General features: G+C 40.2%; 2 protein-coding genes across 2 annotated transcripts; one reads left to right on the top strand and one right to left on the bottom strand.

The window, feature by feature from the left end:
* The first annotated feature begins 13,513 nt into the window (after positions 1-13,513).
* LOC143596164 (mitochondrial inner membrane protein OXA1-like) lies at positions 13,514-19,269 on the top strand. Its single transcript, XM_077075010.1, has 9 exons — positions 13,514-14,052; positions 16,285-16,375; positions 16,453-16,500; positions 16,613-16,671; positions 16,757-16,832; positions 16,916-17,047; positions 17,139-17,246; positions 17,908-17,962; positions 18,639-19,269. Exons 1-9 carry the CDS (start codon positions 13,589-13,591, stop codon positions 18,953-18,955), a joined length of 1,350 nt encoding a protein of 449 aa, XP_076931125.1. The 5' UTR covers positions 13,514-13,588; the 3' UTR covers positions 18,956-19,269.
* A 697-nt stretch (positions 19,270-19,966) lies between these two features.
* LOC143596162 (endoglucanase 6-like) lies at positions 19,967-25,816 on the bottom strand. The gene is made up of 9 exons (XM_077075009.1): positions 25,500-25,816; positions 24,605-24,817; positions 24,338-24,538; positions 22,431-22,520; positions 21,455-21,619; positions 21,086-21,370; positions 20,504-20,852; positions 20,365-20,427; positions 19,967-20,290 (listed from the first exon to the last, which is right to left on the bottom strand). The coding sequence occupies exons 1-9, from the start codon at positions 25,713-25,715 to the stop codon at positions 20,001-20,003; spliced, it is 1,872 nt and encodes a 623-aa protein (XP_076931124.1). The 5' UTR covers positions 25,716-25,816; the 3' UTR covers positions 19,967-20,000.
* Between the last annotated feature and the right edge of the window lie 29,696 nt (positions 25,817-55,512).

Below are 55,512 nucleotides of genomic sequence, written 5' to 3'. Positions count from 1 at the left end.
GAGGGGTTGTGGTGTATTTGAAAAAAAAGGACAAAATTGTCCTTAACATGAGGGGCACACTGATGAGTGTAACGATCAGACTTAACGGGGTTGATGAGGTAGGGTTTAATTGCAAGTGAAATGAAACCACATGGACGAAAATCACAAATTTGTAACTATTGAACTAAAACCGCATATTTGGACAAACTACAAGGATGAAAACCTCAGTTTACTTTGCATTCTTATTTTTAACTAATAGATTATAAACACAAAAGAAAATGTATTTACTTCTACTATATCATAATTTACTCATTCGATACATATTATAACATAAACCCATTTGTAAACTTAAAGAACTTATAACATGCCAGAAAGCTTGAACCTCAACATGGTGTTTAGATGAATCTAAGATGATTTTTCATGAATTCAAGCTATTTTCAGTTTTAACCCGTCACAACGCAGATTCTCTCATTTGGAAGGCATGGACTCGCAAACACCTCAAATCCGTAAGTTAGGTTCATGATCACATACCAATTGATACGGATCCTCCATGATGCACAACTATTGGCTCCATGTTCTCTAGTCAATCCCATGTTTATTTGCATTAGTTGGTTAACTCCTTTATTTTAGTTGTTTCAATTCCTAGAAGTATTAGTGGGTAGTTATGCCACTAACCTATCTTCCTTATTTCATGCATATTTACGTTTCTTGTAAGCCTATAAAAGGCATATTTGGTTTTTAAGGGAGAACATGAACAATTTGATCAAAACAAGTATCTTTAGATTTAGTGTTATTTTGTTTTAGAAAGAGATTAGCCAATCTCGAACTTGGCTTCTATCACCAATTTATTTTATTTTTATAATTTCTAAGATTATTATGAGATTATGCTTCTTGATTCTTTAACTCAAATTTGGCAATTATTATTCTTCAAAAATTAGCTTCCCCTTTCTCCGGTTTGTTCTTCCTCCAACTCCGCATAACCATTTAATTTTGATCCCTTGACGTATATCTAAGAGTTATAAGTTATAACCCAAGGTTATTTATCTAAAGCATACAATTGTCTTATAATTTAACACATGATTAAACATACAAAATAAGCAAACTTGGCAACCCAACACCAAATAAAAATAAATCCCTTTTGAAAATTATACATCAATGTTACAAAAGTTATCTTACATATATATATATATATAAACGAAACATTTCATTAAGTTAAAAATTAATCTAATCAAATATTTTATATGAAAATCCTATAAAATAGGGATAAACTAAAAACTAGTATCCGATTTTTTTTAAAACATATTATTTATAATTAAAAACAATTTTATGGTAAAAAATAATTGGGTCATGGGTCTCATCAAACCCAAATAGCTTTTAAACCGCGTTAGAACATCTCATTAATTTGTAAATTAAAATTAAAATCCAAAAAGATATATAAATATTAGAAACAAAAAATGTAAAACAACACCGTAATTCGAAAGATAAAAAGGTTCAATATTAGGCTTCCGTAAAACAAATTCAACTATTTTTGACTTGCTTGCTTGCAAACAATTTAGGTGCAAGTCGAAAGGTGCTAGCTTAACCTAAGAGGATTGAATTAAATTAAAACTTTTAATGGCGTCTTTTCGGATTGTTGTGGTAGTGTTTGTTTTTCTTGTTGGATTAATCATTTGTTTGGGGTAGAGAGGTGTACAGAAAGACAGATTTGGGCCTGCCAACCCAGTTTATAACCCGACCCACTACACCAAAAAAACCGATTCGCTCAAACCAGTTAGGACCCGATCCAACTCGTCCGTTCGTATACCAGTTCGTAGTCTCATTCCCTCAAACTGATTTTTACCCAACCCGATTTAAAAAACAAACAAAAAAACCAATTTTTTTTATCTCAAATCGGTTTCAACCCGATACAAACCAGTTCGATCAGGCTGCATGTTCTTGCCTCCAAACCGGTTTCTAACCCGATTTAGCTTATCCCAAACTGGTTTTGAAAAAGAGTTGACCAACCCAGACCGGTTTTTAACCCGAACCGGTTTGAATATAAAAGTTATTTATACGAGAGGTGCACAAAAAACCCGTATTCGGAATCGAACCCAGTAAAAAATTCAGAACCGGGTTTTTTTATACCCGGGTATTTACTACCCGTAGGGTACGGATAGGGTATGCATTTCAGTACCAAAATCCTTCCCAGATGAACCCGATTTGTACTCGGTAATACCCGAAACCGAGTTTTTCAAATACCTAATCTATACCCGAAAAATACATGAAAAATACCCCGAAAAAGTGCAATCCCTTAAAAAATCAAATCTATACCCGAAACAAAAAACTCGAAAAAAACCCAAAAAGTAGGGTTTTTTCAATACCCGAAAATAGGGTATCAAATACCTGGTTTTATATCCGACCCGAACCCGGTGCATATGACATGGTTTTCAGAGACAATACCAGCCCCGAACCCGAGCCGGGTATGGCCAAAACCCGATTTTCCAATATCCAGTCATATCCGAACCTGATTTCATACCCTGAACCGGGTATTAGAGAAACTTGATTAGTTCATCTCTTACGCCTTGTTCTTGAGTTTTTTAACCAAAGAAAGAAAAGGAAAAGAGAGGGAAGGAAAGAAATTTTTTTTTTAATAGGTGTGTTCTTGAGTTGGAAGGAAATTGGAGGAAAGGAAATGATAACTTATTGGGAAAAAACTTAGCCTTAGTAATCATCCCATTTTTGGGAGGATAATTTATTGGGAAAAAACATCAATTTAATCTCTCCTAACTCCTTCTACTCCTTTCCTTTCCATCCTAAAAAAAACTCAAGAACACCTATTTTTTAACTATCCTTAGTTTTCTTTTCCTTTCCCTACTTTAACGTCTTGTTCTTGAGTTTTTAACCAAGGAAAGAAAAGGAAAGGAGTGGGAAGGATAAGAAAGGGAAGGGAATGGAAGGAAATTTTTTTAATTAGGTGTGTTCTTGAGTTGGAAGAAAATTAGATGTCGGACCGGTGCGGGACACGGTTTCCCAACGATTCACGGGGCAACGTGTTAGAGTGCGGAATCCTCTAACACGGCGATTCGGTGGTGATCAACAACGCACGGTTACGATTCCTAAGACGGTTTGACACCTAGGGACGGAGGAAAAGACCGACACGACGAAGATGGGCAGAGACGATTTTCGGCAGTAGCAGGTTCGTGACTGTGTGTAGTGTGTGCTCTCTTGTGAAATTTCCTAAGTTTCGTTTATATATCGTATACTGATTCGATCGAATCAGTTTCTTTTGACATTTTCAGTCCGTTAACTTGGTTTCACGATCGTTATTTTCATATCGAACCATCCTGATAGAACTGGGGACATACACATGACATTTCATGTCCTAACAAACTCCCCCTTGGAGCCAGTTCTATTTACTTATAATCAATCGAGTTCTCTTGCTCGATCGTAACTCCCCCTTGGAGTTATCTCACTCTCTCTTTTCTCAAAGCTAGTGGTGCGCACGTTGCATCCACGAACTCCTTTCTTCATGAAGTTCTCTCAAGATCAAATGGTTCAGTCAGTCAGACTTACCATAGGTTCCGCATATCCTGAGAAGCTTCGTTCCTACAGAACATATAGATCATAATACATTAGTAACAAATGGAAAAATATCAGGCTCAAACATCTTTGGGTTTTCTTGTCACTTCATTCTTTCTTTCATGCACAGCCTGTTGCACAGATGAACATTTAGCAACCTGCAAGAAGTTTTCTTTCATTCCTACACACTGGATAAACATTTAGTAGGAACAGACAGGGATCAGACTACCTGTCACGATGATTTCTCATTAAAAAAAAACAGAATAAAAATAAAAAAAATTAATTCAGAATAAAAATCTGTTTGTAGGTTTTTTTTTTTTTTTTTTTTTTTTTAATATTCAAACTGAAATAAACAACTGTACAAAAATTTAAAAACACATTATTTTTGGTTGAGAAGGATCTATAATAAGAAATCATACAGACGTATATGACTATCTACTGAGACTTTTCGGGAATTTTTTTTTTTTTTTTTTTTTTTTTTTTTTTAAACAGAATATACGAAGTTAAACAAGACATAATGAATATTCTTTTTGTGAGAAAGATCCGAACAGGAATCATACTAATTACGTGACTGTCACACAGATCCGTGTTTAGCTGTATTATGACATAAAGAAACAGGTTGTGAGCATGTAAATAACTTAAAATGGTTTTCATCGTTTCTGTGATACGAGTTAGGTTCAATTATGTCTCAAAATTTAAGTGGGTAACAACTCAGAGATTATGATGCCTCCTATCTATTCTCAAAGCGTATTTGGCTTTCCCCAAGTCACCCCGAATTGACCTTGACCCATAGTGTCTGATTAAGGTTGTAAGTGTCTTCATCTGCTTCCCGTTTTCTTTCTTACTCCATGATTGAGAAGTCTTGACATTGTTAACTCTAGAATGTTTCAATCACTCATAAGGTAAAATTTTTTATTTTTTATTTTTTATTTTTTATTTTATTTTATTTTTTTTTTTTGAATGTTACATAGACTTCAGAGTAGTAAACAATTGCAAGTCCCGAATCTGGATCACTGCAGTTTCTTCACACACTATCTTTACAGGAATCAGAACACTTATGGGCTCGTGTATGACTGGGTAATCGCTTTTCTGCCTATCATTCGGAAAGATATATATGAAGACATACAAAACTCTTAAGGAGTTTCCACGTAAAATCGAGTAGATTTAGTTTGTATCACATCTACTTTTACGCACCATAAAAAGCTACCATGACACACAATGACCGTTCTAAAGCCTTTTAAGCCTAATAACTTCACTAGTTAAGCTCACAGAATCAGTGTATCTATCATTTTCCAAGGTTGGATCAATTTCTCATTTTCTGAATATATATGAATGTCCTTTTTTTTTTAAAAAAAAAATAACGTTTAAATTATTTCGCCCCGATCAAGTCAAAGTCTTCAGGTAAACGGCTATCCTGAAGATCCAATGGATCAACTGGACCGACCACATACGAGTATGTGTCCTTCTAACTAAGTATAACCGACTATTTTTCAGCGAAAGAATAAAAACCCATCAAAACCCGCCCCGATCACTTTCAGTCATCTGGTTAATGGCTATCCTCATAATCTACTAGTAGAAGTAAGGACCAAAACACATCCGAAAATGTGTCCATCAAACTGAGGTAACCGACATAATTTTAAGCGATAGTGATGTATAAAAATTTAATATAAGAAAAATGAAAATAAGCTGTACAGAAATAACAAATCTTTTTGATGTCTCAGTATGATAGCGTCTGTGTACTATCACCTTTCTTGTAACAAGATCAACTTCTCAAAATTTTGAAACTTTTTTTTAATGTTTTTGGGTTTTTGTATTTTTTTAATGTTTTTGGGTTTTTGTATTTTATATTGTTTTTGGTTTTTCTTGAAACCTTTCTCCCCCTAGAATTTATAAAAAAAACAAAATCTTTTTGGATTTTTCAAATTTTTAAGAAAAGAAAAAATGAAAACAATTTAAATGATATCTTCAGGAACATCATCTGATATACGTTTAACGCCGTTGATCTCTAGTAAATATAAAAACCGTGGTTTATCAAATGCTTTAGTGAAGAGATCAGCGCGTTGTTCCTGAGTGGGGATTTTTATCACATCGATTAACTTCTTTTCGTAGCAGTCACGAAGGAAGTGATATCGAATTTCGATGTGCTTCGTTTTGCTAAAATGGACCGGATTTTTGGTAATTGAAATTGCAGCAGAATTATCAATATATATGGGAGTAGTAGAACATTCAATACCGTAGTCACGCATTTGTTGCTGAATCCAAATAACTTGAGAACAGCAACTGGCAGCCGCAATATATTCCGCCTCAGCTGTTGAAGTGGAGACTGACGTCTGCTTTTTGCATTGCCACGTTACTAAACGACTTCCAAAGAACTGAAATCCTGCTGTTGTTGATTTGTAATCGAGTTTACAACCACCATAATCCGAATCACTATACGCATGAAGATCGAAGTTGTCATCATAAGGATACCAAAGACCCCAATCTGGAGTACCCTTCAGATAACGCAAAATTCTTTTGACTGCAATCAGATGGGAGACCTTCGGCTTTGACTGGTAACGTGCACAGAGACACGTAGCAAACATTATGTCTGGCCGAGAAGCAGTCAGGTACATTAGAGATCCGATGATCCCTCTATAGTGAGTTGGATTGATCAATTCACCCTTCTCGTCAGGATTAATCCCGTGATTAACCTCTAAAGGAGTTCCCTGTGAAGAAGAACTCAACATCTCAAACCGTTTCAAGATGTCATTGACGTATTTTGTCTGGTGAATGAAGATACCGGAATCTTTTTGATCAACTTGAAGTCCTAAGAAGAACTTCATCTCACCCATGGAGCTCATTTCAAATTTTTCTTTCATCACTTGTTCGAACTCCTTACAAAGTGTTTTATTCGTGGACCCGAAGATGATGTCGTCCACGTACACTTGTACCATAATTAGATCTCCTTCTTTTTCTTTTGAGAATAGCGTGCAGTCAATGGTTCCCCTTCTAAACCCGTTGTTCAGAAGGTGTTTGGATAGTTCTTTATACCAAGCTCTCGGGGCTTGGTGAAGACCGTACAAAGCCTTGTTGAGCAGATAGGCTTTGTCCTTGTGATATGGGTCTTCAAAACCTGGAGGTTGTGCCACATATACGGTCTCTTCGATGTGACCGTACAAAAAGGCACTCTTGACGTCCATTTGATATACTTTGAATTTCTTGAAAGATGCATACCCCAAGAACATCCGGATTGCCTCCAAACGAGCAACCGGAGCATATACCTCATTGTAGTCTAGGCCTTCGATTTGCCTAAACCCTTGGACCACCAGGCGGGCTTTGTTGCGAACAATCACTCCACGATCGTCACGTTTACATTTTAGTACCCACTTAGTGCCAATTTTCTTCTGTCCTTTGGGGAGATCCACCAGCTTCCACACACCAAGTCTTTTAAACTGCAATAATTCCTCTTGCATGGCTGAGACCCAGTTGGGATCTTTCAGCGCATCGGTGGTGCTGTGTGGTTCTTCTTGTGCTAAGAAGCATTCATGGGCATTAAGAGCAACTGATCCTGAGTCCATCATTTCTGTGTAGAGACCAAAATTCAGCTGTCGACGAGTTTTGACACCCTGTTGAATGTCCCCTATAATGTTGTCTTGTGGATGATCACGTTCAGTCCTAACAACCGGATTGTCAGGAATGACAACATTTTGTTCCAAGTTAGTTAAGTTCGGCTCAGGAACTGGAGCGGATTGTGGTGCCTCTGAAGTAGACGTTAGAGGCTGATCTGCATTCGGCACTTCTTGATTTGACGATGAAGGTTATGAAGTAACCTGAGTTGGTGCCGATTGTACATCATCTGCTGGAGATTCATCTTCAGATTCAGATTCGGAAGATTCTTGAACTTGATCGCTAGACTCTGTGGAGGAAGATGATGACGGACCAGGATGAGTTGAAGATTGCAAAGATTCATCAGGAGGTGCATTTTGTGCCTTATACATCATTTGAATAGCAATCTCATACAGATTGAAAGACTTGAACAATTTGTCATAATCAAACAACCAGTCTTCTCCTGTCCCCTTGGCTGGTTCTGTGTAGCGTTGAACATCGACATGGTACCATTCTTCAACTAATTTTGTTGTTCTGTTGAAGACCCTTTTGAGAGGTACGCTGTAACCCAGAAAATAACCCTTGATAATCTTCTCCTCGAACTTATTATCAACGTGCCTTTTAAGTAACGTGCAAAGAGCTCCGAATGGTTCCAGGTGCTCTAAGTTAGGCCTTCGTCGTTGAAGAAGCTCGAAACTTGTCTTGCCGTGGCGCTTGACAATGCCTACCCGATTTAATGTGAAACAGGCGTTGGCAATTGCCTCACTCCAAAACGTAACAGGTAACACTGAGTCGGCTAACATTGTTCTTGCTGTCTCGATTAACGTACGATTTTTCCTTTCAGCAACCCCGTTCATTTGTGGAACATATGGAGCACTGAACTCCTGAACGATTCCTTTTTCTTTGCAGAAATTTTCAACATTCGCATTTTTAAATTCTGTACCGTTATCTGACCGCATTCTTCGAACCTTCAGATTGTATTGAGACTCAATAGTTGTAACCAGCAGTTGTATACATCCAAACGTTTCTGATTTTACTTTCAAGAAAAACACCCAAGAGAATCTAGAATATTCATCAGTAACCACTAGACAGTATGAGTGCCCAGAGATACTTTTGACGCTTATTGGGCCAAAAAGATCCATATGAAGGAGTTCCAACGGAATATCAATCGAGTGGAAACTCTTAGACTTGTGGGACCTTTTTATTTGCTTTCCTGCTTTGCACTGCACACACGAATCAGGGAGACGAAAGCTTCTCAGATTAACTCCCTCAACTAGTCTGTTGTGCACAAGCTTGTTCATGTTCCTGACATTTATGTGTCCCATCCGTCTATGCCATAAGACAGTATCACGTTCGGATGCCTTGGACACAAAACATGTCGCCGTTGGAGACGATGACCCTGCCTTAGCCATATCCAGAATGTAGAGATCACTCTGGCGTGCAGCTGACATTAAAACCTTGTCTTCAGGAAAGTTGAAATCCTTAGCCAAGATGTGGCAATCTCGGTCGTCAAACATAACTTTGAAACCTTTGTCGCAGATTTGACTTATCGACAACAGGTTGTTCTCCAACTCTTTGATGAAATTAACTTTCTCAAACGAAATTCGCCCATTAGACACAATTCCTTGGGCCGTGATATAACCTCCTTGATTTCCTGCAAAGGAAACTGCACCTCCTTTTATTTGTCTGACACTTGAAAGGAGATTCATGTTTCCAGTCATGTGCCTGGAAGCTCCTGAGTCTATGATCCACATGTTGAATCTTGGATCATATAGAGCAACCTGCACACAAAAACAAAAGGTTTAAATATCATTGGAAACCCAAGCCCTTACGGTCTTGGGTTTTCCATTTTCATCACGAATGTACAATTCAATCCATTTACCCTCATTAACACTGTTTTCAGATTTGACGTTGTTATCAACAGTGTTAGTTTTCTTTGGTTTCCAAAAGTCAGTCTTCTTCTCAACATGTTTGAGATAGCTGGTTGAAGACTGAGTTTCACTTGTCGAAGTGGAAACCTTTGGATCTGAGGGGTTTGGGGATTGGTGTGGTGAGGTTGGCTGAGGTTTCCGAGGAGAAACCGACCTCGGTGTGTGAAACCGTTCTTGACCTTGAACGTCAATGGTCGGTCGCCTCCTAGGAGGTGACTTGGCATACCTCGGATCCGGAGTCGATATGTACTGCTTAGGATCCGTGTACTTATAGCAAAATCTTGCTATATGCCCTACCTCTCCACACGAAAAACAGTAGTTTCTCCCCCTTTGACTTGGTGGAGAGAAATAACTCTGGTTTTGTCTGTTATCATAGTACCCCCTGGATTTGACATTTTGGGGTGTAGTTTGTCTAGGAGGGTGTTTTGGGAAATTATGTTTTTCATTAACGTTACCCTCCTTTACAAACTGGGTACTATGTTCCACATAGACTTTCTCAGATTTAGGATTAAACTTTTTTTTCTGAGAATTTCTTGTTGTTGTTGCCTTTGACTTAGATGGTGGTGGGCCCGACTTAGTTGTGGAACCTAAGTCTGTGGCAACAACATTTTGTTTGGACTCAGGAGCCGGTTCAATGACTTCTTTTCCCTTAGACTTAGAGATTTGGTTTGTGTCCTCGGGTATATAATCATTTGATTCATCATCCGGCACAGCTCCTGGTGTGCTTGCAAATTGATTCAGGATCGGGGGTGGGACATTGTTATATCCCACGCCTTTTTCCTTTTTGCCTCGGAACTCGGGAATGATGTGTTCTAATAAATAAGATGAATTTGAGTAACTTTTTAATTTGAAATTCAATGATTCAAAATCAGCTTTCAAGTTTTCCAATTCTTTTTTCAAAACATTATTCTTATTTATGTGAAAATTGATAGAATCTTGTTGATTCAGAACACATATTTCAAGTTCCTTGTTCTGACGCTTAAGGCTATCAATCTTTTCTTTAAAAGCAGACTCTTTCTGCTTCCAAGCCTTATTCTGTGCAAGCGCGTCAGTCAGTTCCATTAAAGATCTTGAGGCTGCTTGTTTGTAAGCCTCGAGATCTTCAATTCTCTCTTTTAGAGATTGAATTTCTTGTTCATACAATTCACATTTTAAACATTTAACATTTTCTGGTTTGGGAGTTGATGGGTTAGAACTTACCTTGGCATTTGATGTCTCTGCCATGAATGCAAAGCAAAGATTCCCAGCTTTTTCCAGAAACGATGCAGAAGTTGCTTTAGACTCTACTTCGTTGACTTCTTCAACTTTAGCAGCCTCTGCGGGAATTGTCGAACATGGAGATATTTGAGGAACATTTGACTCTTTATCGTGATCCTCCTTAATCTCCAAAGATACCACTTCAACCTCAGGTTCTTCTTCATGGACTTCAGCAGCTGGTTCATTGACAATATATTCTTCATTGGTCGAGGAAACAACAGACTCGGTTTCAGAGTTTCCATCTACTATTGTGACATCAGCCATGTTGATGCTGAAGTTCCATGTCTCGCCTTCATCCCCTTGAACTGCAAGAGCAGTTTCATTGTTGATGTTGACGTTGTTTGCTGCGGTTTGATTTTGAGGGACCAGTTGTCTCTCAAGGTTGACAGTTGCAGCAGCTGCAGCAGGAGTGGATGATGATGAAGTGGTTCGGAAGGGATATTGGTGACCTTCCCTTCTTGGCTTCGAACACTCCTTGGCAAAGTGACCAAGTTCGCCACAGTTGTAGCATTTTACTTTGTTTTTATCAAAGCCGAACTTGGATTTGTTGTTTATTGAGAGGGCCTGACCTGTTTTCTTCGTCCACTTTCTGGCCCTTCGGAACGCACTGCCAAGAGCCCACATAATGTCTATGCGTTCCATATCATCTTCGTCAAGCTGTTCATAGTCATCACTGTCCAGATGACTATTTCCTAGCTTACCCGCCACCATTAAACTGTAGGACTCAATTATCGTGCCTAGAGTTGCCATGTGTTCTTTGGCAACCTCCACTGTTACTGTTCCCAAGCCTTCAGTATTCAACGTTGCTTTCTCAGTTGACTTGGGTCCGGAGTTAGTACTTGAGTTTCCAGAAGTTGATGGTGGGACGGAAGATCTCGTTTCAGTCCCCTTTGATTGATTTGACGTTGAGGAGACAAAAGCGGTCTTCATCGGAGCATGATCAGTTGAATCTGACATAGGAGGTTTTGACATGTAGAGTGATTTGTCAGAAGTTGATCTCGGTTTTCTGGAGGAGGCTCTTAGTTCAGCCTCTTCTTGTCTGATTTCTTTAATAAAATCAGACAGGAGAATCGTCTCCAGCTGATGACTTCTTCTCATTACTGTCAGGAAGGTGTTCCAGCTGGTTGGAAGTCCTTGAGCAAGACATCTAACCTTTTCAGTCCCTGTTGTTTTGACATTATAGGACTTGAGTTCTGACATTAGATGATAGAATCTCGACAGTAACGATTCAATGTCTTCTCCCGATTCTGGACCAAACAAATCAAATTCACGCTTGAGCTCCCGTGCGTGAATTTCTCTAAGTGAGTCAGATCCTTCACATCGTTCAACCAGTGCGTTCCAAAGAGTTGACGCTGTAGTAAACTGGTTAAACTGATGAAAAAGATCACTGGAGAGTGCTTGTGATAGTAAGGAGAAGGCTTTCTTCTCAGCATCGAAGGCTATCTTTTGTTCTTCAGATAGCCTAAAATAGCTCAACGACTCACCATCATCATTCGTTGGATGCACCCAAGTTGTCTGGACAGCTTCCCAAAGTCCAGGATTTACACCTGTTATATGAATTTGAAATCTTGTCTTCCAGGTTGTAAAATCGTTTAAAGTCATTAGCTTTGGTGGCTTGTTATAGCTTCCCGATTCAGAATCACTTTCGAGAATCGATTGAATCCTCTTGTTGGTACTCGAACTTGCAGCCATCTTTGTTTCTTTGCTTTAACGTTGAACTGTTGATCGAATGGGTTTGATTCGATCGGATGAGTGACCTATTCGATCGAATGTGTTCTGGTTCGATCGAATGTCTCTCTGAAATACTGATCTGATCTTCTGAAAGTTATTCGATCGAATGTGAATCTGGTTCGATCGAATGGGTTGAGAGGTTCGATCGAAAGTGTTTCTGGTTCAATCGAACGGGTTCTGACAGTCGAATAAGACAAAGATCGAATCGGCGGATCGAACAAATCTGGTTCGATCGAATGGTGACTAATTCGATCGAACGAACAAATCTGATTCGATCGAATGAACTAGGAGTAATTCTCGGCGGGAAAAAACTGATTCGGTCAAAGTTTAAACTTGTTCGATCGAATAGGAAGGCTATTCGATCGAATGAGTTCCAAAAATAGACTGGTTCGATCGAAATTTCTGGAAATTCTAAAATTAGAAGATTTTGACGGATTTTCGAATTTTGAATCAAAAACACGAATTTTGAAAGATCAAGAGGCAAATTAAGATCGAAATATGACTTTTAACACAAAAACAACTTAAGACCAACCAAAAAACGGATCAAAACCACCAAAAATACGAAGAACACGAAGAACGCGAAGAACGTTCTTGACGAAACTCGAACTTTTAACACACAATTCTAAGATCAAAACACCAAAATATGACAATTTTAACAGTTTTTGACAAGAACACGACGAACACCAAGATCAAAAACACCAAAAATTCGGAATTTTCCGGCAAAAATTACGATTTTCGCGAGAAAAACACGAATTTCACCACGAATCTAACGTGAATCAAGAACCAAAGGCTCTGATACCACTTTGTCGGACCGGTGCGGGACACGGTTTCCCAACGATTCACGGGGCAACGTGTTAGAGTGCGGAATCCTCTAACACGGCGATTCGGTGGTGATCAACAACGCACGGTTACGATTCCTAAGACGGTTTGACACCTAGGGACGGAGGAAAAGACCGACACGACGAAGATGGGCAGAGAGGATTTTCGGCAGTAGCAGGTTCGTGACTGTGTGTAGTGTGTGCTCTCTTGTGAAATTTCCTAAGTTTCGTTTATATATCGTATACTGATTCGATCGAATCAGTTTCTTTTGACATTTTCAGTCCGTTAACTTGGTTTCACGATCGTTATTTTCATATCGAACCATCCTGATAGAACTGGGGACATACACATGACATTTCATGTCCTAACATTAGAGGAAATGAAATTATAACTATGTTAAAAAATAGTTATCCACTTATCCTTAGTAATCATCCCATTTTTGGGAGGATAAGTTATTAGGAAAATACATTAATTTAATTCTAACTTCTCCTCCTTTCCTTTCCATCCTAAAACAAAAACTTAAGAACACTTATTTTTTAACTATCCTTAATTTTCTTTTCTTTTCTCACCTTTCAAAAAAACTCAATATGGCGTAAAATTAAAAAAAATAAAAAAATTACACGTATTTCAGTCACTCAGCAGCCCATATATCCATCAATCAAACCCTAAAACCCCTGTTTCAACTTTGATCTGAATCCAAAACATTCAAATTCAATTCAAATCAATCAATGGCTTACCGGCGTAGTCTCACCACCAAGGCGAGACAATTCGCTCAACAACGATTCACTCCATCAATCTTACCCAATACCCACGAACAAGAAGACCGTAAAACCCAATACCCAGATCAAATATTTACTCAAAACAGAGCATACAGTGCTTTTACTAACCCATTAGGGTTTAATCGTAGTGATGGTGGGTTGAGTTTTAGAGACCCGAGATGGGGTCAGTTCGGTCATGTGCCCATGACTGCAAGTGGGTTTTTGTTGGCTAGAGGTATTTCCACTGATGAAGCTAATAAGGTTAATTATATGTATGATATGGCTGATGTGTTGGCGGACAAGACTATTGAAGTTGTGGGTACTCAAGCTCCGGCTGTGAGTGAAGTTGCGGTTGCTGCTGCGGATTCGTGGGTGCCGGTTGCGGCTTTGCAGTATGCGATTGATGGGATTCATAACTTTACTGGGTTGAATTGGTATGAAATGTTTTAAAGTTTACATTTTTATGACTCTATTAAGTAGGGCTGAGTACGTTCGGTTATTAGGCGAAACTGAAGTAACCGGTTATTTGAATATACAAGCCGCTCGGTTTTCTGGTTTTCGGTTTCGTTTCGGTTATTTTCAGTTTTTTTTTCAACTATGTGTAGACATTGCCAAAAAAATAAAAAAAAATGATATGCATATTTTAAGCTTGTATAAGAACGTATTAGAGTCTACATAGATATTGAATTCAAAAAACAAAAATAGGCATGTGTTACGTGGAATTATACAAACACAAAGTTGCTAAATAATGTTTAAAATTCAACAAAGTTCTTAATTAAAAAGCAATATAAGTTTAGTCCCAATTTTCATACATCATCTTATTTATCTTCAAAGTTTATTCCATTCCTCATCATCTTGATAATCTTTTTCACCATCAATCGGTTTGGTTCGTTTTATTTAAAACGGATAACCGAATCAAAACCAAAAGTTCGTTTTTTCAAGAAAACAAAAAATTAACCGTCGGTTAATGCTTCGGTTCGGTTTTTTCGGTGCGGTTTTTTCGGTTAATTCGGTTTTCTGCTCACCCCTATAATGTTAAGGTTATTGTGATCATAGATTTTTATTTTGATGTTATTGGATAGGGTAATTTGGTGTTAAAGTTTAGGTGTTTGTGTAGAAGCAAATTGGTAATAATTATAATTATTTAAAACTGATTCTTGAGAGTGAATGTATGTGCCTAAAAGATCAATGCTTGATATAACATTTGAATATAAGAGTGTCATTTTTAAAAGAAATACACTGTTTAACCAAATAATCTATTGCATGCATAGGATTTTAATCAAATAGAGAAATAAAACATGCATCCTTTACTCCACTTGAAACGAATGTTTTAATATGCAGTGTGAATTGTGATTCATGCTAAAAGTTGGGATCTTGATCGTATTTCTAATGTGCTCTTTTGTTATGTGTTATGTTTCTTTTAAACCAACACGAGTTGTGTATCTAGTGTGTACATAGCAATTTTATTAAATTCCACTTGATGCTAATAATTGGGCTTTTGATCGAGTTTTACAGAGATAGAAAATCTTTAGTTTCTACAGTTGCTATTTTGTGTTAACTCCAAAATATATGAAAATCGAAAGCAGTTTGTAACAAGCAAGTACGAAGTATAGTTAGGGCCAGGGGTGGCCTCGGCCCCTTCATTTTTTGGTGCAATAGTGTACATTGTTTTTGTCCAAAAAAATTTATATGCAGTGTAAATTTACTTGTTTGCGTTTGAAAATTTAAGCCAGGCCCTCTCTGTTTCTGATATTTTATACGTATTTTCATCCGGCCCCTGATGTTTTCGTTTAAGTTTTGCCACTGGTAACAAGTAACTCTGGAATCTGTAGGAAAATCGGTTGTAGTCATTTTTTGTTTATTTGGAAGAGTAAAATCACCAAAAGTATGGTATATGTTACCGCGTTTCATATAACTCTTTGATGCTTACATTTTTTGTCGTGTTATCTGTGTTATAAAAAACAACTGTCATGAGGCCAAGTCTTTTATGTGGTAATATCATACTACATAGAATATGATTTCGATACTTATGCATAATGTTTCAATCAATTAGACAAACAAAACATTCATCTTCTTTGTTATGTTTCCTTTAATAAGCCAATACGAGTTGTGTATCTAGGTATAAGTAGCAATATAATCTAGTTTCACTTGAAGCTAAAAGTTGGGATTTTGATTGAGTTTCACAAAGCTAGAAAATTGTTTCTTTGTTATGTTTCTCTTGCACCAAAATAAGTTGTGTATGTAGTGTATACATAGCAATCTAATTAAATTTCACTTGATGCTAAAAGTCGGGATTTTGATCGAGTTTCACAAAGCTAGAAACTTTTTAATTTCTACAATGACTATTTGTGTCAGTCCCAAAATAGAGAAAAATCAAAAGCAGTTTGTAATAAGTAACTCTGAAATCTGTAGTAAAAATGGTTGTAGTCATATTTTTTGTTTATTTAGAAGAGTAAAATAACCAAAATTTATGCTTTTTGTTACTGTGTTTCGTATAACTCTTTTGATGCTTACATATTTGCCTTGTTACCTACGATATAAAAAACGACAATCATGGTGCCAAGTCTTTCATGTGTAATATTATACTACATAGCATATGATTTCGATACTTGTTGGACTTTTTTTTCTACAATAGATGTGAACGATAATGTTCTGGCATGTGTTAGGTGGGCAAGCATAGTAATAACAACTCTTGTTATTAGAACCTTGACAATTCCAATCATGATCAATCAGCTGAAGGCTACCTCAAAGTTAACTGTAAGTTATCTTTTTATTTATTTATAGTCGGTTCTCATGTCACATAACTTATTCACATTTTACATTTTTTTACACAGATACTGAGACCACAGTTGGAGGAAATTAAGCAGGAGATGCAAGATAGGGTATGCACATCAAACATCTTTGATGCTAATATATCTTTTCTTCATGATTAATTAATTATTAAAAAAGTGATTTTTTGACTTATTTCTGTTATTACTAAATTACCCTTTTCAGGGCATGAGTCCATCAGCTGTAGCTGAAGGTCAAGAAAAAATGAAAAGGGTATTTTCAGAGTAAGCACTTTTTCATGTTTCTTTTACATGATTATATAAATCTTTAAAATAATTTTAATGTTATAAAAAATTAATATTTGTACAGGCACGGTGTTAGCACGTTTACACCTTTAAAGGGTCTCCTAATTCAAGGCCCTCTCTTTGTGAGCTTCTTTCTTGCAGTAAGTTATAAATATCATATTCATGGCCACATTATATTTAATTAAACATTTTTTTTTGAATCTTTTAAATATTTGATATGCAGATTCAGAACATGGTGGAAAAGGTTCCATCTTTTAAAACTGGTGGGGCCTCTTGGTTTCTCGATCTCACAACCGCTGATCCGTTCTATTTACTTCCTTGTTTAACTGCTTTTTCGTTCTGGATAACTGTAGAGGTAAGTGATATTTTTTTTTGTCTTTATAGTTTAATAAATTAATATCAGTTTTGTGTTAACATAAATAATATTAATTAGCTGTGTTTTTCAGCTTAACATGCAAGAAGGGTTGGAAGGTAATCCTGCTGCTAACACAATGAAAAACGTTTCAAGGGGTTTTGCTGCTCTTACTGTTCCCCTTACTGCCTCATTCCCAAAGGTATGTATCACAGTTTCTTAAAAAACTAATTTTTAACTAAATTGGACATTACTATATTTTTGATTTCAATATATTGCTTTCTGCGCAATGAAAATTGCAACATTTCATTTTCTTGGATGTTTTTTGAGTTGCGTTTACTTATTTTTCTTCTGTTTGATAAGTTGGATTACCATGTTTGATTTTAGGCGTTTAAACAAACTGAACGTTCAGTGATCCGTTAATTAAACTCGTATATGCTTATCTAATAAACAAACATACATTAATTTTTTTGGTTCATTTAGTTGAATGAATGAAAATGAACATGTCTCATTCGTTTAATAATGTTCGCGAACATAAATAGTTATATTTGTTTATGCTGGTTTAGTTTACGTTTATTTTGATTCTCAGTGTATGTTCGTTTCTTTATTCATTTAAAAGAACTATGCTCATTACAATGTAGTCTAATTCTATGAAATTAAATATCGCGTCTTACTATCAAGTTTAATTTTTGTTCACTTTTACTTATGATTAGATCATTGATGTCTGGTTATGTTTGTTCATCTATATTCATTTGTTTGCGTTTGTTTACGTTAGTGAGCTGTGTGTTTATACTATTAACAAACGAGCACGAACAAGAAACCACCGTTCGTTTATATGTTTGTTTATACTTTTACTTATGCAGGCTCTCTTTTGTTACTGGATCACCTCTAACTTGTTCTCCCTTGTATACGGATATAGTAAGTTCTGTTATTTGAATTTATTGTTGTAAACTTACATGATTGATTTTTATTTATAGTATTTTTAGGGATTACTCTATAGAATAGTAACCAAGTTTTGAAGTTGTTCCAATCAGGTCACTCATAAAATCTTTTGTTCCAATCAGGTCACTAAAGTTTATTTTTTGTTCAAATCCTAGATTTTTACCTAGATAGCAGGTTTTGTAGGTTTATTTTTATTTTTAAATAATTTGACATTGCAAAATATTTTTTAAAAATTGACAAAATTAATAAAAAATGAGATTTTTTTTTTAAATTGTGAAAAGTTGCAAAAAAAAAACTGAAAAATTGCAAAATGTTTCAATTCTTCAGTTTTTTTTCAATTTTTTAGATTTTTTTTTTTGCAATTTTTCACAATTTAAAAATTATTTTTCTTAATTTAAAAAAATATATTGCAATGTCAAACTATTTAAAAATAAAAAAAAACCCCTATAACCTTCTATCTAGGTAAAATATCTAGGATTAGAACAAAAATGAAACTTTAGTGACCTGATTGGAACAAAAGATTTTATGAATGACCTGATTGGAACAACTTCAAAACTTGGTTACTATTCTATAGAGTAATCCCTTTTTAATTTTAATGAACTTAGAGAATATATGCATACCATTTAACATATTACTGTTTACTTGTTCTCAGTAATTAAAAAACCGAGTGTGAAGAAGATGTTGAACATCCCAATAATAGTACCTCCAACGCCATCTCCCAATACTGGATCGCAACCAGCTTTCTCATTCTTTGAATCATTGAAAAAGTACGCTGCTGCACAAGCTCATAAACAACATCAAGAAAGCACAAATCAAAGCGCTGGTCCATTGTCACTTTCAAACAAGAAGCCAACTTCAGAAGACCAGAAATCTTCAAATCAGAGAGAAACGCAAGCATCGGTTTTGAGCCAGCGGATCAAAAGACTAGAGAAAGAAGTCAAAGGAAGAAAGAAGAACCACAAGAGGTGAGTATACGAGGTATTGACGTATTGAACGGATCTTATGATATGATGGGCGTCTGCTTTAATATGCCTATAGAATAAATGTGATAAACATTCTTTTTGACGTTATATATTTACTCGTTAAGAGGGAAAAGAGGGAATCCTCGTTTTGGCATAGGAGATTAGAAACTTGTAGCCAGACAAACTATATAAGCCTTGTTTTACTAGTTCTGTTTGTATTTTGTGTGGTAGATTTATTATCAATTATCGTTCGACTTCTGTTTCTTGTCTTTACATAAACTAGCCCTTTTGAATTGCTTTTGTTGCATGCATCAGATATATACAACAGTAGCAATAGCACTTCAAAATCAACTATTGGGGACGTCTGCTCTTTGTAAAAAGTTGCAGAAATCGTGTTTAGAGCTATCTTTGAGAGTAGTCTTATTGCTTGCTCTCATGTTTGCGCGTTAGATTTTAGTGAATTCTCTTGTTTGTGCGTTGGATTATAGTGAATTCTAACGCATTAGACCAATTTGAATTCACAACTGATGAAAAAACATAGATATATTAAAGAACAACTCATCCGAAAAACATACAGCATGTGTTACAAACGACCTGTTTCAACCTGAACTCATTTTGACTCGAACATAAATCTTTTAGCTTGTTTTATGCAAGCTAACCTGTTTTGTGGCAGATCTATATTCATAAAGACTACAAGTTTTGCCATATCTATATTCATATTTCAAGATAAGAAAAGGTTGCCAATTTACACACAAACAAGAATAGATAAAAACACTTCAAACCTTTTTGAAGTACAAAAAAAAAAAGAAAAAAAGAAAACAAGAAAAGAAAAGGATACTTCTAATCTCTTTAGATTTAAAAGTATGCAATTTTCTTGTATTTGCTCTTAAATTGTCTCAAAAGACCTAACGAAGGAGGATGATGAGCACTTTCTTAAAACTCTCTTCACTCCTTTCTTCAGACCTTATTATTAACTTCTCGAAGAAATCGCAAAAATTGGACTTTCCTCGAAACTTCTATATTTCGACAATCTTTTACTCTTCTTTGACCTTTTAAGTCAACGTGTAGCTTGAAACCGACACCTCAGCCGGAGAAGCGGTGTGAATGTACACAAACTCTATGCTTTTTCCAGCTGGCAATGAGCTAGCCCATGTTGGGAGCCCGTATGAACCGCTCGTGGTCTTGGTGAGACCCCAAAGAGGCCCGTATAGCTTGGAAACCGTAATGTTAACTTTGTTGATAGTCTTGTTTGATTTGTTAGTCAGTGTAACCGAGTATCTATAGTATTTTTTACCATTAGCCACCCATGAACTTGTAGTCTTCTGTGTAATGCCGATCAAACCTAAAGAAAGAAAATATTTAGTCATAAAGTCATGATTATTTTACACTATAACGAGATTATTATCAAGATTTTACCGGAAGATGGAGTCACTTTCGGCTTTGGTTGAACAACGCTTGGTTTAAGAAGAGGGACTTCAACTGCAAAATGATTCAAACAAAGCTTTAGAAAAAAAAAAACTTGGAACGAATTTATTAGATTAATCGGTTAATATACCTTGAAGGAGTTGGTTATAACCGGTATGACCAGCATGTAATCTAGCCAATACTCCGAGAAGAGGTGCATTGTTATATGTAGCAGGCTCGGTCTGCTGATAATTATCTCTATGGTCAGCAAAGTTGTCATATGCATCGGGCCCACCAACAATAGCGCCCGTTAGGAGATTCGGGTCACTTGCTTTTCGGCTATACCATGTAGCATAACCGCCTCTGCAGCTAACGAATGCAGGATTAACCTTAATCGAGACAATCGATGAACCTCTATGGTGCACTTGTCGTGGGTAACTCTTCCCGTATCCAACCATGTAACTTGTTGCTCTCGGGTTGTCCCCAAGAATATAATCCACCTACAAAAAGAACAAAAAACAATTAGAACATAGTTTTCTTGTTTGTGTTTGCTCGTTAAGAAAATGAACGTGCTCGTTTGTATCAGTATAAACAAAAGGTTCATGAATGCAAACAAATGAACATAACTAGGCTAAAACCAGTTAAAAGAAAGTTATTAAAACTAGACTAAGTTTTAATGGACCAAAAAGTTTTAAATGAATATATTAACGAACATAATATAAATTTTGTTTACCTGAGATTTGGCAAATGCTAGAAGCTCAGGCGGGGTTACGGTGCCAGAAGAACACCGTAAGTTTCTTCGGGCAGAAGTCAAATAGTCAGAGTAAACGGTAAGGAGGAAAGACGCACTTGTGACAAACTGTAAATTATTCCATCTTTGTCGGAATATTAATCCTCCGGGAGTCTTTTGAACATTTCGGCCATTTTTACCTAGACACGCACACATGAAATTCTCGGCCTTTTGTTGGTACTTCCCGAACACGGCTCCATGCCCATGGGACTTTCCTCCCATCAAAAACTATGTACAAGTATACACATACATTTAGCTAAAGTTTTTTTTATAGTTATAAATGTTATAAACCTATAAAATATTAAAATGTACCTTAGCAACAAGGGTCTGAACGCCTGCGTACTTAACTTCCCAACCGAACTCCGTCATAGACCAACCGGTCCCACCGAGGGCGTCACCGTTTCTAACTAGGTAATTCAAGTAGTACCGGTTACCTGTTGCCTTGTACATCCATGCAGCTGCCCATAGCAACTCATCCTATAAGATGAAAATAAATAAATAAATAAGAAGATAAATATGAAGCTAAGTAATTAAATTTGAAAAGTGTGATAACTTAAAATATAAGAAAAAAATTGTTATAAAAGAAATAACTTAATGTTTTCATGAAGGTCAACTGTTTTACCGGTCCACTGATTGGACTGGTTTTAAAAGCCCGGGTCCCGACGATGTTTTAAATAATTTAGAAGTATGCATATAATTAATTCAAAACAAAATATAAAAGTGGTTTATATTTTAATATGGTTTTAGTTTTACAATGCTAATAAAACATAAAATCTTGAATAAGCAAAAACTAACTGAATACGAAATTTCTAATAATCCAAATTAAGACCATTTAGCTGATAATAATTCATATCGATAAATGACAACGTGACTAACGGTACTTAAAACTTTGATTTTCATTCGCATACCAATGCTATAACTATTGTAACATAGAAGTAACTTTGTATGGACCTACCGAAAGAATATGCCATTCTAATATATTTTACAGCATTTCGATCTAGATAAAAATCATTAATTGTTTGTTATGAGCAAACTTAGTTACTTCATCATATTATGCTTGTTTTTACAACGAAAGTGAACTGCTATCAAATATTATCAACATGGATTATAAATTATGGGCGAAGTTAACGTATAAATTAAATTAACGTCCTAATTGTGCCAATCAAATAGTGTAATTATATTATGTTGTATATATAATTGCATTGTTTGATTCGTACAGTTAAGACGTTAGTTTAATTTGTATGATTCAAACTCATAAATTATAACCCGCCACGAATTGATGACATACCGCGTATCCACTAACAGACCGGTAGTACTTCTGTGCGACGGTTATGCTACTGTCATATTTACCCCTGTACTTGTCCGCAAAATCAAATAGCTGAAAAAACAAACAACAGTAAATTAGCAAAAGTGGTAGGGGCAGAATGGGCATTTAACATTAAGAGTATGTAATGAGTAGGTGTCATGGACCACGTGTGTTCACCGACAGTCAACTCGACGGATGAGATCTGTGATCCCATAATATTTCAACGGTGGATGCATATTGCATATTATCCGTGATCCAACATGTGTCCCAACATATCTATCTTTTAGTTTTTAGATCAAACAAACATACCAAACTATGCTGCTTTAAACGTTTGTATTCAATGCATTGGTAATTGTACATTATAAAGTTATTATCTTTTATAAAATACGAAAACGTGAGTGTGTGTTTTGGCATATTTTTATGTTAGGAAGATATCCCAATTGATGGTACCCCATGCACCTTAGTATAAGATAAATTAACAACACAACAATGCCAACTTCTGAATAGAGGTGCACAAATAGGTCTTAAATTAAAATTTAAAACAGGTTTGGGTTGAAACCGGTTCGGTTAGGTCAACAAAAGTTAAAATCGGTTTATGACTGTTTCGGTACGGGTTGAAACCGATTTTTTGATTAGGTTACGATCGGTTTCGGTTCGGGTTTTGACCGGTTTTAGTAAAGAAAATTACAAACCGGTTCCGAACCTACGGTTTCAACCGGTTTCTGCATAATTAGTTTCAAACTGGTTCGGTTTCGATTCGAATTTCGGATCGGGTCGGTTAACTGGTTTATTTGTCCACCTCTACTTGTGAATAAAGGTAGGGAAATAAACCGGTTAACCGAACTGACCCGAAAATCAAACCGAAACCGAACCAGTTTGAAACCAATTATATAGAAATCGGTTTACAACTGATTGAAACCGTATGTTTGGAACCAGTTTGTAATTTCCACCATCAAAACCGGTTCCAAACCAGTTAAGGTTAACTGAACCGAAATCGGTTAAAACCCGAACTTAAACGATCATAACTTAGTCAAAAAAACCGGTTTTACCCGAACCAAACCGATCATAAACCAGTTTTAACAATTACACCAAATATATTGAGTTTTAAACCAGTTTTAACAATTACACCAACTATATTGAGTTTTAAACCGGTTTCTACACCTCCTAGTTATGAAGTTAATATTTAATAACTAATGGAAGTAAATAGAAGTTAATATTTAATAACTAACGGAAGTAAATAGGTAATCAGTAGTAATCAGTATTCCATGATATGCGCATTATTAATGCGGTTATCTAACTTACACCTGACAGTAACCAGCCTGACTGACACTAAAGCCATGAAAAGACTAACTCTAGCTTTATATTTACTTCAACCGACTTGCTATCTTACGCTCATTTATGTGTATTGCAGTCTCCTGTGGGGATATTCATATATTCAGATTTTTATTTAATAAGATTTTATTGTTACTTAAATAAAGGTGATATAGTGACACGTTACCGGTGCCTTAAAAGATCCTAACTGTATTTACTTCAACTACTTTGCTAACATGCACCGTATTAGTAGCAACATGGTTTTGTTTCACTAATAAAAAGACCAATGTACAACTTTTCATTAAAAGAAAAAAAAATCTCTTGATTTTTAGTTTACGTTTTTTTTCTTATTTAGGTTGTGCTAAACGTATCCTAACTTATTATTGTACTTGTTACACCCCTTTTAATATGTCACGATCGTAACAATATTCTCTTATTTTCACCCTATAAGCCAAAAACAAGGACCATGTGATTTGATATTTTTACGGGGACTACAATGAAAATTTACAGGACACGTTTAGCCAATTCCTTAATGATATGCTACCGAGTTGGTAGGGATTAGTGAGTTATCAACTGACCTGGGAAGCATGAGTGAGGAGCAATTTAGAGTAAGCGGGGTTGTAGCGTCGGAACACAATGGCAGCGGCAGCCATAGCAGCCGCCGTCTCTCCAGCGAGGTCCGAGCCAGGGTTATTTTGGTCAATTCTATAAGCCTTTCTTGAGGTAGTCATATCTTCTGGTCTTTGCCAACAATAATGGTCAGTATTTCCATCTCCAACCTATAAAACATTAAAAGACATTTATATTTTGTTTTAAAACATTAAAACCAATCAAGATTGTAGTACCTCTCCATAAAGAACATTTGGTTGAGGATGAGCTTTAATGAGATAATCAGTACCCCATTTTACAGCTGCCATGGCATGACCAAGCTCACCACTTATGGCCATTTGTTTCCCATATTCTATTATACTCCAAGACATCATTGTTACTGTAAATGCCATTGGTAACCCAAACTTAACGTTGTCCCCTGCATCATAGTACCCTCCAACAAGATCCACCTTCATACCAACATTTAACCATCAAGATTCCAATATTTTTTCAAAACAATTAAAGGGTTTTATTTAAATTTAAGTTTAAGTAAATACCCAACTAAGTCTTTTGTAAAATAAAAGGCAAACTGGATTTTAATAACCCAAACTATGACTCATTTGCTGATAATAAAGTTAAACCACACTAAAAACGTAATCAATGAACACTTAAAACTTTATTTCCGTAATCTCAATCACATACTCATAAGAGTCACACTTGATTTTCACTCGATTTTACACAAAAATTATTATGAATAAATATGTGGAAAACAAATGTTGAAGCACATCTTTCTTACAGTAAAGCGAGTGAAAATCAAATGTAAATCAAGTGTAAATCTATAACGCTAAGATTAATTGATTGCCCTTGAAAATTATTATTATTATTAATTATTTTTTAACAGAAAATAATTATTATCACCTAATGAATTATAGTTTAAATTATTATGAATAAAAATGTGGAAGCACATATTTCTTGCGGTAAAGTGAGTGAGAATCAAATGTAATTATTATATTATTATTATTATTATTAATTCTTTTTGAACACCAAATGATTACTATATACTAATGAATATTAGTAGTTACTATAATTTAAATTACTAAAATCCAAATTAATTAAATAAAAAAAATTAAACACTAGAAACACAAAATTTACCCCATTGACTTTGCCATCCATGAGACCAGAATGGCCTCTCCATTTGACTCTTTGATTACCAGGAAGATAGCCAGATCTTTGAGCTTCAAAGAACAAAATGCTCTTGGTAAGAGCTTGCTTGTAGTCATGTGCACCTGCTAAAGCCAAAGGTACAAGCCCAACAAGCAGAAACAAAGTTGTTGCAATAGAACAAAGTCTCATAACAACAACCTCCATTAGAAACCAAACAAACAGGATGTTTGAGAACACAATGTTGGTCTGGTTATCAGTTAATAATATTATTCCTGATAAGCCAACTTTAGAGATAGAGAGAGGACGGAGAAAGAGGCTATGCAATGGATGGTATATATGGACATGAAGAGAAGGTGACAAAGGCTCAGAAATGGGCAGTGTGTAATAAATGCTCGTTTGTGCATTAATGTTGTTATATTTACGCTATTATTATTATAGTCGAGTAGAATAAAGTGGTGGTACATCACTGTCATCAATTTATATGGGAGATATGAGGAATGACCATGGTTTGCCATGGTTCGAGTCCTGATCTCACCTGGTTTTATCGGCTCCTCGCTGTCGTGCCATTTGACGGGCGTGGGGGTCGGGTAATTTTATCTGGTGAATCCCTCAATAGGTGGACCGCTAGGGGCTTCCTCCGTCCGAACTAGTGGCCGGCTCGGGCTACCTTTAACCAATTTGGGCCGCGTACGGAGTATCTGACGTTACTTAGTTGGTCGTTCAAAAAAAGAGTATTTTTTTTTACTTGAAGGTTGAGAGTTGAGTATCGAGAGAGCACATGTGAATTGCTTGGAAGGATCCTAGTGTGGGGATGGGACTTCTTTTTCTTGTAAAATATTTAAAAGCACTAAATGTTTAAGTTATATAATATCTTGTATTTACAATATATGTAATTTTTTCTTTTACTATAATAAATGGGGTATAATATTACTATTAACTGTAGTTTTTAATCATTGAAAAATGTATTTTTTTATTAGATTGAAAAAAGATTTGAGATGTAGTTGACGGTTTTCTATAAGCATTCATACCGGAACATCTATAAGTCTATAGCCATATTTTATGTATACTATAAAGGAAAAAAATTGAGGAATAACTAAAACACTATTACATTGAATCTATAATAAAGAAAAAATTAAAGATACAAAAGTATACTCTAAATTTAGAGGTTTATATTCGGTCCTCACTATTTTTTCAATGCATACAAAAGAGAAAAATATAATAAAATATGTGTTTGTGCAGTAAGGTAGAGACAGAGATAGAGCGTTGAATGTAGAAGGTTTTTAAAAAATAAACAAAATTTTAAAAAACATATGTTTTTTAGTTAAATTATAAAGATGAAGATGAAGTTTCTAATGCGAATGCTCTAACCACTTTATAAAATATACGAAAGTCAAATATACAAGTATCAAAGGTCTTTATTTAAATTGAGTGATATTAATACACTATATAGCTAGTTTAAAACTATAAATTTGAAACATACATAAAATGCTTAAATGCTTAGTGATTATGGGTTTTTTTGTTTGGTTCGTTGATGTCCATGTAACAAAAAACATGTTTATAGCTTATATGATCCTTAAAGCTTTTATACACTAATTATCTTTTTAATAATGTTTATGTTGGAGTTAATTCCCAAACCGAGTTATGGGTCGGGAAGGTGGGGCGGTTCGAGCTAATGGATCGATCTCATTAATTAATTAATTATTGCAGTTAGAGATAATTATCTATTTTATTTATTAATTAGATAGAGATGGAATTTTATTTAATAGATAAATAGGAGTTTGTGTTTTACTCTAATTGTAATCAAGCCTCTATATAACCCCAAAGAATTCATGTAAGGGTTAAGAGAGAATTAATCAAGTTTTGAGTTATTTTCTTGATTAATAAGATTGGTAAGTTGTGCCAAATATATTCTCGTGTTTAATTCGATTCGGGCCATAAATTGGCATCAGAGCAAGAATTGAATAGCCTAAAGATCGCAGGAGGAGCAGACCAAGAACTACCGGGTTTGTGTTCGAGCGGCGAGACGAGGGTTGTAGATCGAACAGAAGGGATTTGTTCGGGTTTGTGTGGTTCCAGCAAGTTTCGCAGGTCCTGTTCAAGCAAGGCAGGCGTTGAGATTTATTGTTCAAGAACGAGGGCTTGTTTCTGCAACCGGCTAAGGAGTGTTCGTCAACGGGAGCATCAATACGTGGTTGTTGCTTTTGAGTTGCCGGTTCAATTTTCTGATCAACAGGCTTTATGTTTGTTCGGTGGTTTGTTTGACTTTTGTGTTGGGTTCTAACTTCAAACAGAAAAGTGAATTGTTTGTTTTATGCAAAGTAAAGTCAACAAAGGTTATTGTTGAGTTGGGTTGCAGAGGTCACGAAGGAAGGAATAAAAAATATAATATTTTGATGCAATTATTTTTGTTGCATAAGATTTGTTTTTTTTTCAAGAGGTAAACGTGTCTGAGGTTTTTCGAGCAAAAAGAGTTCGGTTCTGAAAAGTAGTTCAGGATTGATTTGTTTGTGTTTGTTCCAACGGACTGGAGCAAGGGAGTTCGACACCGTTAAGTGTTTACCAACGGAAGAGAAAAAAGACGTCAATGACGGATGCCGAAGAAAGATCGATAATCCCACCCAAAGCGAACGGGAGATATCAGTGCAGGTTACAAAGCTGAACGGAACAAATTACATCACATGGGCGATTGTGGTGGAAGCGATTTTGGACGATCAAGGATTATGGGAAGTCGTTCAACAGGAAGAGGGCACGACTATTGATGCGAAGAAGAATAAAACGGCAAGGTCGTTTTTGTTCCAAGTTATGGAATGTAATATTCTTCTTCAGGTTGCTCAATACAAGAATGCTCGAGAAATATGGGCGGCTTTGCACAGTTTGTTGAGGCCGAGCGAGTCCAAAAGGCTCGACTCCTAACGTTGAAAAGTGAATTTGAGAAACTCAAGATGGCGGAAAACGAGACTGTTGATCAGTTTGCGGGAAAAATAACCGGCATGGTTTCAAAGGCAACGGGTCTTGGTCACGTATTCGAGCAAGATGTTTTGGTGAAAAATTTACTCGACGCGGTTCCAGACAAATACTTCAATCTGGTAGCTTCATTCGAGCAAACTGTTGATATCGATAGTATGAGGTTTGAAGATGCTGTAGGAAGACTTATGGCGTTTAAGGAACGTTTACGAGGAAGAGAGCGCGCTGCTTCGGAGGCTCAAAGGCAGTTACTTTTCAATCGATCAGAAGGTAGTTACAAAGGTAAATCGTATGATCAGTCCGGTAACCGAGGTAAATGGGGGTCGAGTTCATGGGAACGTGGAAGAGGCCGGGATACCGGAGGACAAGGATCATACCAAACCGAAGGACGGGTAAGAGAAAGGAAAGACCGCTCCCAGATTAAATGTTTTCGTTGTGACGAGATGGGACACTTTGCGTCCTCGTGTCCGGAACGAAGACGAGAAAATCAGAAAGCAAATCTCACTAAAACGAATGAACCAGTCGGTCGTGATCTGGCAGGTTATTTAAATCTTCATGAGACGGTTTACTTAAACGAAGAACGAGTTAACCCGAAAAGGCTTGAAGCCGAGAAAGTGGAAAAGGACACTTGGTATCTCGATAACGGAGCGTCGAACCACATGACAGGTAACCAGTCGTATTTTTCCGAACTCAACAAAAATATAACGGGTAAGGTAAAATTCGGGGACAGGTCGTGTGTTGATATGCGGTAAAGGAAATATTTTGTTAAAATCGAAAACCGGAGGTGATCGGGTTTTATCCGATGTTTATTTTATACCAAGTTTGAAAGATAATATAATAAGTCTCGGTCAAGCAACGGAGAACAGGTGTAATGTTCATATGAAGGAAGATTATTTGCTCTTGTACGATGACGAGGGTAAACTTATGATGAAGGCGTTTCGAACGAGAAGCCGGTTATACACAATTAAATTAACCGTGGGAGTTCCGGGTTATGTTAAGAAATCCACGCCAATTCAAATTAAGTTAAACGATTCGGGAACAAAAGGGGATCAAGGAAAACTGTTGTTCGCTCGATTTGATGACAAGAATCGCAACCAAAGGAGCGGTTATGCGAGTTCATGCGGCCGAGGGAATGGTCGGGGACAAGGTCATAAAGGAGGTCGAGTTCGGAAGAGCCGAAAGAACAAAGTCATGGATCAAGAGAAGTTCCAAGAAGTGAAGACCAAGATGATGAGGACCAATATGGTTGAGAAAGCCGAGAAGGTCAAGATCGTGGGTCAACTTAAACAGAACAAAAGAGACATGTTCGAGGTTAAAGGTCCGCCTATTCCGGTTCGGAAATTAAGGGGGTGATTGTTAGAGTTAATTCCCAAACCGAGTTATGGGTCGGGAAGGTGGGGCGGTTCGAGCTAATGGATCGATCTCATTAATTATTTAATTATTGCAGTTGGAGATAATTATCTATTTTATTTATTAGATAGAGATGGAATTTTATTTAATAGATAAATAGGAGTTTGTGTTTTACTCTAATTGTAATCAAGCCTCTATATAACCCCAAAAAATTCATGTAATGGTTAAGAGAGAATTAATCAATTTTGAGTTATTTTCTTGATTAATAAGATTAGTGAGTTGTGCCAAATATATTCTCGTGTTTAATTCGATTCGGGCCATAAGTTTATTTAGTTGAATACAAAACTTTTTTTCTACCTTTTTTTAACAGCAAAACTTTTTTTTATATCTAGTTGTTTTTTTTTGTCAAATGTTAATTAACATGATTGATACATTTTCTAAGCATATCAAAACATTAATGCTAATAAATGTAAATATTCCATGTATTATTTTGAAAATATCAAATTAAAAGTTAGCATGTCCATGATAAAAATATTTTTTTTGACATAAAATAGTATATCATTTACCCCACGTATCACTATCCATCACACATGGTGACAGAATTCTCTTTATAACAATAACGTACATATACACTGTTTTTTTTCTTTTTTATTAACTTTACATGAGGACAAATTTGTTAATTAAAAATAAAAAAATAAATCATTAGTTATGTTATATACTTATATTTGTCATTTTAAGTACGTGGCAACGTACGATGAAAAAAAAAACAACATTAGGTTTTACGGCCTTCATCTAGAAGTGAGTATCTTCGAGAAACACTGTAAAACGTAAAATTGACGCTGACACCCACACAATTCTACCCACCGCCCATTTTTTTACTATTTTAACCCACCAGCTTTTGCTTTATTATCTTTTTTTTTTCTTTTTTTTTTCATTTTCACCCTGGCACTTTGACCATCCGATCTATGCTCGTAATATATTTACCATTTACTCCCTTTTGATTCATGTTACATGCCCAAGTTTCATCTGCACTATATAGCGGTACAAAACTAGACCTTACTATGATGACAAATATGAATATATGTATGCGTCGGTTTAGAATCGATCTAGTCTCACATTAGAATGTGTAACGGAATAGTACTCTGAGAGTCTGAGCTAGTCGTATATGTTGGTATTTACTATGATGACAAATATGAATATATGTATGCGTCGGTTTAGAATCGATCTAGTCTCACATTAGAATGTGTAACGGAATAGTACTCTGAGAGTCTGAGCTAGTCGTATATGTTGGTATTTGGACTGCATTCACAAGTCGATATGGAGGACCTAAGTTGACAAGTTAGTAAAGTTGGTTTAGTTTTATAACTGTAACAAGATTGGTATAGTAATTGAAGAGGTATGTACCCGCCTCAACACCGAGCGAGGCGGGTCAACCCACAAGATAAAGACAAGAAGCTTGAAATCAAGACATTATGAAGGCACTAAGCCAAAACCTATGCGCATGGCGCACATCACATGCTCAGGCATCACATGCTCAGGCATCATATGCCCAGGCACCACATATGCGCGCGGCGCATCAGCGCGCGGCGCATATCACATCTGCGCATGAAACATCTGCGCGAGAGAATAAAGAGAAGACCTCGCGCATCCTCAGGATTGGCGCATATCACGCATGCACATAATCAACCTCGTCTTTATCCAAATCAGGATTAGGGCAACCTTGATTGTGCACGTCAGACAACCTTCCAGAAGGTATCTTTTTAAGGAATAAGAATATGCTGATGTTGACAGCTGCCAAATGAAAGGTGGACAACTCAGCATGACACATGTGCTACCACGTGATTACAACCAATGAGAAAGCACCAGGTGTCCCAGAGGACACGTGGCGCAAAGCGATTGGAGGAGGCCAACAAGGCTGAGCCCAATCAGTGGAAACCCTAGCACTATAAATACAGCATCAACTCCACAAGGAGGGACATTCATTCATTCACTCATTCAATCACATTCAATCATATTCAATTACATTCACTCACAGACAGTTACAGCCAGTAACACTCTCAATCACAGGAAACTACTGAGTATTCAGCTATTAAGCAATACTCTCGAGATTTCCTTACTCTCACGTATTATTATCTTCTCCCACAAATACTTATTCTCACACCGGAGGGTTACCCCAAAGAGGACCCTCTGTCCCTTTCTGAGGGGTAAGTTGACGGTGTTGTTCGTTTTGTAGGTGGAAGAACCCAGATCCATCAGATCCAAGAGAAACCATCGGTGAAGTTGCATAATCACACCCGAGGAAAGTAGATCGTCTACCAGTGAGTCGATCCACGCTTCTTCATTGGCGCCATCCGTGGGACTCCAAGCCGAGCTCAGTGAGAACAGAGCCAGTGCCAACAGCGCCTTCGTGAAGCGCCGTCATGAGCTTCAGGCTGCGCGGGAGAAGCTGCAGGCGGCGGAGGCGGACGCGGCCAAGTTTTCGCGCAGAGCGCGCGACTTGGAGCTGGAGGCGGAGGCGCGTGACCAAGCTATTGTCCAGTCTATCACTGAAAAATCATCACTGGAGAGTGAGGTTGCGCGCCTGAAGAGGGAGCTACGGCAATGGAAAGATGCCAAGCAGACACCTTAGCCTCTTGCTTGGCTTCCACAAGAGCATCACGTACTTTTACGTAATCAGAGCGAAGCTCTTGGGAGGCAGCAAAGAAGGCCGACCCAGCAAACATATGGTCGTTGAGCAGGTCGTCGCGAGCGCGGTCCTCCTGGAACCTCCTTTCAGTTGGAGGCACAGCATGAGCCCAGAATTCCGCACACACACCCATGGACTGAAAGGTGCTGTCTTCAGTTATATTCCATCTCGGGCGGTAAATGTGATCGGATTCCTGCAAAAGCAAAGTAATTATCTAAGTTATCAAAACACTAAGATGGAAGTCCGCGCAGCGGAACAAAAAATAACCTATACCTGAGGGGATGAAGCAGAAAAGTCATCGCCAGCCCTACGAGAAGGCTCCGCCGCGAAACCTCGTGGCGCTGCAGGGCTGGCGCGGGCGCCCGCGGAGTCTTCAACTTCAAACTCCTCACCCTCCTCTGAAATAGGCCTTTTCTCCTGCGACCTAGAATCAAAATCGGTCTCGCGGGGAGGGCTGTGCGTAGGAGGAGGTGAAGGAGGTCTCGACGCCGCCAAGTCAGCGCGCAAAACGGCCTCCTGCTCCTTAGTAATCCCGATGAGGGGAGATTCATCGCTTGCAGGAGCAGGAGCAGAGCCAACGGCGCTAGGAACGGCGCCAGGAGTGCCGCCAGAAGCTTGTGCACCAGCTACGGCTTCTATGAAAAAATCAACAAAGAATGGTTCAGGACTTGATCTAAAAGACTCAAAAAATAAGAGCGCAATACGTACCTTGGCGCAACTCCGTTCGCGCAGCAAACATCGCCATGAAGTCCATTCTACCCTTCTTTGAGGGTAAAACGGGGGACTTCGAAGCGACCTCCGGCGCAGCCTCGGCATCTTGTTGCGCTGTCGCCGGCTCTACAAACATTTGAGTAAGACAAGATTCATTAGTAATCCTATAAGGATCGCGCACATAGAACCATAAAGGATAAGCAAAGTTTACCTGTCGCGGGCGTTTCCGCCGCGCGAAGGGAAGAGGTGGTGGCACCATGCCTCAGGTGGACAGGAGGTCTGCCCACTTTTTTAGGCAGGGAAGACAAGGAAACCTTGGTGGTAAACTCCTGGGTTTTCCCAAATCCCCCCGCCCGAGTAGGAGGATCCTGAACAACAGGGGCAACATCTTTCTTCTGTTTCTTACTGGCCCCTGCGCCAGTTTTCCCCTTAGCTTTACGCTTTAGTTGGGGCGCCTCCTCCTCCTCCTCCTCCTCTTCCGCGAGCTCCAGCTCGTAGTTCTCCAGCGCATCTACAATACATGCAATAGAAGTGTTAGCAAAATTTGGTATTATAAAGCAAAAGTCATAAGTACAAAGGCTTACCAGGCGCATCGCTGTCGAAGACAAATCCCAGATCAACAGGGATGAACATGTCATCAAAGCGATCCGGGAAACCAACCTCCCCAGCGCCGAGCGCGACGGAGCCACCCTCCATATGCTTGTCATATGCGGCATGGATGTACTCCTTGGTGACTACACAAAACAAGTCAAATGATGTCAGCAAAAACAATTATATTCGCGCAGAAGTAAAGAAATGAAATAAACTTACACAACCCGTCGACTTGGATAACGGGCTCTAGCGCGCTGTCCGCCCACCTCTTGCTCATACCAACCCCCACCAGCGCCTCCTCACAAATGTTCTTGGCGGGGGATGGTTCAGCGGACAACTTATTAACCCAGGCGCCAGTTGGGTTCTTGAGGACACCCACATCCGCAGGCGCAGAAGAAATCGAGCGCATGGTCATACGTATGGGGATCACACCAGCCCTTATATAGAAAAACCTCTCAGACCAGTCATGAAGGCTCTTGAATGAAACAGTGGAGCACTTCACCTTCTGACTGCGAGGAATAAAAGAGAACCAAGAGTCTTGGATCTTGGGCTTGTAAAAAAACTGAAAGCGCCGAGGGGTGGGGAATGAAATCCCCTGCAAATTGAGGCAGGCTGATCTTGACAGCCTTATTGCCTCTCAGGGTTTTCCCCCCCTGTTTGGCTGCATGTTGCCTGTGGCCGGGCAAACGGCGGCGGACCCGCCTGCCGGCTATATATCCTTGTATAGCCATTTTTTCACCCACTGCAACCTTCGTCTCCCGATGACAAGGTTTGTGGGTGCATTGCTTCAGTTTTATGGGATTCATATATCCCAAGTCCATCCGTTTGTACTCGTGCGCATGACTCACTTTGAGTTCATGTGCAAATCCCAGCGCGAGGAGCCCACCCCTCAGCGCTTTCAGTTTTTTTACAAGCCCAAGATCCAAGACTCTTGGTTCTCTTTTATTCCTCGCAGTCAGAAGGTGAAGTGCTCCACTGTTTCATTCAAGAGCCTTCATGACTGGTCTGAGAGGTTTTTCTATACAAGGGCTGGTGTGATCCCCAGCCGTATGACCATGCGCTCGATTTCTTCTGCGCCTGCGGATGTGGGTGTCCTCAAGAACCCAACTGGCGCCTGGGTTAATAAGTTGTCCGCTGAACCATCCCCCGCCAAGAACATTTGTGAGGAGGCGCTGGTGGGGGTTGGTATGAGCAAGAGGTGGGCGGACAGCGCGCTAGAGCCAGTTATCCAAGTCGACGGGTTGTGTAAGTTTATTTCATTTCTTTACTTCTGCGCGAATATAATTGTTTTTGCTGACATCATTTGACTTGTTTTGTGCAGTCGCCAAGGAGTACATCCATGCCGCATATGACGAGCATATGGAGGGTGGCTCCGTCGCGCTCGGCGCTGGGGAGGTTGGTTTCCCGGATCGCTTTGATGACATGTTCATCCCTGTTGATCTGGGATTTGTCTTCGACAGCGATGCGCCTGGTAAGCCTTTGTACTTATGACTTTTGCTTTATAATACCAAATTTTGCTAACACTTCTATTGCATGTATTGTAGATGCGCTGGAGAACTACGAGCTGGAGCACGCGGAAGAGGAGGAGGAGGAGGAGGCGCCCCAACTAAAGCGTAAAGCTAAGGGGAAAACTGGCGCAGGGGCCAGTAAGAAACAGAAGAAAGATGTTGCCCCTGTTATTCAGGATCCTCCTACTCGGGCGGGGGGATTTGGGAAAACCCAGGAGTTTACCACCAAGGTTTCCTTGTCTTCCCTGCCTAAAAAAGTGGGCAGACCTCCTGTCCACCTGAGGCATGGTGCCACCACCTCTTCCCTTCGCGCGGCGGAAACGCCCGCGACAGGTAAACTTTGCTTATCCTTTATGGTTCTATGTGCGCGATCCTTATAGGATTACTAATGAATCTTGTCTTACTCAAATGTTTGTAGAGCCGGCGACAGCGCAACAAGATGCCAAGGCTGCGCCGGAGGTCGCTTCGAAGTCCCCCGTTTTACCCTCAAAGAAGGGTAGAATGGACTTCATGGCGATGTTTGCTGCGCGAACGGAGTTGCGCCAAGGTAAGTATTGCGCTCTTATTTTTTGAGTCTTTTAGATCAAGTCCTGAACCATTCTTTGTTGATTTTTTCATAGAAGCCGTAGCTGGTGCACAAGCTTCTGGCGGCACTCCTGGCGCCGTTCCTAGCGCCGTTGGCTCTGCTCCTGCTCCTGCAAGCGATGAATCTCCCCTCATCGGGATTACTAAGGAGCAGGAGGCCGTTTTGCGCGCTGACTTGGCGGCGTCGAGACCTCCTTCACCTCCTCCTACGCACAGCCCTCCCCGCGAGACCGATTTTGATTCTAGGTCGCAGGAGAAGAGGCCTATTTCAGAGGAGGGTGAGGAGTTTGAAGTTGAAGACTCCGCGGGCGCCCGCGCCAGCCCTGCAGCGCCACGAGGTTTCGCGGCGGAGCCTTCTCGTAGGGCTGGCGATGACTTTTCTGCTTCATCCCCTCAGGTATAGGTTATTTTTTGTTCCGCTGCGCGGACTTCCATCTTAGTGTTTTGATAACTTAGATAATTACTTTGCTTTTGCAGGAATCCGATCACATTTACCGCCCGAGATGGAATATAACTGAAGACAGCACCTTTCGGTCCATGGGTGTGTGTGCGGAATTCTGGGCTCATGCTGTGCCTCCAACTGAAAGGAGGTTCCAGGAGGACCGCGCTCGCGACGACCTGCTCAACGACCATATGTTTGCTGGGTCGGCCTTCTTTGCTGCCTCCCAAGAGCTTCGCTCTGATTACGTAAAAGTACGTGATGCTCTTGTGGAAGCCAAGCAAGAGGCTAAGGTGTCTGCTTGGCATCTTTCTGATGCTCGCGAGAGAGCTGAGAAGCTCCAAGCCGAGCTCAGTGAGAACAGAGCCAGTGCCAACAGCGCCTTCGTGAAGCGCGGTCATGAGCTTCAGGCTGCGCGGGAGAAGCTGCAGGCGGCGGAGGCGGACGCGGCCAAGTTTTCGCGCAGAGCGCGCGACTTGGAGCTGGAGGCGGAGGCGCGTGACCAAGCTCTTGTCCAGTCTATCACTGAAAAATCATCACTGGAGAGTGAGGTTGCGCGCCTGAAGAGGGAGCTGGCGGCCGCGCAGGCCGATAAAGATGAAGCCCTGGCGACGGCAGCGTCTAGCCAGGAAGCACTTGATGCTGCGCGAGCGGAAAAAGAAGAAATCTTGGCGGCAGCAGCGTCCGACAAAAAGGAGCTAAAAAAGACTAAGGAAACTGTTGAGTTATTTCACTCTCAGGTTCCTGCCCTCGAGACGTCTGTTGCTGGCCTCGCGCAGGATCGCCAATGGCTGATCTCACAGGGCATGACTCGTTGCGCTTACACGATGAAATACTCAGCCGAGTTTCAGGCCCTGGTGATGGATTGCAACGCTGCCGCGCGCCTGGTGGGCCGAGCTGAAGGGTTCACGGATGGTTACGAATATGGCATGTTGAAGAAGAACCCATCCGAGTACCCTTATCAGAGCGACGCTGCCTGCGCGGAAATGGCCGCGATGGGGGAGAAGTATATGAATACTCCCATTCCCATCCTTGCACAGGTATTTTAACCTTAATGAGATTACCTTGACTTATTTTCTAAGTCTTTTTGTACTCATATTTTTGCTTATGATTTGCAGATATCGGCGCTTGCTGACCAGCCCGATCTCGCCGCGCTAAAGAAATTACTTGACGAGTGCGAAGGGGCTGGCGGCGACGTTGGTGCGGAGAATGCTGGCGTTGCTAGCGGCTCTGGCGTGGCCAAAGGATCCGCTCCTGACACTGTTGTGCCAGAAGACTCCATTCAAGATGAAGATCTCGACTATGGTCAGTTTGGAGATGAAGAGGAGCAGGCTGCGCCAGATGCCGAGGGCGATGATGAGGATGATGAAGAGGCTGATGTCAACGTGGAGACTTGAGAAGCCCTTCATGTTTTTTATTTTTATTTGTAGTTGCCGTTGTAGACATCACTAGCGATTTTCTACGGCAATGGATGGGGGAGATTGTGTTGTCTGAGCTATCAGACATACAACTGTGACAACGAACAAAGATTGCTTCTGAACAACAGAAATCTGGAAGCAGAAGGAAAGTAATACAATGCAAGAAAGAAAAGCTTAGAAGAATAAACAAGAAGATGAAGGATAAAAAAACTCTAAGGGCTGGCTTTTATAGGCCCAGGAGAGAGAAAATTTCGTGCTGATCGGACTTCACGCGCCCCCACTCGCGGGTGTAAGCCAACGGAAGCGCGACACGTGTCAATCACACTGTGTGAGGGGACACGAAAAGAAATAATACAGCTGTTGCCAGAGTTCACGCGCCTCCACTCGCAGGAACGGACCAATGCGAGCGCGACACGTGTTCCTGACACTGTGAGGGGACACGAAAGGCAACTGTAGCACCTCGAGCACACGAAAGGTCTGACACGTCTCCATCACTGACCCACGTCATCAACCAACCATGTACAGAGACGATTCGTTTTCAACTAAAAGGATAGAACTTCGCGCAACGACGAATAATAAGAAGAAAAAGACAAAACCCCTACTAAAAGAGCAAATTGTTAAGTCTAACATCTATCTTGCCTCGCTCGCGCGAAACAAGACACACATTAGACTAGGGGGGCTTGAAGAGGTATGTACCCGCCTCAACACCGAGGAAGGCGGGTCAACCCACAAGATAAAGACAAGAAGCTTGAAATCAAGACATTATGAAGGCACTAAGCCAAAACCTACGCGCATGGCGCATATCACATATGCTCAGGCATCATATGCCCAGGCACCACACATATATTTGTAGTCTGATGTCAACGGCAATCAGATCTCATCAGATCTATACATAAAAAATCACCATGGTTTCTGGCGTTCATAACGTTGATCAAGTTCTGGAGGATATTGAGCGTGAGGATGTTAATGAGGGACAACAGTTTCTGAGGGCGCCACGTGATTCTACACGCACCACCAGTAACCGTCCCTTCATCACAACTCCTCACGGCCAGACTGAAACTCCTCCAGACGATCTCACGTTACAAAATCTTGCCGGCGCGAAACAAAAAGGCCCAATGGGTCCAGAAGATGAAACAAATGATCCCAAAGAATGGCTCATAAACGAGCAGCGGCGTCTAATGGACAAGTACAATGAGATGGTCAAGCAGAAAAAGCTAGCCGACTTAACACAACGGCAAGCGCTTGATAAGCAAACTGTTCATGGAACAAAAAGGCCGCGCGCGCCGGAAGAAGGACATTCTGTTCACACTGCACACACTGAGTTCAGTGATGAAGAAGTGCACAGCATGAGGAAGACACGAGATACTCATGCAGGAGGCTCACAGCTCCGCGCGCCTGTGAACATGGCGCCTGGAGCCAGACCCGATCTGGATCTGCGCATGCCGTACAGCCCACCAGTTAGAGGGCAAGTGGACGTCACCACACCGTATAGACCAGCCATCTTGGTGAAACATTCAAAGTTCACTGCGCGCATCGCGCAGGCTCCCATCCAGCACAAAACCAAGATGCCAAGTGGTTTAGGTAAATATGACGGCACAACAGATCCAGACGATTTCTTGCAAGGTTTTTACAACACGGGAAACCTAGAGAGCTGGACGATGCCAACATGGTGTCACATGTTTGCTCGCTGCCTCACGGGCGCGGCGCGTGTCTGGTTCGAGAGCTTGCCGACTGGGCAAATTGATGGGTTCGAGGAACTATTGGAAAAATTCCAAGCCCACTTCGTACAGCAGCGCAGACACACGCGCGACCCAGATGACATCATGCACTGCGTGCGCAGGAATGATGAAACGATTGAAGACTACATCACTCGTTTCAATCCGGAGTCTCTGGCAATCGGAGGTATAACTGAGCAACTCCTGCGCGTGGCCTTTATACAAGGCGCGCGCAGTGATCAACTCCTCCGAGCTCTCGTAAGCAGAGATGGCATGCCCACCACGTGGGCCAAGTTAATGGAGGCATCGCGAGTTTTCGCGAGAAATGAGAAACAAATTGCCCAAGATAGGGCAAGAGAAAGAGCGCATCAAGCTGAGTCACCGCGCAGCAAAGAAAAGAGGGGCAAACAGAACTCTGTATGGTCCAGGTTGCAACCAACCAGTTTTTCTTCTGCAGAAAAACAGGCGCAACCAAGCTCACCCCAACCCCAAAAAGACGTTCGTAATCGCGGGGAGGGTGACAAGAGGGAGGGCGACAGAGATCCTAGCAGACCTCTGCCAAGAATATGGACTCCCCTCACTAAAACGCCTTCACAGGTGTTAAGCACTGAGAATGTCCAATTCAAAAGCCCCAAGCCACTACACTACAAGGGACCATCAGACAGTGGCAAGTACTGTGAATTTCACAAGTCCACAGGGCATAACACTGATGCATGCCACCACTTGAAGGATGCAATTGAAAAGGACGTGAAATCAGGCAAGCTGGCTCACCTGGTAAAAAACTCAAGACCAGAAAATGAACAACCAGAAGGAGCCTCTGCCAGCAAAAAGTACAAAAGAATCTGTGTAGCCGAGGGAGGAAGGCAAGGGCAAACTTCAAGAAAAAGAAGCGCGCAAATTCAAGGAGATTGGCGCGAGCAACAAGTAATCTTCCCAAGAATCAGGGGAGGCCCTTCCATCAGCAGTCCTCTTGTTATCACTACACACATTGCTCATTACGAGGTGTCAAAAGTCCTGGTGGACACTGGCAGTGAATCAGACATCATGTATGAGCAATGTTTCAGAAAACTTGACCCGGCAGATCAAGCAAGGCTTGAAATTATGAACGCACCAATCTCTGGTGTTTCAAATGAAATCATTCATCCCCTAGGTCAAGTACAATTTGAGCTAACTATGGGGATGAGAAACACAAGCGAGCCGAAGTTGTTAACTTCTTGGTCTTGCCCACCACTTCTTGCCACAATATGATCTTGGGTAGGGGAACGATTGCCCAATTCAACGCCATACCGTCGCCAGCGCACGGCGCGTTGGGGTTCCCAACACCAACAGGTGTAACTTTTGTATACCGGGATCATTTGTGCGCAGTGACAAGTACTCCGCGGGAGGGGAGAATGAAACTTCCAATGGCAGACAACGCGCCAGAGGAATGGATTCTCAACCCAAAATTCCCGGAGCAGAAGATCACAATTGGCGCAACGATATCAGACGACACGAGGGTGAGAATGAAAAGATTGCTCACAGCGTATATGTCGGTCTTCGCGTGGCAACACTCTGATATGATTGGGGTTCCGCGAGACCTGGCACAACATTCTCTCAACACCTTCAAGTCTGTAGAGCCAATTGCTCAAAAGAAGAGAGTCATGGGGGATGAAAAGGCGAGGGCCATGAATGAGCAGGTTGAGGATCTACTGCGCGCAAACATCATCCGCCCGATACGATACCAGACGTGGGTAGCCAACCCTGTGATGGTAAAGAAAAGTAACGGGTCGTGGAGGATGTGCATTGACTTCAAGGACCTCAACAAAGCGTGTCCAAAGGATTGTTACCCCCCTCCCGAACATCGACGCAAAGGTGGACTCCGTGGCGCCATTCAAGCTCAAATGTTTCCTGGATGCCTACAAAGGCTATCACCAGATTCAAATGGCACCACAAGATGAGGACAAGACCACATTTAGAACCGACAAGGGTGTTTTTTGCTACACAAAAATGCCCTTTGGTTTGAAGAATGCGGGCGCCACATACCAAAGACTTATGGATGCCGTTTTCAGCGAGCAAATCGGAAGAAACCTAGAAGTCTATGTGGATGATTTGGTGATCAAGAGCAAGGAGGAAAAGCAAATGCTCAAAGACATCGATGAAACCCTTGGGCGCCTAAAGGAAGTTAACATGAAGCTCAATCCGAGCAAATGTACTTTCGGCGTACTGGAGGGAAAATTTCTAGGTGTAATGGTCACCAAGGATGGTTTCAAGGTGAACCCGGAGAAGGTGGAGGCCATCCTTGACATGCCCTCGCCATCCACCATGAAAGAAGTCCAGAAGCTGAATGGTAGATTGGTTTCAATCAACAGGTTCCTAGCGAACCATGCAACCAAATCTACCCCATTTGTCAATACATTGAGAAACTGCTTAAAGAAAAGTCAGTTCAAATGGACTCCTGAGGCCGAGCAAGCGTTCAGCGAGATTAAAGAATGTTTGATAAATTTGCCCGCGCTCACAGCTCCACTTCCTGGTGAAACTTTGACATTGTACCTATCAGCAGGAGAGCGCGCTATTGGCGCAGTATTATTGGTGGATCGCAAGGGAATCCAAACGCCAATATACTATGTGAGTCGGGTGCTGACAGATCCTGAGACGCGCTATTCCATCATGGAAAAGTTAGTTTTATCACTAACACACGCGTCGCGCAAGCTTCATAGATATTTCAATGGTCATCCCATTGAAGTTCTGACTGGTTACAACATCCAGCAAGTCTTGCGGCGTCCCGCGCTCTCAGGAAGGCTGACAAAGTGGGCGCTGGAATTAGGCGAGCACACGATCGCCTATAAGCCCCGTCCAGCAATAAAGGGACAAATCTTGGCTGATTTCATTGCCGAGGTCCCCGAAGGAAAAATTGAAGAGGCTCAGCGCGAGGTAGACCCTCCGCGAGCCAGCGATGAAGAAAGTGTTTGGAGATTGTTCACTGACGGAGCTTCAAACAACGAAGGGTCCGGCGCAGGCCTAAAACTGGTGGATCCAGAGAATCATGAATATACTTACGCCATCAGGTTGGACTTCAAAAGCACCAACAATGAGGCTGAGTATGAAGCCCTGCTGGCTGGCCTGCGCATCGCGCACAAATTCGGGGTTAAAAAGCTAGAGGCCCATGTTGATTCATACTTGGTAGCAGCACAGGTCAATGGCCTTTATGATGCCAAGGAGAGCACCATGCCTCTATATCTAGAGCAGGCGAAAAAGCTCATCGAGCAATTTGACAGCTTCAGAATCATTCATATTCCGCGCAGTGAAAACAAATCTGCAGACGCGCTGAGTAAGATGGCATCAACCAGTTTTGATCACTTTGGTAAAGATGTCAGGGTATAAGTAATGAGCAACCCGTCGGTGATAGCGAAGTCTGTCCTGGTAACTCATACAACCCCTTCATCATGGATAACTCCAATAATGGAATTCCTGAAGGAGGGAAAGGTGCCGGATGATCGCGCGCAAGCGAGGAAGATAAGACACAAGGCGCAGAACTATGAACTGCTTGATGGTACATTATATCGACGCTCTTATCTTGGGCCGCTCATGAAATGCCTAGATGCTGAGGAAGCAAGCTATGTGATCAGAGAGATACACGAAGGAATCTGTGGAATTCATGCTGGCCCGCGCATGGTGGTTGCCAAGGCAATGAGCGCAGGCTACTATTGGCCAGGCATGTACTTGGACGCTTTAAAAGAAATCCAAAAGTGCAAAGCTTGTCAGAGCTATGCGCCAAACACCATGCGGCCAAAGAACAACTTGATTCCGGTGACCTCCGCATGGCCTTTCCATAAATGGGCAATCGACATTGTGGGTCCCCTACCGCAAGCGTCTGGGCGAGTAAAATTTTTGGTAGTGGCAGTAGACTATTTCACAAAATGGGTTGAAGCCAAGCCACTAGCAAAAATCACAGCTGAAGCGATGAAGCAGTTTATCTGGAGCCACATCATATGCCGTTTTGGCTTGCCCATGGAAATTGTGAGCGATAATGGCAAACAATTCACTGACAAGAAGATATCCAGCTGGCTCAAAGAATTGCGCATCAACCAAATTTTCACTTTAGTTTATCACCCTCAGGGGAATGGACAAGTGGAACGCGCGAACCAAAGTTTGTTAAATGGGCTGAAGAAAAGGTTGGAGGGAGAATCCCATTCTTGGGTTGAAGAGCTACCTAATGTCCTGTGGGCGCACAGGACATTAAGCAAAACCAGCAATGGCGAATCCCCGTTCAGCCTAACCTATGGAACAGAGGCAATGATTCCAGCAGAAGTTGGATGCCCATCCCATAGAGTACTCATGATGAGCAAGATTGATAACGAGCGCGAAAGAAGGTTGGATCTCAACTTACTTGAAGGGCGCAGAGAGGCGGCTATCATCAGTGAAGCCAAATACAAGAAAAAACTGGAAAAATATTACAACCAGCGTGTGAAAGAATGCCACTTCAAGAAAAATGATTTTGTCCTTCGAAATAATGAAGCTAGCCGCGCGATACCCCCGGGAAAAATGTCCCCCAACTGGGAGGGACCTTATCAAATCTCAGAAGAATTGGGGAAAGGCGCATATGCTTTAAAAGATTTGAATGGAAAGAAGATCCCGCGCGCATGGAACGCAGCACAGCTTAGAAAATGTTTCATGTGAAAAATATCAAGTTTAAAATCAAGGCCTTTTATGCCATTATGAATAATGATACGCGCCATCTTCTCTTAATGTGGATTCTATTACCTTTTGCATACATGTTTCACACTTCCCTTTATTAATTTTGAGCAATATGACAACATCGTATTGACATCAAAACAAAATAAAACGAAGTAAAACATACATGCGCGAGCAACAAGCTCAAACGCGTTAACGAGTCTTAACTCTAAAACGTCAGGGCCTTAGCCCAATTCTACTACCTTTTGCATACATGTTTCACACTTCCCTTTATTAATTTTGAGCAATATGACAACATTGTATTGACATCAAAACAAAATAAAACGAAGTAAAACATACATGCGCAAGCGCGTTAAAAAGTCTTAACTATAAAACGTCAGGGCCTTAGCCCAATAATGTGAGCCTTAGCTCAAACAATTCACAACATCCATCCTGCATGCTGCGCAGCCTGACCATAAAACACCTAAACACAACTAAGGCAAAGCAAATGCCAAAACATGGTTGTTAAGGTCTCAGGTCGGGGTCGCGCACGAAATTGTAGTGGATAGCTGAGTAACACGTTGACGCGTAAAGGCTAAAAAAAACTCACAATTCCATAAGCGCGCGATAACGTCGCGCAAAAGAGGAATAATGCAAGCGCCATGACACGTGTCAACATAGTCAAGATATGGCAAAATCACTTACAATATGACAAGGGTTAAGTATAATAAATTCTTTACAACCTTGTTCTTATTCCAACGTGCAAGCATATCTTATATAAAGAGATGAATGGGAATGCGCAAGATGCGAAAAAGGGAAAAACAAAATTTCATTCCAAAGCATTGAAATTTACAAGTTTACAAGATGATGAGATACAAATTACAAAAAAAAAAAAAAAAAAAACATGAAGGGCTTCTCAAGTCTCCACGTTGACATCAGCCTCTTCATCATCCTCATCATCGCCCTCAGCATCTGGCGCAGCCTGCTCCTCTTCATCTCCAAACTGACCATAGTCAAGTTGTTCATCTTGAATGGAGTCTTCTGGCACAACAGTGTCAGGAGCGGATCCTTTGGCCACGCCAGAGCCGCTAGCAACGCCAGCATTCTCCGCGCCATCGCCACCGCCAGCACCTTCGCACTCGTCAAGTAATGTCTTTAGCGCGACGAGGTCGGGCTGGTCAGCAAGCGCGGATATCTGCAAATCATAAGCAAAAATATGAGTACAAAAAGACTTAGAAAATAAGTCAAGGTAATCTCATTAAGGTTAAAATACCTGCGCAAGGATGGGAATGGGAGTATTCATATACTTCTCCCCCATCGCGGCCATTTCCGCGCAGGCAGCATCGCTCTGATAAGGGTACTCGGATGGGTTCTTCTTCAACATGCCATATTCGTAACCATCCGTGAACCCTTCAGCTCGGCCCACCAAGCGCGCGGCAGCGTTGCAATCCATCACCAGGGCCTGAAACTCGGCTGAGTATTTCATCGCGTAAGCGCAACGAGTCATGCCCTGTGAGATCAGCCAGTGGCGATCCTGCGCGAGGCCAGCAACAGACGTCTCGAGGGCAGGAACCTGAGAGTTTAATAACTCAACAGTTTCCTTAGTCTTTTTTAGCTCCTTTTTGTCGGACGCTGCTGCCGCCAGGACTTCTTCCTTCTCCGCCTGCGCAGCATCAAGTGCTTCCTGGCTAGACGCTGCCGTCGCCAGGGCTTCATCTTTATCGGCCTGCGCGGCCGCCAGCTCCTTCTTCAGGCGCGCAACCTCACTCTCCAGTGATGATTTTTCAGTTATGGACTGGACAAGAGCTTGGTCACGCGCCTCCGCCTCAAGTTCCAACTCGCGCACTCGGCGCGAGTACTTGGCCGCGTCCGCCTCCGCCGCCTGCTGCTTCTCCCGCGCAGCCTGAAGCTCATGACCGCGCTTCACGAAGGCGCTGTTGGCGCTGGCTCTGTTCTCACTGAACTCGGCTTGGAGCTTCTCAGCTCTCTCGCGAGCATCAGAAAGATGCCAAGCAGACACCTTAGCCTCTTGCTTGGCTTCCACAAGAGCATCACGTACTTTTACGTAATCAGAGCGAAGCTCTTGGGAGGCAGCAAAGAAGGCCGACCCAGCAAACATATGGTCGTTGAGCAGGTCGTCGCGAGCGCGGTCCTCCTGGAACCTCCTTTCAGTTGGAGGCATAGCATGAGCCAGAATTCCGCACACACACCCATGGATTGAAAGGTGCTGTCTTCAGTTATATTCCATCTCGGGCGGTAAATGTGATCGGATTCCTGCAAAAGCAAAGTAATTATCTAAGTTATCAAAACACTAAGATGGAAGTCCGCGCAGCGGAACAAAAATTAACCTATACCTGCGGGGATGAAGCAGAAAAGTCAGCGCCAGCCCCACGAGAAGGCTCCGCCGCGAAACCTGGTGGCGCTGCAGGGCTGGCGCGGGCACCTGTGGAGTCTTCAACTTCAAACTCCTCACCCTCCTCTGAAATAGGCCTCTTCTCCTGCGACCTAGAATCAAAATCGGTCTCGCAGGGAGGGCTGTGCGCAGGAGGAGGTGAGGGAGGTCTCGACGCCGCCAGGTCGGCGCGCAAAGCGGCCTCCTGCTCCTTAGTAATCCCGATGAGGGGAGATTCATCGCTTGCAGGAGCAGGAGCAGAGCCAACGGCGCTGGCACCGGCGCCAGAAGTGCCACCAGAAGCTTGTACTCCAGCTACGGCTTCTATGAAAAAAACAACAAAAAGAAATGGTTCATGAATAGATCTAAAAGAAAGTCAGAAAATAAGAGCGCAATACGTACCTTGGCGCAACTCCGTTCGCGCAGCAAACATCGTCATGAAGTCCATTCTACCCTTCTTTGAGGGTAAAACGGGGGACTTCGAAGCGACCTCCGGCGCAGCCTCGGCATCTTGTTGCGCTGTCGCCGGCTCTACAAACATTTGAGTAACACAAGATTCATTAGTATCCTAAAAGGATCGCGCTCATAGAACCATAAAGGATAAGAAAAGTTTACCTGTCGCGGGCGTTTCCGCCGCGCGAAGGGAGGAGGTAGTAGCACCATGCCTCAGGTGGACAGGAGGTCTGCCCACTTTTTGAGGCAGGGAAGACAAGGAAACCTTGGTGGTAAACTCCTGGGTTTTCCCAAATCCTCCCGCCCGAGTAGGGGGATCCTGAACAACAGGGGCAACATCTTTCTTCTGTTTCTTACTGGCCCCTGCGCCAGTTTTCCCCTTAGCTTTACGCTTTAGTTGGGGCGCCTCCTCCTCTTCCGCGAGCTCCAGCTCGTAGTTCTCCAGCGCATCTACAATACATGCAACAGAAGGTTTAGCAAAATTTGGTATTATAAAGGAAAATGCATAAGTACAAAGGCTTACCAGGCGCATCGCTGTCGAACACAAATCCCAGATCAACAGGGATGAACATGTCATCAAAGCGATCAGGGAAACCAACCTCCCCAGCGCCAAGCGCGACGGAGCCACCCTCCATGTGCTCATCACAGGCAGCATGGATATACTCCTTGGTGACTGCACAAAACAAGTCAAATGAGTTCAGCAAAAAGAATTATATTCGCGCAGAAGTAAAGCAATGAGATAAAACTTACATAACCCGTCGACTTGGATAACGGGCTCAAGCGCGCTGTCCGCCCACCTCTTGCTCATACCAACCCCCACCAGCGCCTCCTCACAAATGTTCTTGGCGGGGGATGGTTCAGCGGTCAGTTTATTAACCCAGGCGCCAGTTGGGTTCTTGAGGACACCCACATCCGCAGGCGCAGAAGAAATCGCGCGCATGGTCATGCGGATGGGGATCACACCAGCCCTTATGTAAAAGAACCTCTCAGACCAGTCATGAAGGCTCTTGAATGAAACAGTGGAGCACTTCACCTTCTGACTGCGAGGAACAAATGAGAACCAAGAATCTTGGATCTTGGGCTTGTAAAAATACTGAAAGCGCCGAGGGGTGGGCTCCTCGCGCTGGGATTTGCACATGAACTCAAAGTGAGTCATGCGCACAAGTCCAAACGGATGGACTTGGGATATATGAATCCCGTAAAACCTAAGCACCGCACCCACAAACCTTGTCATCGGAAGACGAAGGTTGCAGTGGGTGAAAAAATGGCTATATAGGGATATATAGCCGGCAGGCGGGTCCGCCGCCGTTTGCCCGGCCCCAGGCAACATGCAGCCAAACAGGGTGGGAAAACCCTGAGAGGCGATAAGGCTGTCAAGATCAGCCTGCCTCAATTTGCAGGGGATTTCATTCCACCTCTTCACCGCCTTGGTCCTCCCTACCTCCTCCGATGAGCCCTCAGCAGCCTTCTTCCCCTTGCCGGTCTTCTTCAATGTAGACATTACTAACGATTTTCTACGGCAATGTATGGGGGAGATTGTGTTGTCTGAGCTATCAGACATACAACGGTGACAAACAACAAACGATGCTTCTGAACAACAGATATTTGGGAAGCAGAACAAAGATAATCAGAAGACAAAGAAAGAAAAGCTCAGAAGAATAAACAAGAAGATGAAGGGTAAAAAAACTCTAAGGGCTGGCTTTTATAGGCCCAGGAGAGAGAAAATTTCGTGCTGATCGGACTTCACGCGCCCCCACTCGCAAGGTGTAAGCCAACGGAAGCGCGACACGTGTCAATCACACTGTGTGACGGGACATGATAGGAAATAATACAGCTGCTGCCAGAGTTCACGCGCCACCACTCGCAGGAACTGACCAACGCGAGCGCCACACATGTCCCTGACAGCATGTGAGGGGACACGAAAGGCAACTGTAGCACCTCGAGCACACGAAAGGTCTGACACGTCTCCATCACTGACCCACGTCAGCAACAACCAACCACGTACAGGGACGATTCGTTTGCAACCAAAAGGATAGAATTTCGCGCAACGATGAATAATAAGAAGAAAAAGACAAAACACCTATTAAAAGAGCAAACTATTTAGTCTAACATCTATCTTACCTCGCTCGCGCGAGACAAGACACACATTAGACTGGGGGGGCTTGAAGAGGTATGTACCCGCCTCAACACCGAGCGAGGCGTGTCAACCCACAAGATAAAGACAAGAAGCTTGAAATCAAGACATTATGAAGGCACTAAGCCAAAACCTATGCGCATGGCGCACATCACATGCTCAGGCATCATATGCTCAGGCATCATATGCCCAGGCACCACATATGCGCGCGGCGCATCAGCGCGCGGCGCATATCACATCTGCGCATGAAACATCTGCGCGAGAGAATAAAGAGAAGACCTCGCGCATCCTCAGGATTGGCGCATATCACGCGTGCACATAATCAACCTCGTCTTTATCCAAATCAGGATTAGGGCAACCTTGATTGTGCACGTCAGACAACCTTCCAGGAGGTATCTTTTTAAGGAATAAGAATATGCTGATGTTGACAGCTGCCAAATGAAAGGTGGACAACTCAGCATGACACATGTGCTACCACGTGATTACAACCAATGAGAAAGCACCAGGTGTCCCAGAGGACACGTGGCGCAAAGCGATTGGAGGAGGCCAACAAGGCTGAGCCCAATCAGTGGAAACCCTAGCACTATAAATACAGCATCAACTCCACAAGGAGGGACATTCATTCATTCACTCATTCAATCACATTCAATCATATTCAATTACATTCACTCACAGACAGTTACAGCCAGTAACACTCTCAATCACAGGAAACTACTGAGTATTCAGCTATTAAGCAATACTCTCGAGATTTCCTTACTCTCACATATTATTATCTTCTCCCACAAATACTTATTCTCACACCGGAGGGTTACCCCAAAGAGGACCCTCTGTCCCTTTCTGAGGGGTAAGTTGACGGTGTTGTTCGTTTTGTAGGTGGAAGAACCCAGATCCATCAGATCCAAGAGAAACCATCGGTGAAGTTGCATAATCACACCCGAGGAAAGTAGATCGTCTACCAGTGAGTCGATCCACGCTTCTTCAGTAATGTCTTGGTCTACAAGTTATGGTTAGACCGATAAGTATAGGGTTTGGGTAGAGGTTTTGAAGGGGTGATCAATAGAAAATTATCGTCACGAGTTTTTGAATCAATTTTCTTTTGTAACAATAAAGTGTTTATTGATAATTTGTCTTAAATATAAGTTTAATTTTGGTTTCATTTGATCAAAGTACAAGAAATAATACATTTCGACTAAAAAGATATGCTTCCTGAACTAACTAATCTATACTATATATAATACACCAATGAATGGTAAATTAAGACGCTTAGATTAAGTAACTTAAAACATTTGATGTAATATGTATAACATTCAATGGGGGCAAAAATGTCAATATATCATTAAATCTCACTTGCATTGAAATCTTTTCAAATATTTTTAATTTTCATCCATTGAAGTTATAATATTGGTACATAATCTTTTGCTTATATATTATTTTATTTTCACTTTTAATCCAACTACCCTCACGATTTTTAAACGGTCATAACTTTTTCCCATGTTAATATTTTTTAAAATAAATGACATCATAAAAATGAGCATTTTATTATCTTTAATTTGAGTATAATATTGCCATAATTTTCGAAGTAAAAAAAAATTATGCAGCATTATTTGCGCTTTGGTTTTGATGGTTTTAAATTAAACTATGAGTCAACTCTACACGTTTTTTTGCCATAAAAAACCGAAACTGAAATGTTTGAAATTAATGCCCAACTAAGCCGAACCATTACCAACGATAAGGTTCCAATATAGTTTGTACTTCAATAATAAATTGAGTTTAAAATATGAATTATCAATCTGCCTACACATTAACTTCAAATTAAACACCAACTAATATGTTACTTAAGTGAACCGTAATATGAACAAAGACAACTTTGGTCACATAACTAATAAAACTTATTAGAACAAATAGAAGACGAAATTATAACAAGAACAAAGATCAAAAAAAAATCGTACTAGAAATTTGGCTAAATTAATGTTGTAAAGACGAGTTTACTCGTATTACATAAAACTTTCTTTAACTATATCTAATATATATTATAAAACATATCTAATACTAAACGAGTAAATAATTAACATTTCAATATGTACGATCAGCTCCGGTTTCAACTATGAAACATAACTTATTCGCAGTCTCACACTTTCAAACGAAGTAATGAACACCCATATATTTGTTACATGATTACAAAAGTATGTGTTTTCTGCTGCATTGCGCGGGCACTCTTCTAGCATTAGAGTTAACACTAAAACACAATTTCTGTAAAAAAAAGTATTAAATATTATTGGTAGTTACTTTTGTCCATAGTTTTTGTTCTAATGTTTCTTATGCCAGTGTGTCAACATTAATAAGTAGTATATTGTAAATGGTTACATCAATACATGTACTTTTAATCCAGAAATGTTATGATTTTAAACTTAGCAGATGTAAATAACCAAGGATGGGACTGAAGTAAAATATAGTCAAAACTGTGGGCCACTTAGAAGATTTTATTCTAACTGCAGTTAACCGTTCCCCACGAAAAGAACAAAGTTAAAGGGCCTCAATACGCATTGTTAATTATATTTACACTTTACCAAAGGTTAAAACTCAAGACAACCCACCCTCTTCATTTACCTTTTTACTTCTTTTTTATGAACAACTAAATAAATAATTAACGTTAGTCGTCGTTTGAAAAAATAAGCTTATATATTTCGTTACTCGTTAAAGCCTACATGCTTTTTTATTTCGGTTCGGCCGAGGTATTTAAATTCTCGAAGAGGGCATCGCCTCCCCTGCACTTTGTACATTGCTTGACTTGTTGAAAACTTTTGCCGTTCCGTGCTTTCTAAATACACTAGCAAATTGTCATGTATATTGCTTGAGTCACCTTTGTTACTGCGGGACATTTGTTGTTTCTTTGGTTCTAACCGATTGTCTGATTGATGGTTTGTTAAAAGAAGCTTACACCAAGTATTGATATGTAACCATAATTACATGCAAGTAAGGGATCAGTTACGAGTACACAATGCTTTTCACATACAAGTCAGATAACGCCTTTCACAAAATCACGAGAGGCTGACAAATGATCACTTGTCGCTTGTCAGCATTGCAATGAACACCTTCTAATTTATCCATCAATAACCATTGATGATGCCTTCAAAAGTGAGAATTAGAATATTGGTGCTCGAACTAGTACTTGTTATATACAACTTAATGATAGCTATTTACTTGCTTAACAGTTTAAAAACAGTTGTTTTATATAATACAGAGAAGAAAATAGAGAAAACAATTGATACTAAAAAAAAATTAGAGAAAAGTCATCTATTAATATAAATATAGATGATTTCGTCTATGTTAAACCATCAGTATTCGATATGATATCGATTAGGTAGTAAAATCATCTATTAATATAAATATATTAGTTAACACACCCGATAAACTTCATGTTATCATTTCACTTGTTTGAAAATATAAGGTGCCCATAGAAACACTTTATCATGAATAAAACTACTAATTTTTCAAATTTTTTAGGCAAGTTGTGTAAAAGTAAAAGGCATTGCTTAAGTTGGGAGAAAGTAGACAATGCCCAAATGGTTGACTAAAAAGTTTGACTCCAACATGGGTTTGCTAATCTAGGTACAACATTTGATTCCAAAAGCACAAATTTAGAAATCAAGAACTTATGATGCCAGTTGTGCAAACTGAAACAGCATTAAATCGGTCTTGTAGTTGAAGTTATAAATGGGTTTAGATCAAATACAAATGAAATTAACGTGCTAAACGTGAGAATCAAATAGAGTAATTATGTAATTACATCATAAAGTAATTATATGATGTAATTACATAATTACTCTATTTGATTCTCACGTTTAGCACGTTAATTTCATTTGTACGTTAACCTTCCCCTAAACTTATTATATTCACAACCTGTGAATATAAATTCTTAAAAAAAATAAATTACATGTGAATATAATTCTGAAATATAAGTATAAATGTAATTTGGTAGTGCTGGCAAATTAAAATCAAACCACCGCCAACACGTCTTGCAGGTGATGTGTTTTCACTCAAATTTAACTTTATAAGCTATAAACGAATAATTACCATATTACTATAAATAAAACAATATTAAAATGATGTTCTGTTTTTTAACTAAACATGATGAAGCACATTTAAGTATTTAACAAGTAGTTTTTATAATCACTTTCTAATAAATATACTTACAGTAATTACGGAATGTTATTTAAAAAAATACTTATAAATTACTTCTAATAAAGTGATTATAGCAAGTTAGTTTTAATAGGTTATAGGTCTTTTCTTTTTTCTCATAAATGTTTATAGTTAAAATAGATCAATTTAACGTCCATTCTATACAAAAGTGTTTTGGTTTTCTTTATCATTTATAATGCTTCAACAAAGGGTGAGAATAGACGATACGTTATTGTAGAGTAGTATTTGTAACATTTCAAACTCAAAACAACGACAAAACACAATGGGCTCGGAGACCTTTTGTATTCAACATTGTCCTCGGAAGCTATGAACTTTCTTCCATGGTCCAATGGGTCGTACAAGGTACTTTCTCAGCCCCTAAGCCCAAAGCTTTACTTTGAGCAGGATTTAGTTTGCTAATTAAAAATGGGTTGTAGCGCATCTTGTTGTCTGTTTATTTGTCACCTTATTGTAATGTAATTGCTTGTGGTTAAAGAAAGTTGTTTAATCAATGTCATTTTCTTTTAATTTAGACCTTTACATTAACAAATGAGTAGATGAAAATGGATGAAAAAAAATCATTTATGTTCTCTTTTGAAGGTTCTTGTTTAAAGCAAAAATTATTTCGATATTGTTCGATTTAATTATGATATAAGTCGTATCTCATTGCTAAATGTTTAATTATTTTTTTTGAACGACATAGCTCAATGTTTATCACACACATTGTTTACAGTTTGTGCAAAATATGAAGGTTAGCAAATAAGTTAAAATGTATTTTTAAACAAGATTTATTTGCGTTTTTTTAACTAACAACAAATAAAATTATATTAAAACTAGCAAAGCGCTAGGAATTAATACAAACACCAATCACCAAGTAAGACGACAGCCATAAAAAAAAAACCCAGCCAACTACAAGCTTTACACTCCAAACCGACACAAATCTTCTCGAGGTGGTTCACTTTTTGGAGCGGGTGCAGAAGGTGGTCCACAGTGACTCGCAGAGCCTGAGGAACCAAGGATTGATAGGCTTTGCGATTCAAAAGGGGATAGCGACACAGCTTGTTGCTCGCATCCAGATGTAGCTCGGTTTGTGTTTATATGTGTAAAAAAAGTATCCAAACAAGGTATTAATATATCTTTTTAAAAAAAATAAATAAAAAAATAAGACTCCGATTCTTCCACTTATTTTAATCCAAAGGAAGCCCAATACTTTTATTTCGTCAACCAAGTCCGAGAGTTGAATCGACACCCTACTATAACAAGGGTATTTCTTTTTTTACATGCAACACCTCGCAATTAAACAAATCGCTTTAAAAAAGTTGGCTTCATCTCTTGAAAACGTTGAGAACTTGTGAAGTTCCAACTAGGGGTGCAAATGAGCTGAGCTGCTCGCGAGCTACTTGAGATCGGCTCATTAAAAAGCTCGATCGAGCCGAGCTTTATCGAGCCCGAGCTCGAGCCTAAAAATAAGCTCGTTTAATAAACGAGCCCGAGCCTGAGATTTACTTATCAAGCTCGAGCTGGCTCGAGAGCCTAAACGAGCCTGCCATTTATATAATTTTTTTAAAATATACATTTAATAATTACTAATTAATAAATATAATTTTATTAAAAAATAAAGAAAATTTACTAAATATTATATATAAAATTATAATAAAAAAATATATTAAATATTTATAATTCATATAAAAAAATAATTGATAAATAGTAAACGAGTCGAGCCCGAGCCGAGCTCGAGCTTTAAAATCCTTTCACGAGCCGAGCTTGAGCTTTGAAAATAGAGCTCGAAACGAGTCGAGCTCAAGCTCGAGCTCTGTGTAAATTAAACGAGCCGAGCTCGAGCCTAGTCGAGCTCAGGCTCGGCTCGGCTCGTTTGCACCCCTAGTTTCTAACAAATACCAAAAAGTAAACAAAACAAACACGGACATTTTAAATTATTGTGAAATCACACCCTACAAGGATTGTGAAAGGAATTAAAAAACATTAGCAAAAGAAAAGGAAATTGTCATGGGCGAGAAATTGGTAACATGTGGAAGGAATTAAAAGGTGTAAATGTAATCTTATCTCATCTGGTATCTTGGATACTCCAATATCTTCATATAAGAATTACCCTATGGACTAACTATTAACATTTTATTTGAGTGCAAAATAAGAGAAACAAATCCTAAATCTTTATCAAAGTTTATACTTAACATGAGTTTCATTTTTAATCGTCATTGACCTTCT

This window comes from Bidens hawaiensis, unplaced genomic scaffold (genome assembly GCF_021521415.1).
Source record: "Bidens hawaiensis isolate Kalapana, Puna unplaced genomic scaffold, B.hawaiensis_p1.1 tig00046129_1, whole genome shotgun sequence".
In the NCBI taxonomy this organism is placed as follows: domain Eukaryota; kingdom Viridiplantae; phylum Streptophyta; class Magnoliopsida; order Asterales; family Asteraceae; genus Bidens; species Bidens hawaiensis.
This window is presented reverse-complemented; position numbering and strand designations above follow the sequence as displayed.

Bases quoted from the DNA above. Each gene is read 5' to 3' on its own strand.
- LOC143596164 (XM_077075010.1), top strand. From the start codon at position 13,589: ATGGCTTACCGGCGTAGTCTCACCACCAAGGCGAGACAATTCGCTCAA. The intron at 14,053-16,284 runs GTATGAAATGTT...GGCATGTGTTAG, and splicing joins AACTTTACTGGGTTGAATTG to GTGGGCAAGCATAGTAATAA. The intron at 17,963-18,638 runs GTAAGTTCTGTT...ACTTGTTCTCAG, and splicing joins CTCCCTTGTATACGGATATA to TAATTAAAAAACCGAGTGTG.
- LOC143596162 (XM_077075009.1), bottom strand. From the start codon at position 25,715: ATGGAGGTTGTTGTTATGAGACTTTGTTCTATTGCAACAACTTTGTTT. The intron at 24,818-25,499 runs GTAAATTTTGTG...GTTGGTATGAAG, and splicing joins TGGATGGCAAAGTCAATGGG to GTGGATCTTGTTGGAGGGTA. The intron at 22,521-24,337 runs GTCAGTTGATAA...TTGTTTTTTCAG, and splicing joins TCCTCACTCATGCTTCCCAG to CTATTTGATTTTGCGGACAA.